This window comes from Toxotes jaculatrix, chromosome 18 (assembly GCF_017976425.1).
Source record: "Toxotes jaculatrix isolate fToxJac2 chromosome 18, fToxJac2.pri, whole genome shotgun sequence".
NCBI lineage: Eukaryota > Metazoa > Chordata > Actinopteri > Toxotidae > Toxotes > Toxotes jaculatrix.
In genome coordinates, this window is record NC_054411.1 from 5,555,083 (window position 1) to 5,616,030 (window position 60,948).

A 60,948-nucleotide genomic window follows, 5' to 3' on the forward strand; every position below is an offset into this window, starting at 1 on the left:
GGTCTCTGTCGGTTCTCTGGACCGTTTCAATCAATTCCCTGAATGTGCCAATGTTGGAGCAAAGATTAATGTTGCAGGCCAGCATTTAGCAGGTTTATAGTACCGTTGTTATACCACCATTGTACCTGTGCCTATTACCATTACTATTTGTACTGTATATGCATGTAGTTTTTCACCCATGGCTGTAACATCATCTCAGTCTTGACCGATCATTAGAAGAATGTTATCCACATGAAGGTGTGGTTGCAGTCTGAAAATGCACAGTTGTGATACGACAGCAGTTTCTGTCCATGAAGAAACTCACTGTTAATGTACCATTAGTATGCAGCTAATTGTGTGAGTCCTGGGAACTGTTATTTTCAAGGTATCACTGACGGAATGTTTCAATTTTTTTGACTGGCCATGCAAGTAGCACTCTGAAGCATCCTCTAGCTGCTGGATCAATGGCCTGACCGAAAAAAAGCCATTACTGCATAGGCATCCCTCACCTGTGGCTAGGGATGGTCCAGGTTAACCTAAGTTCATTAGCTGGCGAAAAAAAAAAACTGCATCTGGCTTGAGAGTCTGTGCTTCACTTTCTCAGTGACAAATGACCTTGACACAGACGCGGCATAAGTACAGATAGACCCAGTCACTTTATCAAAGGCACAAAAAAGAGAAAGGGTTAAGAGAAAGAAAATAACCATGGAAACACAGAGAAAAAAGCCATCCATTGCTTTGTGCCCTTTTAAACTGTCAAGTAATGATTTAGGATGAGGTGGGGTGTGGGGCACACTCCCTTATAGCTAGGCCCCATCACCTCAGGAAGAGGCAAAATAAGACAGCAGGGAAGGCAGGAGGAGGTTGAGGAGGAGGAGTTGTGGGGAGAGTGTGGGAATATATGGGGAAAAAAATAAATCCATATCCCTGCCTGGACGCGTCTGTCCGACCCGTCACTCTGAATTCATCGTCAGTCAGAAGCAAAATGTCACACCTTTCATCTGTTCACCCAGAGCCGTGGACTTTTAATTGCGCGAGCAGAACATAGTTTGATCGAAGTGAGGCTGCAGCAGGGATGGGAGCAAGGTTTACCGGGAGCCGGAGGGCCAGGTGAGGGGCACTGGCAACCAGCAACAAGACAAGAAAGCAATAAAACTGATAAATGATGCCAAGACACACAGATACTGACCCCCCCCCCCCCCCCCCCCCCCCCCCCCCCACCACCACCACCACCACCACCGTCACCACACCTCCTCTCACAGCAGCCCATCTCACAAGCACACCTCTTCACTACCAGCTCAACCACCCACCATCCCTCCATCTCCTCTCTAGAGGACTGGACAGCTCTTATTGAGCACTCGTCTGTTTACAGATCAACGCTTCCCATCGGGTTTTGGATCAATGGGATTATATTTCTTATAAGGCAATAAAGGACGCAGCAGATGAAGGTGGGGGTGGCGGGAAGGGCGGCACAGGGTTGTGGGCGTGTGAGAAAAAGGCAGGGGATCGAGCAGTCAGAGAGGCTGGACGAAGGCTGACGGAGGATGCGATGACAGAGTGACGAGTTGGAGAAAGAGTGGGGTTGGGAGGGGGGCTTGAACAGAAGAAAAGCCAATGCCTACAGATGGGATGGAGGGTGGGGAGCTTATTGATCTCCTGTCTGTCTTCTCTTCAGAATATCAGTAGCAAACTGAGGCCCTGGTGTTTATCATTTAGTCAATGCGAGGATGAGGAGACTCTGTCTGGGGATATGGAAATGTATGGAAAACTCTGCGATGCAGCATGTTTGCATGATGCAGATACTGTCCCAAAGATATTGTGGCCACAGAGGGCAAAGGTCAAGATGTTGACGTAACAGAATGAGACCACAATGAGGATAACAGATTTGTTTACTTTTGACATGCTGTTGAGAAAAAATGAAAAGCACACTGGGTTTCTCCCAGTGGAATTTCTGTTAGTGTTTGAAATCGGTATCTCTTTGTGTCGTTCATGATGTGCACGTTTTCTTTGTATGTGTGTGAGCTGCTCTAGCAGCGGCTTGTGTTTACATGCATCCATGTGTGAGTTTAAATACATAAAGTATGTTCTCCAACAATCACAGTATAAATCAAGCAAAATAGTCCATCCCCACGTTTAAATAGATTGCTGATATTAGGGCGAGTGTTGGAGATTGCATGCCAAAAATGAAATGGAAAGTGCTTACTTGAACAATGAATGATGAATATGGTGAATATATTTGCATATTTTGAGTGATCAAATGCTGAAGTTTCAAAAGTTAAAGATTACACAAGTGCTATTTTGAAAAAATGTTCACATTGAGCTGAGAGATGGAGAGAGCTAGAAAGAGGGAGACAAAGCGAGAGTCCTTAATTACTGGCAGTTCTCCAGAATGAGCCTTCTAACCAGTTTAGTTGTTGGCTGAGTTTTAGTCATTTTGATGTGTATTGTCTAAATCTGCTTCTGAGCTGTTTTCACTTCCTTGTCCCCAAGAGGTGACACAAATGTATTCCTATTGCACAAGGTGCTATTGATTTTTCTTAGGTGGGGGAATTAATCCGCGCTGAGCACAAATCATCCTTGAAGCAGGCGTTTATTCCCACTCTCACCTCCAGTGCATTACCCCGGATGCGTTTTATCGCGTGGTAATTTGAGCGGGTGGATGCACTGGCATGCTCTGTCAACTTAAAGCCCACATCTTCAGTCCTTGCCCTCTTGAAAACACACATCAGCCTACATAAACATAGACACTTGCACGTATACATGCACAGACACTCATACACACAGATTAATGTCAAGGACTTTCCTATTTAGAATTCCAAAACATTATACATGCAGATTAAAACCACATTTTTCCATGCACCTACTCTGGGATATTCGGCAGTCTTGTCCTTTTTATATCCTCCCCTCTTTAAAGTGGCACCAAATGTAATCCTCCTTAATGGATGTGTAATATTTACACTTATACCATAATCGCTTAAACATTCATTTACGGGGCCATATTTGGTTGTTCGTGGCCCTGACAGCCTATTCATCAAAAAGTAAATGTGCAGAACCTCGCGCCCCCTGCAGCAATCAATCAATATGCTCCTCTCCCGGCTACCATCACTGGAGATACGTCTCAGACCAAAATTAATCACTGTGAAGTTTGCATAATCCCCCTCCACTTCCCCCCACCCATTACCACACGTTTGAGGACCTTTACCTTTGAAGACCATTTGGATGACTGAAGGGATTAATCAGAATCTCCCATTCTCAAGGCTGATGAAATTGTAAGAGTTTATGCAGAGGTAATATGATATATAAAAAAGGGGTATTTATATTGGGTGATTGGATCTCTAGTTTAACTGATTGTCTGGAATTTTGCATTTCTGCTTTTGAGAAACTGTACATGGCTCTACATCACAAAATCCTGAGCAATGCTGCCTTGAACTAAGCATGCAGGCTTTTATCAGGCAATCTTAAAGTGGCCATCTTGTGTTTGTAGGTAATTAATGTAAGTTCATGACTGTGAATTTCTCTCTCTTGTTGTTATTATAGGTTTAAGCTCAAAAGAGCCTGCTGAAATAAAAGGTTAACATGGGAAAATGTGCAGCTGTTAAATGTGCTGTAAATATTAAAGTACACAAATAGTCAGATTTTTTTTCATAGTACGATTAACAGTATTCAATGAGAGTGTAATGACAGATCTTCTGTCTGTGCATTGTTTAAAATTTGAAACTGTTCAATTTCAGGCTTACTCTACTGCAGTGGTAGGCATGTAGTAAGTGCCCTGTGGGTCAATTCCAGCCCTGTGACAAAAAATATTTGGTTTTCTCTTCAGTTTTTATTAAAAAATTGGACATGACTTTCTCATAAATCTGCCGTAGATAATATAAGTGTAGGGCTCACGTAAATCGCAATAAATACAGTATGAACTTGCTGCCCCCCACGTGAAGAGAGGTGTGCAAACAGAGGTTTCTTTGCCTCGCTGTGCACCCGCCTGTTTGAACAGAGCATGGCGCTGAAATGAAACCTCATAAACCCATCAGATAAATAACCCAAATAAAACATATATAATGGGCATTATTTAAATTAAATTAAACAAGCTTTAAATTAAACAAGCTTTAGAGAGAGAAACAACAACAGCAGGCCACTGTTTATTGTGTGTGTGGATAACCAAATTACATTCCTAGTTTTGTAGACTAACATAGAGCACACATTCACATATATGAGTCGTTTTTCTGTCAGAAGAGCATCTAAGAGCATTATTTTATTCTTAAATAACTTTTTTTTTAAAACAAACAAAAATATTAGCAATCACAACATGAGGAAAACAATTCAGACCTCTGTTTCCACCACACATGTAAAACACTGGCCCCATGGTTGAAACTAATTAGTGACCTCTGCTCTACTGTATACGTACATATATATATACTGTGTTATCTTCTACCTATTACATTCACACACTCCACAGTAACTTGCCCTATTAATTTGCTCATTTGCTCCCATCAGGTACTGTAAGTTTCCATGGATTTATAGAATTAGAGTCTGACATTTGTGGTCTCTTACTCAAAAAATGGCATGAAAACAATATGACAGTAAACAGGGTTCTGAATACTGTTTTATAACACTGTTTTATAAACACTGTTTTATAAAATGACTGGTTTAAAAAGTTACAATTGACAGTCACTGCGTCAGGAAAACAGTTACCATCCGGTACAACAGCAGAGATAAAGACAGAACCATGGTGTGCCCTCAAGAAGCAGAAATGTCAGTGATGTTACACATCATTAGAGCTGCAAAGTGGCTGACTTAATATGCAGTGCACTGAAAAAAAGGTTATAATGGGATGGAACATGAACATGTTCATAAATCATAAGGTGTTAGTGTTTAATGGAAGCAAAGGTGGTCCAGTATTCACTTTTCAATTACTTTGTTTTAAAAAGCATTAAATATTTCAACTATACTGGCAACCAAAGACCAGTTAGCACTGTGAGCACCGGTGCATGCTGCAGGCTTTTTTTTTAATACATATTGAGAAGTACAAAGTCATATCAGTCTAAAATCGGTCTGTCACATCTGCCTCAGCTAGCGCCAGAGGAGCAATTTACGATCAGGGTTGTTTTCGCACGTCCTAAGTGGCCAATTCTACATCCCAGAGCTCCATAATGTCGATATTACATTTGGAAGTGAAAGAGTGATTCTGGGAAAAGGTCAAAACAAAACCAGACATCAAGCATTGGATGACCGGCTTTGAGCATGCGTCTGATAATGGCCATAAAAGCCGGGAAGCATCCTTGAAAATCAGTCTCAATTTAAAAAAAAGAAAAAAGAAAAGAAAACAATCTAAAATCCATTATCAACAAGGTAAACCACAAATGACACTTTAGTAAAATCTAAACATGTTTTGTAAAATATCAGCTACCTGCTGTTAATAATCAGCAGAGCTTTCCTGTAGATTTGTGCAAGCGCATGTGTGTGTGTGTGTGTGTGTGTGTGTGTGTTTTATTGCTTAAAAAAAAAAGCCCCAGGTGATGTTAAAGATGATAAAATGTTTCATTGAAATGGAGAGTTAATATCCTGCTAAAAATAAGTGTGAGTGCACACTAATTATTAGCTAATGGGTATTGAAATACTGATGCTGATCTTTGTTTCAGTGATATATCAGGTTTATACAATATTTGTCTTCCCTGATACAAATGCGTGGAGGAGGCTAATATGGGATATTTTTGTTGGGGCTTCTTCTCTGAGTTGTAAATCGGTCATGAAAATTTCTCATTATTGCACCTGATCTGAAGGCAAATATCATAAACCTCATTAGAAAGCCTGTGACAGTCTCATATTTCTGCACATATTGTTACATACAATCGAAATTATTTGTGAATGATATACTGACGTCGTCATAGCAACAGCTGCTCCATCCTCCGCCTCTCCCTGCGCCTCTTGCACTTGATCCCACTAAGTGATTCATCTTGCTGTTTATTAACATCTCCTGTGGTTTCAGACCTGCTATTGCTCACCTGCCCACCAGGTGTCTACAGTCTGTCACCTGACGCATCACCTGCCCGCACACCTGCTTCTAATTGATCATTAGCCTCAGCAGATGATCCTACCAGGATGTTTAAAGGAGTCATTTCCATTGGAATGAACAGAAATCACCATGATCAGAGGATCCGCTCAGGTAAGCAAAATTAAATTGCACGCATTGCATTCTGTGTTTATTAAACTTTGGTGCACTTAGACACACAGATTTGTACCATTGACCAGTAGCAAAGCTGGAGGGAAAACAGACAAGCTCTGGGAGCCATTGTGACTACAGCTAGGGGGTTAATGCTTTGGTCGGCAGCTATAGCGGCTCACCCGCCACCATCTTCCAGCCCCAGCTCTTTTGCGTGGACAAGCAAATGTCACTTTGTGGTGTGACCCCCTCGTTACTCCTTACCAGAACTGCAAATAAACTTGCAGTTCATGGCTTTGCTATTTTCATTGCAGTAAAGCCTTTGCTTGTGACAACACACTGACATCATACTTCACTTTACTGTTTAATCAAGGCTGAATAGACAAAAGAAAAACAACAAGCATAGAGTGTTCAGGTGTATTTAGTTAAATATTTTATCTGTTGAGCTTTAACTCATATTTTTTGGGCTGATGATGGCTGCTCCAATCTATCATATGATTCAGACAAAAAGAATTTATAGTGTCAGTTCCAACAAAACATTCACTCACTTTGCTTATAACAGAAGGAGAAGGTGAAGTGAGAGGAAATGTCCAACAGACCAAAAAAAAAAAAAAAAAACTTGACATCAATGACATAAGGCTGAGATACTGATACCACAGCCACGATAATTAAATTTGGTCTCATCTTCAGGGTCCATTCATCTTTGTCATCATAATACTTTAACAGCCTTAGCAGCCCATGACTTCAGATCACTAATATTCTGTCCTTTTGTCACCTTTTTAAGTGCCTCTTACAGCCTGTTTTCAGAAACTGCAAAGATAACAATGCAGAGTGATTAAATTCAACAGACCTCCTTCAAATAAGGAGAACATTAGTATGTAGTATGATGTATGTTTGTCACTAAAGGGGTTGTCATGTGTTGCAGGATAGAGGAGCTTACTCCTTACACTGTGTACAAATTAGAAAAGGTGTGTGTGTGTGAGTGTGTGTGTGTTTTTGTGTGTTTTTGTGTGTTTTTGTGTGTGTTTGTGTGACAGACACTTGTTAAGACTTTTTATTCTGTCTTGTTACATGTGTGCATTTTAAATACAGTATATACATTCTCTCTTCTGGCACTGTGAGGCTGTAATGCTCACTCCAAAGAGAAGGATGAAAAATGCAGACATTTGCAAGTCTCATATAAACCAGAAGTGTGTTTTCAAAAAAAATAAATAAATAAAGTGAATGTAAAACAGTATAAGCAAAAATCAAATGTAAAGATGTGAAGTTTGCCCTGAGGGTGGCAGCAGAGGAGAGGTCACGTCAAATGGGTTTATCCTCTGTACAGCTGTCATACTGGGACATCTCAGACAGCAGCTGGTCAGACTCGGCTCCACCTTCACAAAAAACCTAACCAATCCTGCTGGGGTTTCATTTCTCTCATATGCTACACTATTATGTGACTGTTTATATAAAATCTATTTAGTTGCTTTCTGTTACACTTGTATAGCTCTTGACATGCGCACCTACAACTATTTGAACGCAGCCATGCCTTTTTCACAGAACATAATGAAGGGCATGCTGAATTTGTAATGTTTGTCAGACATTTTCTGCCATGGTCACTGGCTAACCATCAGATAGCAAACATTTACTGACAAGTTCTGTGTAGTGCAAATGTATTTTTGCAAATGCATGTTTGGTGCCATCTGGTGACTTCAAGCGCTGAAATTGAAGCATTTAAATCAAGTTCCAGGCGCCTGGTGTATGGAGGAGAACAGCTGCCATAATATTACTTGAATTGGTTGGTGGAATAATGAACACATCTCAAAATACACAAGGTTTGCAAAACATGCTTAATTGGGAAGACCCATGGGCCCTATAATCTTAGGGATAAATATAACACTGAACTGCACTGTACCATACTCATAGTGTGTTACATAATACATTGTTTTTGTAAGTTTGGAAGAAGGGAGTGTCTCCTCCTCTACCCCACGCTCCACAGGGAGCAGAGTTGGCTGTAAAAGAATTAGCGATACGAAAGTCAGACAGTGTGTTGAAATTTATGACCGATGTAGGGAGGTTTCCGCAGGAATCTGTCACTGGCCATCACCTGCAACAACAACAAGCAATTGGTTGAGCAATGCCTGGCAGATTGCAGTTTCGTTCGAAGCAAGACAGCACATGAAATGTTCTGTAAGGGTCTTTATGAAATATATGTTCCGAGGTCCAAAGTGTCCCTCAGGAGCAAAGTGATGTGTTCATTGAAAAACAAGAAAAAAAGGGAAAAAATCAATTAAATTTGATCTCATATATAATAAAATGACTGAGGAACAATAAATAAAATAAATTACAGAGATAATCTCATAAGATTTTGCAACAGTGTGCTGCTTGAAGCTGCATTTTAGTGAGATAAAATCATTTTCTTGAAATCCCCATAAGTCCTTAATCCTCCAGGATACAAAGGTGAAATCAGTACCGCCCATGTTTAACCAAATATGCTGACATAGAAATATTGTCTAATAAATACATTAATTAGTTCAGGGAATCACCTAAATAGCATTTTTGATAATGTTTACTGTTTGTGATTAACGATAGGTGGCCCAAATGCTTCCTTTTGAGATATAATTTTCCATAAGGGACTGTGTATGTTCGTTTCGCGGTGGACACGCCCGTGCTTGTGTTGGAACAAGCACTGTGGAAGTGTAATCACACAAGGGAGACTCTCTCCACCTCTCTGCTGGATCTGAGAAAAAGGAACTTGACGCTGCTGTCTAGCACAACTTGGGTGTTTAACTCCAAAAGGTGAATATAATTACTCTTACTTATTGCAAGATTATGACCTAACTGTGATTTATGCCTCGGTTATCCAGTAGAAAAACATTTTCTCAGTATTCTCATATTAAGACAGTTAACAGTTCTCACATATCTAAGCTAAGTTTGCATTTTATACTGATAAATTCTTCTGGGAGTTTTGTAATTGAGAAGAAGAAATCCAGCTTGCTTTGACTATAAAAATAATTACAGGTTTGTGTTTTTCTTTTGACCTAAATAATCTGTCTTCGCTTCAAGTGTATTTCATAAAAGAAACATATCACAGCACAGTACCTGCTGATTGGTGACCTCTTTGCACTTATACTACTCTAAACTTTTTAGTCCTGTTCCTCTTACAGTCAAGATGCCAGAAACGGCAGAAGCTGTGTCAGCCACTCTCACCACCAACAGAAACTGCACCATCGAAATAACCAATGTCAGCGGTAGCTACTGTCTCATCAACCCCAAGTAAGTCTGTAAATATATATATATTTGTTCTAATATAATATTTGTCCCTGTTGTTTACCTTGTTTTCATCAAAGCACCTGTAATCAAGTCCCTCCACATTTGCAGTTTATTGAAAAAAAAAAACTGTTTAGAAAAGTTAGGTTTAATTCATATTCATTTTCTTTTTTCTCTCAATTGGAGGCAGTGCAGGTTAGCTAAGATACCTGCATCATGCCTTTCCTCTTCTTTTCTCATGATCTCAGTGTGTACTCAAGTTTGACTGGTTCCAGTAAAAGACATTCATTTTCAAAAGGCTTAATGCAATGCTTTGAAGTGCTTTGAGACTACAGTTCCAGATTACAGCTCCAAATCAGCATACTATAAGCATTCACTCCCATCGGAAAAATGAACTGTCCACAACATTCTTTGCTCTAATAGTCATAGAAAAGCACAATTTCCAGCACAAAAATTCTGGTTCAATTCAGTGTAGTTGTACGGTATTTAATTAGAAGTAAGGTTCAGTGATCTTGAAAATGAAATGTCATTGTATTATCTATTTAACATAAATAAACATTTAGTTTTTATTTTACCGCCTTCTTCTCAATAAGGGAAACTATCAGTTTCTTCCATTTCTGATTAAAGGGGAAAATGAATTTTAAAAACTGTCTATTGGAATTTGTGCCATGCGTCTACATTTATCTAGCTGCGGCAGGACAGACCATATCTTGAATGGGTGGTTTTCATGTGCGACATCACTTTGCTGAGAACATCCACCTATCCATCATACAGTGACACACACTGCCTCATTGCACATCGCATGCAGGTACACTCACTGTTGCTTAGAAGTCCACAGCAGTACTTGCTCAGTCACACTCCATCCATCAGCATAAGGTGTTTCGCCCCGGAAAGCCCAGTGCTCAAAAAGTGCTCTGACAATCTCCGCAAAACTTACAAAACTGTATTTTTTCATCAGAAGTCTGGGAAGTGTGACATAAAAGTAGTCAGCTGATTAGCTGTGTTGTAAGGGTTTGCCTCTCGCTCTTCTGTACAGAGTATACATGGCGAGTGGCTTCTCTCAGCACCCACCCCAGCCTACAGTGCGTACCACCAAGACCGAAGTGTGCTCCTTCACCAAGGACGACCACACTGCTACGGGCGCTGTCGGCCTGCTGACCTATGATCTGTTCCATATGCAGAGCCGGGTTTGCTCTGAGCGCGTGGCCATCATGTTCTCTGTGCCCTTTGACTACAACCTGTACAAGAACCGCCTGGCCGTAGGCGTGTTTGAGCATTCCCGTGCCTGTGACAAACACCTGTACGACCAGATGTATGATGGGCAAGACCTCAGTAACTTCAGCCGCTCTGACACAAATGGCTCTGGGCTGGAGTATAGAGCGACATATGTTGATTTGAGGGCCACAATGTCTACTGTTGGCAAAGCCATTGTTAAAGTGGAGCTCTACGATAAAATGGGTCGTTAGTGCGGATGAGTGTGTGATTGTTCTGCTTCTTTGTACTTTGGTGCTTTTGTACCCACAGAATAAATAAACTTAATTTGATTTGACTACTGTTGCATGTTGTCATCCACAGAAACATCCAGAGGAGAGGAAGACTAATTTTGCTGTCATCTGTATTTTGTGTCTGCTGAGAGATATCAGTATCTGACAGCCAGCTCATTGATTCTCCATTAGCTTATTCCTTGGGCTTATGTACATCGTACACTCCCCTTTCTTTGATTACGGTAATAAAACATTCAAACCCAATGCTTTTGTTACTTTGTGCGGGATATGTTTTCACTCAGTATTCTTTCATTATTACTGATGAACAGTAATCATTTTTTAATCTCTTAGCTGGATCCATCCAATTGTAATGAGTGGCAACAGATGGAATATCTGCATAGATGTTTTTTTAATTGGCAAGATAACAATATTGTTCTTCAGTGGCTGTGAGACTCTTCATCTTGCCCCAGATTGTGTGGTTTCTGTGTGGTATTTGGAATGCAGGAGGTTCAACACAAGAAAGAATAAGAGAAAAGTAGCTCCAGAGATGTCTGCCTTAACTCGCTCCGTTTGCTTTTTCATCTGTTACACAATACCACAGGTATGATATTCCCAAACCGCCTCACTCAGTCAGTCAGACATCCATGTACCCACAAACGTGTAGGAGAAAATTAATGTGCTGAGTGAATGATCCAGCCTTGCCTAACAGGTTGGGATCCAGTAGGAAACTGCTGGGAACAGTTCAATGTTTACCACAGACTAGGGTGTGGTTGATTTATCCATGAGGGGAAAACACAGAGATATTTGTTCTCATAGGCTTATCGTGTGAGCTATGGCTTACTGGTAAGTGTGGGCTGAAGAAGGGTGTGCTCTGTCTAACTGGGATTGTGTTGCAAGTGGGAGGGTTTTCTTGGTGATGGCATACATCCTTGTATTTTTTTTTTTTTTTTTTTTTTAAAGGCTTCCGGCACTTCCCTTTCAGGTAACTTTTCCCATTTGGGGTTTTGGGAGCACCAACAGAGGTTCTCAGCAGGTAGGTTGCTTAGAACATTTGAAAAAAAGACTTTGAAAAGAGACAGTACAGACAATGGCTCATTAGCTCATGACTCTTAAGAAAAAAAAAAAGCAATTGGTGGAGGAGGCATATAGAAGCCTGATGGGGCATTTGTTTGATTTGTATCCTGTATCTGTTGATAAAAGGGGCGATCATTTTCTCTACTGTTTTCACTCTAACTTCATTATTGCATGGTGCTTAGTGCTGTAATTGTAGGTACACTCTCTAATGAGGCAAAGAGAGTCTGCAGCCATTCTCCGATTCTTCACAACTGTTTTAAAATCTCATTTGCCTCTGAAATGCATCATTCATACTCAGCGCCAGTCTGTGTGTACTTTCAAAGGTCAGAGTAATACCAATACAGTTTGTCAGCAGAGCAGAGGTCAGGAGAGTAGTCTATATTGTAATAAGTGTTACCATGGTTCCCCAGTGTGTTTAGGCAGGTTAGAAAGTGCTAGTCACAGCTGTGATGTTGTCTGGTTCAGCTGGTTAACACTGTAATTACCTGTGTTTTACAAGCGGATCTCTCAGCCATTGCAACATGTCGGAGTCAGCTGAAGCTGTGGCAGCCGATGTGAGCAGCAAGAGAAGCGTTACCATTGAAATCACAAATATCACCAACAACTACTGCCTCATCAACCCCAGGTAAGGCCTGACTGTGTTGTATTTCCAGACTTGTACAACATGAAATGTGTTACATAGATCCAAAGTCATGTGTGTTTAATGCATGTGTCTTTTTCTGTGCTGGTTAGGGTGTACCTTGAGAATGGGGAGACATACAACCCACCTCAGCCCACAGTGCGCCCTCTTAAGACAGAGGTTTGCACTTTCACCAAGTCCAGTGGCAAAGCCACTGGCAGCGTCGGTGTTCTGACCTACGACCTTTTCGAGCGGTCACAGAATGACTACATTGAGACTGTGGCCATCATGTTCTCAGTTCCCTGGGACTTCAACCTGTACAAGAACTGGTTTGCAGTGGGCATCTATAAGAAGGGCCGTAACTGTGATAAGGATTTGTTCAAAGAAATGTACTATGAGAAGAAGCAGCATGAGCATGGGTTTGTCAGGGAGGAAGGCACAGGGTCAGGAATCAATTATGTGGGCAGCTACCTAGATATCAAGGCCACCATGTGTCCCCTTGGCAGAGCCATCATGAAGGTGGAGGTGTGGGATAAGCTTTTCACACCCATGGGTCAGCAGGCATACTAGAGACCCTGGAGACGCCTCCTAACCAGTATTTTTGTCCCAACAGCAGAATTGATCTCTCCACCTCACACTTTTACCTGGCAGACTGTTTCTAGTACAGTCAACATGCATGATTTAACAGATGCATTGTTGCTGACATGTGTCTGTATACCTGGGTATTACCTTTCAGTAAATCTGCTTAAGATCAGAGTTTAATTTGTTTATAAATCCAGGCAGCAGTATCCCCCTTTATAACTGAAGCCTCTGTCTGTTTCAATAGCATCCAGTTTTGAAATGGCATCTTTAGAAATGGAAATCAAAGGATGACGCACTGGAGGATGAGGGCACATAGATTAATGAAACACACTGAGAGCTTGTCTGTATTTACCTTGACACTGTAGTCTGAGGCATAAAATAAACCTTTTTGCTGAAGCTGTTTGTGTTTGAGTGTCTGTTGATTGAGTTTAGAGGAGTGCTCTGAAAGAAATAAATAATAATAAAATTTTTGAATACAAAATTATGTTTTTTGTACCATTCAAAGCATGATTTGTGTGTTTGCAATGGATTCAGAAGGATCACTTTGAAGTGGAATTGAGATTTGGACGGAAACAAAGGGTGCAGTTTTTTTTCCATAGGGCTGGTATGAGAGCAGTGTTGGGACACACCCTTTCTCACGTTGCATCAAAGCATGCTGATCATTTCTAAAACTGTGTTTGCAGTATGCAAATCTTTTTAAAGTGAAATAGTACTTGAAACTAACTATATTTTATATATGTATATGTACATGTACATGTGTGCATGTATGTATGATTTAACATCATTCTTAAAATGTAAATGTTTTGTAATGCAAAAAAATCTGTTTATTTTATTTTTTATGGTAATCTGCTGCTAAATTATTAAAATCTAAAATCAGTGCAGCCACTGTATGCAACAGTAAGGCCACAACAGACTAAATAGATCTCTTAAAATAAATTTTATGGCAAAAAAAAGAATCCTAAATAATCTCTCTATAAACACCAAAATGTTGAAAAAAAAAAACAGTTAACTCTTGGTTAAATACAGCCTTGTGTCATTAAACTCTCCGTAGAGCGATTCAGAAGAACAATATATGTACCCAGATTTTTTAAGATAAAGAGGATTTTAACTGCCTGCACTGCTATTCTGACAGAGGGAGCAATAAAAATTCTTCAGTTATGTGGTTATTGTTCAAAATGCAATCACCAATTCATTTTTATGAACCTCTAAACTCAAGGAGAAAATGTTCAGATACACTCGCTTTTTATTTTTTTGCGATTATATCTGTACGAGACAGTGAAACAGTGAATGTGACAGAAATTGACTTAGGTGAAGATCTTATTATTATGACTGCTCAACAACTCGCTTACTGAAAGCTTTAGAATTCTTTAATTGGGCACAAATGGCAATCGTGATGTGTTATCTCACCATCAAAGAACTTCTTTTGCAGTGATGGCACAATTATGCGTGGATACAGTCATTAAACCTTAGAACATACAAACATGGGGTTCTAAGTCAGGAAGCAGAATGTCGGCTGTGAATTTACATGGCAGGTGAAGTTATCAGGTTCCTGGATTCTATTTACAATCTCAACATTGCCTTCCTGGTTCTGTTTTCCCATTAGATTCCTGATGCTTTTGCAGCATTAACTGTTCCAGCCACAAAGAAGGCTAGATCAAAGGTTTTTGCTCACTGTCACCGTCGCATTTGCATAAAAGCCATACATAATATAGAAGCATAAACTAGGCCTGTTTAGGCTTAATCTCAGATGCATTGTTGAGTGGTGTATTGGAGAAATGACACATAGTCCCTATAAACAGATGGGGACAGAAACTTTTGTTTGTCTGAGCTTTAAAATGGGATAAGTTCCCTCACATTCCTTTCATATTTTTCCTTTCAGCCTCTCCTCTATGTTTACTATACCTGCAAATAAGTCTTCTTTCATATTTTATATTATATCGTTGACCGCATGTGTTTATGTTTTCATTGCTATGTATATATGTGTGTTTGCACGCTTTTGTGATGAGCACCTCTGAGTGTAGGTACACTTGCACCTGCGTATGTAGATATGGATATTTTATATCAAATAAATTCCTTTGTGCGTTATGCGATTTTTGGGTAGGAAAAAAATATCTTTCAAGAACAGTGTGGGATTAGACTTCTTAAACAGGAAACAAAAGATATGTGAAAAATGTGTTTTCCTGCATAGATAAACGTAAGAAGCTCAGCATTTGTGGATTGAAACTGACGGTATTTACCACTAAACGCAGCTGTTTCTCTTGGTAAAAACCTCTGTCAAAATCCTTCCAGGATGTTATGAGGAAAGGGCGGTGGATAAGTGCAGGTGCACCACCGAAGTTGGCATGTCTTTTCATGAGACAGAAATCAGATGATCACACTAAAACAACAGCAAGGCTCCAGTTAAACTCACTGCAGGAAGATGAGCAGAGGGGAATGAGAGAAAAGTATTGTTCTGAACCACCACCAAGGAAAATGTAAAAAAAAAAACTGTTACAGCCTTTTTAAATTTTGCATGTATATTTGTTATTTTCTGTATTTTGACACCAAAAATGACAAAAATGACTTAATTATTAATCAGTTTGGTTTGTTCAACTGCTACTGCAGCATTGTAGCGGAGTGCTTTACTTCAGAGAGTCAGATCATAACACGTATTTGCATTAAAGGTTCGCCTTCCGAGGTTGTTTGAATTCCTACCATTCTGTTTGCTTTGAAACTAATCCTATAATACATGAGAACTGTATTGTATATGGATTCAAACTGGGAGTGTCCAAACAGAACCATAAAATGATTTCAATTTCAGTGACCTGAGGGATGAGTGTGAACTGCAGCCCTTTTAGACACCTAAACCACTGCATGCCTGTGACCAAAGGTGCAAACAGCAACATAATACTCTCAAAGTGAATAGAAATACAGTTAAAAGGTGCAATTTTTGATTGTCTTCAATAACAGAATATGTTCTCAAACACTGCCATCTAGAGGCCTTCTCTGATATCAAGTGTACACAACTCACAGCTTAACTGCCTTGAAAAAAAGCAAGTTTTAAACATGGTTCAAAATACTTTCAAGACTCTGCAGAGATACTACACTGACAGCAAAGTATAATGTACATATTTATGGTTTGACTGGTTTTGGAAAGAAAAAATGTCTTTGTGTCCTTAAAAAGTCCATCATAATGAACAGACAATGGTATTTATGTTCCTCACCCTGTGTTTTCTTCTTTTATTCTAGACTCCAGACATGTCCTGACATCCAGCTGGGCCTGGTACTCTTGGACAGTTCACTCTGTCCGTCCTGATGCCCAGGCGCCTACAGCCCCATCATCGGAGCTCAATTACAGGCCTCAGTCTCAGTCAGGTTCCCCTGCAGCGAGTCTACAAGGGTAAAACAACAAAGTCAAATATTTTTAAGCTAAGCTGGAGCTGCATTGTCCTGCGTGTTTGTTTTGTTTTTCAGATGTTGTGTGGATCATATTTCGCAGACTGTTTCTAATTCCTTCAGATGAGTTGTGAGGGCCGAAGGTCATGTTACTCCTGGCAAGCTTTGGAAATTGTCTCATCATGTTAGTTTGTTATTTTGAAACTTTTCAGCATGCAGAGTGACACAGATGTGTATCATGTAACAATACAGATAACCTGAGGGACAAGACTCAAAATGTTGTCCACAGTACTCTAACATTATCACTGAGCTGCCGTAATGTTTCTTTGTAAGTTCTCTTGCAATAATATTTGTGAATCATGTAATAAATGTAGCATTTTAACAAAAGACAAAGGGCAAACACAATTTTAGAATTTTTACAAATTTATTAAAAAAAAAAAAAAAAAAAATGAAATATCACATTTCTGTAAGTATTCCAATCCTTTGCTTTGGCACTCGGCTGGCCACCTGGCCAAACAGAGCAAATGGGGGAGACGGGCCTTGGTAAGAGAGGAGGAGACCAAGAACCCGATCTTCAGGCTGGCTGAACTTCCTGTGTGGTGATAAGAGAAACTTCCAGAGGGACAACCATCACTGCAGCACTCCACCGCTCTTCATGGCAGAGTGGCCAAACGGAAAATCTAGTCGAGAGCACTCAAGACCTCAGAATGGGCCAAAGGTTCACCTCAGGACAATGACCCTAATCACACAGCCAGGACAACGCAGGGAAAACTATTTAAATATCCTCAACTGGCCCAGCCATAGCCCTGACTTGAACCCAATCAACTATCTCTGGAGCTTAAAATGGCTGCCCACCTGTCTACAAACCCAGCTTCAAGTCTTCAGTGGTGATGTGATGTGGACCTTTTTGAGCCCCCGCATGAGGACTGCGCATCTTTGGTGTATTTACTCATTTATGTTGTGCCCCCTCTGTCTGAGATGAACCAACAGACCCAGATCTGTTCCTGTTTGTTTAAACTCCCCCTGGTTATTTCTCAGGTAAAGCAGCTCTTCTTTCAAGCTCCAGGTTTTTTCAGGAATAAATCTCCCAGGATCCCCATCAAACCAATAATGTTGACCTTCACAGGTTGGTGCAGGCCCAGGCTCCTTTTCCATCATCACTGGGGAACTGAAGAACATTTCTTCTTCTTGTCATTCAAATGTTCATATGGCATTGGAACACAGTTGTTCATGCTCCGTAATTCTTTGAATTTATTCTGACTGATCGAGTAGCAGTTTTGATGTCAAACCTACTTGAATGTACAGTCATGTGCTGCCAGCTCGGTGCCATCCAGCTGAAGGGTCAGCTTTGACACAGCAGGGCCAGCTGCTCAGATCTCGCACAACAAAGTAATTACTCATGTCACACTGAATGACTCGCATCAGTGGGTGCAATCTTTTAATTTTCATCAAGTCTGGCGAAACTCCACTGTGCACATGCTCCAGTAAACCAGTCGGTGAGAAAAAAATAATGCAAAGAGATTTTTATGATCAAAGACATCTATAAATCAAATTAGATACCAGAAACTCATCAATAACTTGGCTTATGCTCCTCTAGGAAGCTGACTTTCTCTGGCCAGCTGTGGAGGTTGATCTGCGGTCATTGATGCTGCCCAATGCTCCCCCTATGAAGCAGTGAAGCTGACACTGTCAGCCACCCACAATGCCAGTCCCCAGCAGCGACTGATGCCAAAGGAATCAGCAGTTGCTGTACAGATGCCCTTACCTGCCGTCCTTCCAACCACTCTGCCAGATCTCTGGGACGTAAAAGTAATCAGCTCCCATGGTGAGAAGACCTAGAGGCTCCAGAGTCAAAATCCACCACCTTGCAACTGGAGACACAGCTGAGGCTTCCAAGAGAGATCAGCACTGCAGAGAAAGGTGGGTGGTATCTTTTTTTTTCTAGTTCAAACAGAGAGCAGTCTTCAGTCTCAGTTCTGTAAATACATAGTCATATGTCTATGGCTGCACCTTATACATTTGTTTGAAAAGTGAGTTTAATTAAAGCCACTGTGTGTAGATATGGAAAATTCAGATTTTGACCCCCCCACTCTGTGATAGACTACAGGGCAAGCAGCTCACAGTCTTTTGGACTTTTAATCAAGTTTTATTATAAAACACTTTCCAAGTTTGAAACTTTGAGATGCTGTAATTTTTAAATGGCAGGATTAAATATTTTATATCTCTAAATTATATCTCTAAATCTCTGATTTGTCAATCAAAACACTTTTAGTGCCTAATACCTATTCTGGCTGCAATGTAAACAAATACAGGCTAATAATATGGGACTGTGGCTGTAGCCCACCATTAACTCACTTTCTCCATGGCAGCTTTGTTGACTAGTTTTCTGTTCTTCCTTCACTGCCCAACAATGCTGAATACAAGGCATTTTTCAATACGCTTCAATAGACTGCACCTTATTGAAAACTTGCTACTGAGCCATTAGGGAGTTTGTCACTGTATCACAAAAAAACCACTAGAGGGCAAAGTTTCCTGACTGAAAACATTTTTAAAACTCTCTAGAACTGTAGATTGAGCTTGGGCATTTGACTTCTGTGCTGAAAATGCACACATATGGTTTTGTGAAACAGTTGATGTAATGTGACTGATAAAATATGATTAAAATGGTTTTCACAATCACATATTGCATAATGACATCAGAAATGTTTCTGGCTTGCTGCAAGCGTATCACAGAATTGGATGAGATCAGAAGGGGGTGGGGACTAGGATGGCCCGGTATCTAGAGAGGAAGAAGGTCACTGAACACACTTTCCCACCCAACCCTGCCAGACACATTCTAACATACACACAAACACAGGCCCACCCTGCAGTGTTGTGCGTGCCAGATGAGGGTGTGATACATGACTGCTATCACTGCTTCCTTTACTGCATCAGCACTTGCACAGCATAGCAACTGTACCACAATATACTGCTCACTGAAGATACAGTGTAACACTACCTGAGGCTCGAAGCAATGCCATCTGCACTGTACTCGAGGGAGAGGAGTGTTTAATTAAATACTGACAAAGGTTAAAGGGCGCTTTTTCCAGAATGATGCTACAACTCTGATTACTTATCCTTGTGAACATGAGCTTAACTGAATACAAAAGGACCCAGTTTCTGAAATCAAATTTTTTTTATTTACCCAAAGTCCAGATGAAAAGAGCCAACAATCCAACTGTAGATTTATTTGTATAAAATATAAAAAAGCATATCAAAATGCATACTGTACATGGTGTGAGAGCAGGCAGAATGCTTTCTCCCAGACGGTACAGTAAGTCCTGACAATGGCAGAAAAATAGGACAGTATATAAATATACATTTTGTTCCAAATCTGAAAGCACTTACAATGGCTTTACCGTCATAGCAATACATACCCATAATATCAAGGCTCAGGTGAAATATAACACTTCTACCTTTTTGTCACTACTCAGTTTTCATCACTGTGCAGCACAGTCAAACTAAATGTCCTTTTTCTGAGCTGGACAGAGATTTTAGATAAACCTTGCTTCAGTCAGCTCATCATATGATCATGAGGATTGTCACTGTTTGGACAGGGGAAAGTGGTGAAGGATTTGTTACTGTTCAAAAATAGACAATACCAGGAAAAAGATCTTCCTGTCTGGGCGTGCCCACTCATTGTGTCCCATGTGTAACCTCTGACCCCAGACTTTCCATGTGCTATGACTCACCTAACCACATCCATGCATCAGGCAATGCGCATTTCCATATCCACACAGAGAGGAACCCTTTTCACTTTTCACATCAGATTGGAATGGAATAGACAATACGCTGTCGAATTAGTGGCTCAAAGAATAGTTAAGTTTGTGCAGCAGCAAAAACCAAACACAAAATACATTTCATAGGAAAACAACAAAAATACTTTGTATTTTACCAACACAACTGGTGTCCAACATAATGAGGAGTGTCAACACAAATATATTTTGTTTGTACTCTTGCAAACTCTAGAGCTTTTGTCAGAAACCTGAATATTGGATTCTCTATTATAAATTAAGCTGTTTTCTGAACATGTGTATCCACTTTGGATGTAACCAAAACCATCAATGTTCAGATTTCCAGTTGAAAACAATTCTTTTGTCATAGCCTCTTCTTTAAAAGTGTTAATGAGACTCACTATAATACAGTACATGAATTTATAATAACAGATTTTGTCAGTGAGTCTCTTTTGTCACAGGGAGTTTGTCATTGTTAGTTGTGATGCCACAGAATATGACTTTGACTCTGAAACAGGATTGTCTGTTGATAGGCTTTCTAAGTCGCTGACATTTCAGAATTCAGTTGTGAAGTGCCAGTAAACTTGTCAGAAAGAGTCACTCCTCTGCAAGGTCACTGGCGAGATGAAAGCGCAGCAGTAAACAAGCAGTCCTCAGGTTGGGAGGAAAGGGAGAGCATGGATCCAAAAAGTGATATTCTTGGCGGCTGTGAGCAGAGCAGAGATTCAAGATTATCAGGAGCTGCCATCCCCATTCTTAGTCTTGAGCACCACAAGGCTGACCATGACAGGGATCAGGCAGATGGGAGTTATCACCAGGGCAAAGACAATGACTGGCGGTGGGTCGCTTAGCTCCTCTGTGGGACAATCTTTGAAAAACTTGGAGTGAATGTCGACAAAGGTCGTTTCCACCAGAGGGTTGGGCCATGGGATCATGAGACAGTCAGACATCTCCTCTGTGCAAAGGCTGAAGTTACTATATGACCTGCAGAGTGGAGACAAGGAGAATGTGGTAGGTGATTCAGAAAATAGCAAATATTTATCAAAATTTTAAATGTAGACTTAGAAAGCATGCTACTTACTTTATCACTTTATCCCAAATGCACCAGTCAGTGCTGTTTAGTGATCCCATATGCGTCTCAAAATTACTGATACATAAGAATCCAAACAGGGTCGAAAGGCAATCCATTGGTGTAAGTCCAGACTCATAACAGAAATCGCAAATGTGTGTACATCTGTCAGAAGTGTTCCCACAAGCTGCATGAAAAATGACAAAAGGGGGGGGGGGTCAAAAAAAAGAAAAAGAGTCATTAGTCATCCGTAATTTCAATTCTGGATGACTGTTTACAGGATGACATATTAGCTTGTATGGTTAAAATGTATGGTTAAAAGGTCATGTCACCTACCAATTGGCGAGTGAATCTCTCCGTAAGTGGTGTCTAAAAGGGAGAAAATTAGAATTTTTGGATTAAAAACACTCAAATCTAAAGTGTAAGCCCTATCTAATTTAGTTCATTAAAAAAGTTATGCATCCTATCCAAATTTCAATACAAAGAGAATTTTTGTCTATTGTAGCTCGTGAGTTCCTTTCACATGTCTAGTACTGAAGCAGGCATTTGCAGCTGTAGAAGGCAGACCACACACTCACCGGAGAGAAAGGAGAAGAATACCCCAATGAAACCAAGTGCTCCCTTCATGTCAGAAAAAATGAATAAAGGTGCGCTTTCCCCAGCTGATGACCATGTATAATAAACCTAAACGTCTTTGACTGAGTACAGCAAGGCATAACAGGAAACCCGACAGGATGGAAGAGACGCGGTGTAACCTTCGGTTACCAGATGTCCAAACAGTGTTACCCGCGGTTACCAGATGTTCTTCGAAGATCTGTCTGACGGCCCCGCGCCTTGGCAGCAGCTCTTCCCCTCTCCAACACACGCTTCTTTAGGATTTTCTTCCTTTTTTTAAAGGGGTGGAGGCAACAAAGATTGTCCTTTCCATTCTCCCAAATAAAAGGGAGCACACCCAAGCTGGGCTGGACTCACATCTGAAAACCCTTACTCTTTAACTCTTGTTCTGCTTTTTAGTCTCAGTTTCTCACAGTCGAAGGCCTGGCCAGCTCACAGCATGTGATTTATTTGCCTTTTGGGCTGCCTCTGCCAAATAGGAAACATAAGTAAACATTTAGGGCTTAGCGTTTTGGGGTGGATGTGATCATGACTCTGCAGGGTGTGCTGTGCAGACAGCCATGATTTCATATTTAGGTTAATTTGACCAAATCTGGAACAAGTTGTTAGTCAGAGCTGACCAGCTGTTTAAAAGTCCAACTAGCTTTACCCACACATGCCTGTTAAGGAAACGCACAGATGTTTTCACCAAAAGTGTGGGAAATTTTTGTTCTTTCATGTCACAAGGAGCTCATGAGTGTGCTACATGTGTAAGGTAGTTTCTCACTGTCAACACACCACTTTAAAGAGCAGTGCAAGAGAGATGGTTTCATTGATTGAATGAAAAATGAACTGTATGGCACATGTTTTCTCACGACCAACTTGTTAATTTATGTCACTAAATCCACATGTTGGGCCTCTCGCAACATCTGTTTGCTGAGCAGCATTTTGATTTAGTAATGACATCAGGAAATGTGTCTTTTCAGCAGAGGAGGAGCTCAGAGTTGGGGGGAGTTGGCAGGGGAAGGAGGGGGGACAGTCAGGGGAAAGAAAAAAAAAAGGAAGGCACAGGATGAGGAACAGTGAAAGGGGCGCTGCTCCAAAGTTCCAGTTGTTTCACAACTCTGAGTTCATGCGTTGATCACAGACGTTGCATGGGGTGAATGACGAACAAATTCAGGAAGTTGAGCCAGGTGGGGGCTGCTCATAATGAGGTTTCAGTTAACCTTTAACCCCAAACCATTATAGACCTTTTGTCTACCGCTGTTGACCCCTCACTGGTAGAGACCTCCCCAGGAGTTTGTCTTGGATTCTCAAGATAATACACACAAGGCGATATTGGCAGAAAACATGATCTCTGAGCTCTGCTTTCTGTGTTTGTCAGTTCCAGGCCAAGCAAATGAGCATGAGGAACTGATCCAAAACAATCCGCCAGTGGACACAAAAATATTTAATCACTATTTGAAACTGTGAGATATATAAATTGTAAACAGGATTCATGTATTTCTGCTGAATTAAAGATCAAATCATCTCCCTTTTTACAGATGCAATATATTGGGGGACACACAGATATGTAGTTAAAAGTCTATAACAATGTGAAATAGAGTAAGGTTGCAAACTTACTGGCGGTCATCATCTCTGCTGCGTGATACCCTGTAGAGAAAGGAGGTTTGGCCATGTTAGTTGTTAATCAAAGTGTTTTTTCTTTCACATTTCTATTGTTGTGGTGGTTTGCGCAGCTAATTGTTCATCTACCAGACCATCCACTGGAGAACTGAATATTGCAATATTGCTGCAATTTAAGTTGAATTATTATGGATAACCCAGTGTGTACAATTTTCAGAACTTGTAATAGTAGAGGAAGTAAAGGAAATTGCAAGGAGAATGCTGTACAGGTCATCGTATCCTCTCTTTGTCTGCCTCCGCTTTAAGGAAATCTTAAAATATTCAACTCAAGGACACTGAAACTTCCCTCTAAGACGCTTGTATGTAATAAATACAAAAAAGAAATGGAAAAAAATATATATATATAGATATATAGATAGATAGATAGATAGATAGATAGATAGATAGATAGATAGATATAGATAGATATAGATAGATATAGATAGATATAGATAGATAAAAATATCAAGTAGAAAAATCAAAGAAGGTGTCTCTGAGTATATACATATAGAAGAGTGGCAGAATGACCTTTAAGTATCAGACAGGGAGATCAACATGGCATGTATATAAGAAGACAGACTGTAATGAGTGACAAACTGGAATGATCTGATGAAAATATTCTCAACAACTACTATAACACAGAATTGTTCTTTTAAAAAACAGATTTGCTGGCTTACCTAACTGAAAAGTACAAAACTCAATCATGAGACTTGCTAAGCTCCTTTCTAAAAGCTACTCTATCACTGAAAGCCCCTAAAAATTCCTCTTGAGAGGTGAGCTAGAGGGCAAGTAAAGAAGTTATACCATGGAGTAAAGAAATGGACAGTGTAAATCCTCCACTTACCCCAGATGAGAAGAGTCACAAAACACTTGAGTGAGAAACTGGTGGCTGTCATCTTGCCTGACAATGCTCTGTCTGTCTTCCCTGGTGGGCAGCGATTACATATCTCAATGTTTTTGCAGGAACCCTCCGATAAAACAACAGGAAACCCTCATTTCCTAAGAACAGGGAGCCTCTGATGTGCCTGGAACTGCTGTGGTCCATTGGTGTGCCACCATCTCTCTCACTCTCTCTCTCTCTCTCTTTATCTACTTCCTTTGCACATCCAACCCTCTATTTTCAAACAGAAAGGGTAAAGTTGGGAGAGCCCCATGTTTTTTTTTTGTTTTGTTTTGTTTTGTTTGGTTTTTACCCAAAAGTAGCAATTAATGAAAATACAAAGAGTGTACAAAGCACAACATTTTATAGGTATACTCCAGAACTAGGTCATAACCTAGTAAATGGCAAGACCTGGTACGGTCAATGTGCAAACATTTCAGTGGAAAGTAGCTAAAGTCTGCTTGAAAGTTTGCCAAATGTTGCAAAATCTGTGGGTTTTCCTTTAATTTGTCATCGCTGGAAATTAAATTTTCCAGATAATATCTGTTGTTTTTGTTGCTGCAGAGCGCAAGTTTCATTGTATATGACTGCTGGTGAGGAAGGAACATGTTTCTTTCTTTCTGTGCTGCGTTGCGCCATCGGCGGTGGTGACGAGCAAGCACCCCCTTCCAACCACCTGTGCATCTGACATAACAGTGAGCTTCTGTGGTAATGAGAGGCAACAGGGATCTCCAGTATATCCAGTAGTACTGACACACTTGTCCATGTGCTCTTTCTCAGCTGCTGGGCTTGGGAGAGAGCCAGGTAGCTCAAGGCCAAAAATTGCTTCCACATTTAATTTCAGAAAAAAAGGAGGCTACTCTAAATCCCACAAATAGAGACTTAAATATATAAATCTGCATAAAACTTGAAATGTGAAGTTAAAGAGCTGAATGGATTTGCCTGCAAGGAAAAGAATAAGTTATTTCAAAAGATCTGTGTTAGGAGGCCAGAATAAGTGAAAGTTTACTTGGAACATCTTTCTTTTATGAATAAATGCTTCTTTTATCAATTACAGTCAGTTAATGTTTTAAATGACTTAAGAAGTAAATATTTCATCAGCTACTTTGTGAATCTTAACATTTCCAAGCCTCTGTCACAGATCGCAATAGCTGCAACATATTTAAAGGCGTGGGTCCCAATAACAGTTGCCAAGAGCTACACACAGTTTACAATATACAGAATTAAAAACTTCCTGCTGATAACTGTCTCGATCCCCAAGCTTATCTTTTTGTGTATGTTTGCTTTTGTTTGACAGTTCAGTATCAGTATTGGGCCACTTCAAATACCACTGTAGACACACTAAACACGCTGTATCATCTGAGATACTTTTGCTCACTGGATGCATAATTAATAACCAGGAATGCATGGCATACGCAGCAGAACCAGAGAGCAGAAAGGAGCAACAACAATGCCGTTATCAGAGGGAAACACACTCAGTCAGTCATGTTTGCATAGCATGATATGAAACCAAGCTGTGTCCGGCCAGGTTTCTTCATTTATATGTGCATATGTGGTGTCATAGCATGAAAAGTAACTGAACAGTGCCACCTTGTGTGTCAGAGAAGCAGCATTTCTGTGGTTTCCTATGATCTCTGAAAGGTTCATTTTGAAAATAAAAAACTAGACAGTGGATCAGACAGAATACTGGCAGAATAGTAAGTATTCACATCTTTAAGGCTTGTGAGATATGACTCAGGATTACATTTTACAGTACAGCCAACATTTTACCCTCTTGTCTTGAATCTTGAGAAATGACACTATTTGTGTGCAGGAATATTGTCAAGTCATGTCTCAAACACCATTAAAATGTGCTGTTTTTCTCATTGAGATAGAAAATTATATGTCAGCCATTTTAATGATTAATATCTTGATCAGTCTCTCTGTGTTCATTCAGGTATTTTTCAACTACTGCAACTCCTCCTCTGGGCACCCATAAGTGGAGGCTGGTGTATAAACAGATAATTAATGACAGCATAGTCCAACACATCTATGTCTTGAAATTATTGACAAATACATTTTAGACTGTTGTGTTATTAACATTAATTAAATGTATTAAAATTTCATCTATAGACTGCTTATAAATGCATACTATGGGAACGTAAAGTTGAGGTGTATGGAAATAGTTTTTGTGGAATGTCTGTCGCTTCCTTAATTTTGCTAAGTAAGTATTTCCTGTTTCCGGTTTTCAGCTTCACCTTAAATGAATAACATGAAGCTGTTCCAAAGCTTTTCCCAATTTATTTTCCCTTTTGCTATTATAGTAACAGATAGAACTGATTCCTAATTACAGAATTAAAAAGATAAATAATTACTTAAAATATTAATTGGGTATACACCTAGTGGCCATATTAGCAGGTCATTGTAAATTAGGTCAAATCGGGTTTTAGAGTTAGGTAACATTTGCTCCACTGAGCTGATAACTCTACTACTTGTTGCCCCGTGGTTTGTTAACCAGATTCACCCCTTCCCCTCCAACGAGGAAGTGGGGTTAGTGACCTTTCGACGTTAGATAGCTGTCACTAAATTTGCAAACATTTTGAATAAGCTCTTTAAGATTTAGGTTAATATATGTGTCTGTAAATTCCGGAATTAAATAAGCCTGCTTATGCTTGTGCGGACCAGGTTAATAAATGTAAAAAGAAAATAAATAAATATATAAAAACGGCTGGCTTTGGTTACCCTGGCCATGTTTTCAACTCTAATTCCCCCGATTTGTACTTTACGTGAAGTACGTGACAGCATCACTGGCCTGGGGACCTTCATCCAGCCCTCGCTCTCAGAAACGGAGGAGTAAAACGTGCTCCCGGGTTCCGTGCTCTCTCTGGAGGCGGAAAGCAGAACAGCAACTGAACTGTTCTCCGTCCGACCGAGGTCCGCTGGAATGTTAAGCAACTGTAGGCCAGTTTTCGACCTTTAATAAATAGGTTTTAATTCTTGCAGTGTGTGCTTTAGCGATTTATGTGCATTCTCAAGGGAGATATGCCTATTATTAGAATTTTATGTTTCGGTTTTGTGAGTCGTCTTATTTCAACCCGACCAAAAAAATCACAATAATATTCATGTTTTATTTATTTATTCGTATATACATATATGTCTGTTTCACACAGTAATGACTTTGCGTCCTCCTACTGTATTTCCACTTGTTCCTATGGCTGCTACTGCTCTGAATAAGCTGTGGAGATTTTTTTTTTTTTTAAAGGCTGCATTTATATGCCGACCAAAAACCCTCAGAGTGCAATCGCATTTAGATGGCGATCTAGCAGTCTGGACAGTTGCATCAGTTCCTGTGTGTGCGTGTAAATGTCTGTGCTGTGGCCGCTCCACGCTACTTTTTATTCCCAGGACGCAGAATAGTAATAAATCCTCCTCTGCTAGGAAAGGCTGTGATCATAATAAAGACGTCACCCTCCTGCTCGGGTTGGCTCAACCAAGCCAAGTGCGCAGCTATTTGTAAGCTACAACAACAACAACCACCACCAGCACCATGCCCGTGGATAACGTAGTGATTTCTCTGAGATCCCCTCGCCGTGCGGAGACGATATCTGCGTCAGATCCATAGTAAATACAGCCTTTAATTGCTCCGGATCTTTCCACCTAAAAAAAAGAAAAAGAAAAAAAAACAGAGAGAGGGACTTGATCGCGTTGCAGGCTCTTGTCGCAACAAATAGGACGCAAGACGTGGATTTGAAGGTATTTAATAACTGCGACACTGGGTGTAGAGGTGGACGTGCACACGGGTCCGCTAGAATAATGTGCTGTCATTGTGGTGCTCGGTGCGCTCGTCTTTAAAGTGTTCCACGTTTAAATGGACACAGTGTAGCTCTGTTTGCACGGGTCTGCAGCTACAGGACGTAGCGCACTTCATAGCTTGTGGCTGAAACGTGTGCACGGCTCGTAGTCCCAAAAAATTGCACGGTAGCGGCTCCCCGAGCTCAGTTTTGCCTTCGTACTTATTTTTGATTGTGTTTTAGCACAGGCGGGGAAGTTGATGTTGACCGAGGTGATTATGAAACACATAAAAACTGTACTACGCACTTTTTATGCTCCGCTTCATATTGGTTTTCTGAAGAGGCACGCCCACTCCTGAGCAATGTGGATACCCCGTGCTGTTACATTCATAGGCACTTATTATCCCACATTATCAGTTTGTTTTTGTGTTATTTGGTCAGTAGCAACCCGTGATCCAAAAAAGAAGCTCGAGGCTATCCACACTGAACAGTTTAAAGCACCTGTGTGGAAGGGTTTCTTTTTTTTTTTTTTTTTTTTTTAACATTGGATGTCAGTTTTGTTTTGCCAACAGAGGGGGGCACTCTCTCAAATGGACTTCCAGTTAGAGTGAAAGGGGAAGTTTTAGGTACGTTAGAGGCAGAGAGAGGGAGCATTTAGTACTTGCTGTATATAGTAATTAGAGTTAAATAGTAATTTAACAACAAATTATAGACAAGGGCTGAGTACATCACACCAAAACTATCTATTATGAGCATACCAAATAGCTATTAGTTGTATTATAGAGAATTACTGTGATATAACAGGTGATGAAAACAGTCATAACTTCACTACACTCTTTGTAAAGCCTTGTTGTAATATTACTGGAAATAACTACAAAACTAATTTTTACCCAAATTGCAATAATCCTCCTGACAGTGTTCCCTTGCACCTTTTACACACCCTTTTGCAATCAGAAAGCTCAAGTTGGCATCAGAGTCTAGTCCCGGTGCATCCTGTTCCCCAGTGATGTTGGACTGTTTTGCCACAAAGGATCTCTGTCTTTTCAAAGAGTCATGGAGGAAACAGCTGCTGCAGACCCAGGCCCTGGCACCGGTACTGTCCCACCAACCTCAAGACCTCAGCCTTCCTCATTTGCCCCTTCCCGCAGCCTGCTGGAGTGGAGACGGAGGGTCAAGTCTGAATATATGCGCCTTCGCCAATTAAAACGCCTTAAAAAAGCAGAGGAGGTCAAGGTGGGTCATCGACAGGTCTGGTGTTCGGTTGGAGCCTGTGCACTGTTTGCATGGTGTGGGGGGATTTTCAGTAGGTGTGTGTTTCAAATGCATTGCTCACTGTGTTATGTGCCTAGTGCATGTGTGACAAGCTCTTTATTGTGTTTTCTAGACCGTGTTCATGTCCAACAGACAGAAGATTGAGCAGCAGACAAATCTCCTGAACACAGAGTGGTCCAAGCTCAGGATTCAGTCCATTCCTTTGTCAACGTCTAGTGGAGCTCTGGCCAACAAGAAGGTGTGTGTGAGTGTGTGTGTTTGTGTCCTGAAGAGGTTAAAATAATGTGTACTGCATCACAAAATTTTACATACCATCATGCCTTCACTGTCCAACTCTGTTCTCATATTCCTGCCCCAGCTGCTCTGGCTCAACTAGTTATCCTGTCTGTTATTATTGTGTGTGTTCTCATGTCCATCATGTTGAGTCCTCTTCACCAGCCCCACTGTTCTGCTCTGATTCCCACCTGGCTGTCAGGTGTTACTAAAATAGATCAGGACAAAGCTGTGTGCGAGAAATGGATCATATGGCAGCCTAACGGTGGTCTGTGGCCCCGTGGGAGCTCATAATATGAGCAGCCTGACTTTATAACAGCATCTTTCTCTTCCCATGTGCTGTCATGGTCCACTATATTGTGTTTACTGGGTTTATTTTCCCTGCTGGGGGGGGGTCGAGCAGCATGTGTATTCAATTACATAGTTATAAAGCTGTCCAATAATGCTGAGGATTATTGTAGTGTGTGGTCATCCCCAGTGCACGTATGGTTCTCTTACAGGTGTGTACTGTGGAGTTTGGCTTCCCAGGATTCAAAGCTCAAGCCATTGCCATGAGACCACTGTCAACAGTAGCAGGAATCCCCTTCATGTACTCCTGGTCACCTCTGCAGCACAACTTCATGGTATGAAATAAGTCACATTGTGTTGTGATGCAGTTACAGCATTGTTGCAGGTGCAGAACACACTGTGTGTAGTATTTCACTCCTTCACCTGATTCTAATTTAGAAGATTTTCATGTCTTCAGTGGAAATGGAAATGTTCCTGTGTGAGCTGATTAAATTCTTGGTTCATGGAACATCTAAACCACATCACCAAACTAAAAACAGGGCATTCTTCCTTTGTTCCAAAATAGCTTTATTTTGAAAATACATCTGCAGAAGGTGATGTGCTCACAGAACAGGAACAGTTTCACACGCTGTTTTTGGAACACAACACGGTTTACATTTTTTCAGTTTCTAGTAGATTTGGCCGGAACATTTTTTGTGAACTGTTTGCTGCAGCCTGGTTGTTGCTTGTTTGTTACTCTGACATTTTCAGCTGCAGCTCCTCAGAAGTAGCAGAGGTGATCGTGTGACGCGTAGCTTCAAACAGTCACATACCTGTCTTGATGGGAGTTTTTGCGTCCTAGGTGGAGGACGAGACGTTCCTTCACAACATCCCCTACATGGGCGACGAGGTGCTGGAACAGGACGAGGCCTTCCTGGAGGAACTCATCGACAACTACGACGGTGTCCATGGCGACAGAGGTGTGTGTCCCATCAAGTTGTCTTTACAGATCCCATTATCCAGTCCCTTATTTGCTGTCAATCTGATATGCTATATATCAGTTTTACTTTTAGTAGGGAATGTGGATTTATTACACATTAATGATGCCGCTGATGACATATTTTAATTATTTCTGGAAGCCTGTGGGAAAGATTTTTACAGTTTACTGTAGGTGTTATCATTTGCTCTGACTTGTTTGTGTCCCAGAGGGTGGTTTTATTAGTGACGAGATCTTTAAAGAGCTGGTGGAAGCCTTGAGCCAGTACTCTGACCACGAGGAGGAGGAAGAAGAGGAAGCAGTGGCCGTGGCAGAGGCTGTGGGGAAGAAGGAGGAGGAAAGAGTGATGAGGAGGAGCTCAGTGGAGGGCTCAGAAGAGACCAAAGCTGGGACTGTGGCGTTCATCAGGAGGAAGAGAAAGAGCACAACTGAGGGTGAGCAAGTCTTCAGCTGTGCATTTGTGTGTGCACACTTTGTCCTGTGAGAGAATAAGAGGGCTGCAGCGTGAACAAGGCCAGTACTGTTCCTCTCATTACACTGTACAGCTGCCACAAGGTCGCCCTGCCACAGCAGCTCTTGAACTGGCATTGTTTACTTTAAAGCTGCCCCTGTGTCCCTGCATGAGCACAGCGTTGTGTGAGGGAACCTGTTTGTCCATGACACTGATATGGCCCAGGTCTAATTACAGAACTTAATGACCTCTCGCACCAGGCTTTATGGGAAACCAGGCTGCACACACACTCTGCCAACACTTAGTGATAGTGAAACTGAAGCACACCTGGGCGCGCAGTCATTCAGCCACTGGCAGACAAACACAAGCATGGATGAAGGGTCCATGAATAAAAGATGTTAAAAAAAAATAGACAACTACACTGTTCTCATTATGTCACAATGTTCACAGAGAATTGAACTCAGAGCATGTTATTGCTAACTGGCCCTGGGAGCTGGAAAAACTGTTCCATTGCAAAATGTTGAAAAGGACACATTGCATAAGCTTTATTTGTGAATCTGTATCAAAGCCTGATTTGTGGACAATACTGGGTCATTTGTAGAACAAACTCTGTTCACTGTCTCTTTCTGTCTCCCAAAGTGAGGGACCTGTGCAGCAGCAAGAAGATCCCCAATGATAAGATATTTACAGCCATCGCCTCTATGTTCCCTTACAAGGGCACCACGGAGGAGCTGAAGGAAAAGTAAGAAAAGTGAAGTGAAACCAGGGATCTATGGGCACAATGCTGAACAGACCGTTGCTTAGTGTTCACCATGGAGACGCAAGCTGTCAGGGAGGAAAGTAATAATGGTGGCTCCCTCTCAGGCTCTCTGACTCAAAGGAGCAGTTCCATCAGCATCTGAAAGAGCTTTGCTTAGAAAGAAACATGTACAACTTTACCCAGCATCAACTTCAAATGAGCATACTAATACTTTGGCACAAAGGCGTATCACTACTAAAACCTTGCCTGTCACCTCAAACAGGTATAAGGACCTCTTGGAGCCCCCCAGCCCGGTGAAGCTGCCCCCACTTTGCACCCCCAACCTGGATGGACCTTTTGCTAAGTCTGTGCAGCGGGAGCAGTCATTACACTCCTTCCACACACTCTTCTGCAGACGTTGCTTCAAATACGACTGTTTCCTCCACCGTAATGGCTTTATTTATGTTTATTTCTCTTGCAGATTAGATTGCATTTTAGATTAGGTTTAACTATGACTTCCCAGTTCTTTTTTATGCTTTGGGTATTAAATTCATTTAATTGTATACAGTAGCAAAGTACTACCTACCAGATATACAATGAAAAGTCAGAATATGTTTGTTTTATTTTCATAAAGCTTTTCATGCTACACCCAATGTTTACAAGAGGAAGAGTAAGGAGATCCGCATGGAGACTGAACCATGTGGTGTGGACTGCTTTCTGTTACAGGTATGCCAAGCTCATAATTATGTAACCTATTCATGCATTCTGTACAATGTAGTGCTCGCTACATATCTTGTTGTTTACTCTTTGTTTTTGCCATCCCGTGTCCTCTTCTGAAGAAAGGGGCTAAAGAGTTTGTGGATCAGAATATGTTACGGTCACAGAGGTCTCGGAGGCGACGGAGGCAGCAGCGTCCCACCAGCTCCAGCTGTCCTGGGCCATCTGGGTCTACTGAGGAAGGCAAAGAGGGTGACAGTGACCATGAGACCACCTCCTCCTCAGGTAGGACTCAGATCTCACAGGAACAGTGTTTGGAGTTTTGAAATCACCTGATGTTTGACAGTAAAGCAAGCAAAGGAAGAAGGGTTATTCTTTATCTTGAGGTGTCTTATTTTGTAGGTTTATCTTCTATTTGATTTAAAACACCACTCTTATAGCAAACAGGATATTCAAAATGTAGGGATGTTACTTAATAAAGTTGTTGTAGAGTATTTGCTATATATTGCTTATGCTGAGCAATATATTGTTTTGAGATTTTTTTTTTCCCCATCTGGTAATGCAATCAAGGCTGTATGCTCTGAATTTCTCTACAGTATAGGCACTTTTATTTTTTGTGTGTGACTGAGACTCTGAGTCACTGTATGACTCTGTGAGTGAATGCATCATTTACCATAACTTCCCCCAAAATTCCCCCTTTCTGAAACACTGTCTGCTCCGACTGCGGCTCTTCAGAAAAGTGAAAGTTGGCCGGAGATGATAGCTTTCAAGTCATATCCTGCTCTTTCCTCTGTCTCCCCTTTTCTATCCCCTCTCAATATCAGCTCTCTCTTGCCAAGCAAAATAAACCAACCATTAGTTTTGCATGCTTCAGCCCCAACATAAACACTATGTTCCCTCTCCCCCTACTCCTACTGTGGTTTTTTTCCCCTCTTTTTTTAATTTCTATTGACATCTTCATGTGGAGAGCAGCGGGGGGGGAAATAAGAACAATCTCCTCTGGATTTTTATCTCCTCTTCTCCTCCCTGGGGCTCTCCGGTTGTTGTTCATCACCATCAATAAGACTAAGAGTCTCTGTGAGTTTTGGAAACCGCTCATGCTTAGCCAGTGACTCAGCAGACTCTCTCACACGTGTTGAGATAATGTGGAAAAAACAGATTGTTGAGCAGATTAATAAAGATACTCAGTGCTGGAGCATGTGGCCACAGCAGTTCTGCATTCAGCTTGTTGCCAAGCAACATTCGGCTCTCTGCCTCAAGCTGTGGGTGCACAAGCATCAGTCTTGAATATCCAAAAACTGAAATCAAAGCCCCTGGTCCCTTGTGTATGCGTGTGTGTCTCTGTGTGTGCATCCAGATGCACAAAAATGGAATCCAGAAATAACAATGTGTGTCTCTTGAGGATTAAATTAACAATACTGGTTTGTGAGTGTGCAGATAAAAGCTGTCAAAACCTTTTGCCAAGACCAAGTAATAAAGGAGTGTTTGTATGTCCTGCTGCATGTGTAGATTAAAAAAATATGAAACAAACTTTCTGTCAAGAGTAGTTAGTCAGTAGTGCTAAAGTGTGTTTCTGTGTGTATCTGCATGTGTGTGAAACAGAGGGCAATTCGCGGTGCCAGACTCCCACCAAGCTGCGTCCAGGGGACGATGACGGGGAGCAGCAGGCCTGCTGTGTGGTCCAGTGGAGCGGGGCAGAGGAGTCGCTGTTTAGGGTGCTACACGGCACATACTTCAACAACTTCTGTTCCATCGCTCGCCTCATCGGTACCAAGAACTGCAAGGAGGTGAAATATTCTCAGATCCTACTCTAATTCTCCATAAAATGTAGCCTTGAGCTAGTCTCAGGCAGAGATGAGGAACAAGCTGCAGAGGTTTAGTTCAACTCCAAGATCTTCAACTCCACACCCCCATTTTTTTTTCATCTTCAAACTTGTAGTCTTCAGACCCAACCGAAGCTGACTCAAATGGCATCACTTGAGACACAGACTTTATGCAGCTCCCTCCGCAGCCACAACAAGCTTTGTACAACTATTGACACATAAGCAACACAGTTTGATGTGTAAAATCAACAGAGTTCCCCTTTAAAATGCCAGGTGCTGGAAATGAATTTTTAAAATTCTTAATGCTCCAGTAGAGCAGTAAAAGCAAAGAACTCACATAAAAGAAGACCATAGAAATAGAATGGTGACAAATAGGAAATAGAAGCAAGAGGATTTATGTGAAATGAGGTCAGAAATTTATTAGAGAGAAAGCACTAACAGTAAAAGTACTACAGCGGTCAGTTAAAGCAGTTTTAAATGTTAAATAGAAAACTATGACTAATACTTTCTGAGGCTGAAGCGTAGTTGTTTTGAAATAAAGTAGAAAACCTACTTGCATTGCTGATTTCTGTTGCGTTTGCGTCAGTGCGAGTGTAATAACACATGCATCCTGTGCCTGTGGTTTTATGGTGTGGATAATTGGGCTGACTACAGAGAGAATGGCATGTGGCACCATAAACAGGGATGCTTACCAGATGTAATGTCTCGCATATACTCTTATGATGCAGGCTTAAACATTCCCAGACTTATGTCAATTGAACGCCGCATGGCTTGTCCATAAGAACATATTACAAATTTAAAAACTTTTAAGAAAACTTTTGAGCACAGTAAAACCCCAGTAAGAAGAGGTAAAACAAATGTTGATCTGGGACATGTTGAAGCAGCTTCAGCCCCTTTACATCTAACCCTTGCAGAGCCTCTTGTCTCACAGCCAGATGAGTCCAGAATCTGTATTGGCCTGTCTGTCACAGCCCTGCCCACTGCTTAATCGGGTGGAAATGCTAAAACCAGCTGCATCATTATGTATGTCTGTGTACTAGCGAAGAGGCCAAATCCAGGTTTTGGCAGCCAGAAGTTGTTGAGTGTGCGCACAGATGTATGTGTATGTTTGGCCTCTGCAGTGGAGTTTTGATAGCAGAGGGTTGGGGGGGGGGCAGGATGTTCTGTGGCGTAATCAAGATGATGTGCTTTTCACTCTGCATTACACAACATTTAGAATTTCTTAACAGTAGTGCACATTTGGGATAAATTTCCATTTGTTGTTGTTCTTGTCATTTTTGTCTGCCCCAGGTGTACGAGTTTGCAGTGAAGGAGGTCCTGATCCATCGTGTTCCTTTGGAGGATGGAGGCATCTCACCCCAAAAGAAGAAAAGGAAACACAGGCAAGATGTCACCACTTACTCTCCCTCTCTTTCTTACCCTTTGCTTGGCCTTAGGTGGAGGTTAAAATAAATGAAGTCATGCAGATAAAAATGTATTCTGCGTTTTTGGATTTGTTTTAAACTGCATGAGATCCTCCTGTGGCATTCCAATTTTTTTCATGTAATAAGCCATGAAAAGTAAGTAGGTGTGGAACAAGTTAGATGAGCTTTTCTCAAAAACCCTTGTGTTTGTTTGATGTGGCAGGTTATGGGCCAAGATTCAGCTGAAGAAAGGTACGTTCATCCCACAGTAAGACATCACAGCGGGACTATTACTGCTCTGCCCTCTGAAATACAGTACAGCTTGCTGTGCCAGTCTGAGGGCTTTGTCCTCTGTTGCTCCAGATAACTCATCCAATCAGGTGTACAACTACCAACCATGTGACCACCCTGACCATCCATGCGACAGCTCCTGCCCGTGTGTGATGACCCAGAATTTTTGTGAGAAGTTCTGTCAGTGCGAGCACGAGTGTGAGTGTCACCTTTCTTATTTACCTATGTCACCAATCTCTCCCATAGTGAATGCTGTCTTCTGACACATAAGTAGCCTGCTCTGCCTTGTGAAGCTAAAAGAAAATTGTTTGTCACCACATTTTCCATCCACTGGAAGCTCTCGGTAGCTCTAAAGCCCTTTTGCCAGGCCATAATAGAGCAGGGCAGCAGAATGTAAAACGATTCTGCAGTGTTCTGGCAGCAGTCAGAGGAGAAGCTGTCCTCTGGCAGGGATAGGTGGGTGTCTGTTTAACAGTGAGTTGCGTTCACAATGAGGCATTCGCTGCTGCAGCAATGACCCAGAACTGTGTTTTCCAAAATGGCCACATGGTGGAGGAATGCATTTTGTATTTTGCCCTCTGGAGAGTTTACAGCAGAGAAAGAGGATAAGACGAAGTAAACATTTTGCTATGGCTTGGAAAAGATGGTTTCGCCTCATTTGTTCATCAGTTGTGGTTCAACCACCTTCTCTCCCCCCCTCCTCTTTACCCGACTGTTACCTCGCCTTTTCCCGTAGCAGAGGAGAGCTGCGGCCAAACAGGAAGCAGCCCCCGGTTGCACATGTGTGTGCTCTGAAGTCTTGGAGAGAAATCAAAGGGATGTGACAGGCTCTGTGCCTGATATACAACATCGTCTCCAACATGAGTATGAGTCAGGCAGCTCCAGCTAAACAATGCTTGATGAGACAGACACATAAAACCCACACAGGCTGGGAATAGGAGGTTAAAACGGCACGATGGAGAGGACAAATGCTGCCTGGAGCTCCTGGTATGGACAGTTTTCCCCAAGCACAGGCTGCTGGAAAGACATTTTGCTTATTCTTGCCTGATCCGCATGATCCTTCCGTTCATCTGCCCGGAGGGTGTTATGTTACACACTGCAAAATTGTATTTCAGCATATCTGCCAGCAGAGGTCTCCAATAAGCTTCGGAGCTTTACTCAGCCACTGAGCCTAGGTGCTGCAACTGCATTTTGGGATAGAATTATTTATCATAACCATGTTGTGTTCTGCCAGGTTATATAATGTATTATATTTCAGCGTCGCAGCATGCAGTTTGCTCATGTTCCCTTGCTGAGCAGCTGTGTGTCTAAATGTTTTCCAGGCCAGAACCGCTTCCCAGGCTGCAGGTGTAAGACTCAGTGTAACACTAAACAGTGTCCCTGCTACCTGGCTGTGAGGGAATGTGACCCAGATCTGTGCATGACTTGCGGGGCTGCAGACCACTGGGACAGCAAGGTGGTCTCCTGCAAAAACTGCAGCATCCAGAGAGGCCTAAAGAAGGTACACAAGGGCACTTGAAGGTCCTGATAGTTATATATTAGTAATCTGTTATTCTGGATACAACTTCATGGCACTTAGATCAATCATATGATACTTCCCTTTCTAGCACCTGCTGTTGGCTCCATCAGATGTCGCCGGATGGGGCACCTTCATCAAAGAGCCTGTTCAGAAGAATGAGTTCATCTCAGAATACTGCGGAGAGGCAAGTCCATGCAGTTTTAGTCCGATGAAAATTATTTTGTTTATGAGCTTTCAGCTTGATTGAAGTTTTGTACTGAAAGTGTTTGTTATGAATGTGCGTGTCTGTGCACATGAGCAGCTGATCTCTCAGGATGAGGCAGACCGACGTGGCAGGATCTATGACAAATACATGTCTAGCTTCCTTTTCAACTTGAACAATGGCAAGTATTCCCCATTCTTCCTTTATAGCTATAGGCCAGCCGCACCATGGTTACAATGTGTTAAGTAATCCTTCATATACTCTGTGTGTATGTTTGTCAGTAGACTTTGTTGTGGATGCCACACGAAAGGGGAACAAAATCCGCTTTGCAAATCATTCAGTTAATCCCAACTGCTACGCAAAAGGTAAAACTGACTCAGTTGTTCTGCTATGGAATGTAATGTGATTTATGAGATTTCTTGCGAGCTGAAAGCAGTGTTTTGTTGGGGGATTTTTTTTTTGCTGCCTTTGTAGTGGTAATGGTGAATGGAGACCATCGCATCGGTATCTTTGCCAAACGAGCTATCCTACAAGGAGAGGAGCTCTTCTTTGACTACAGGTAGAGTCACAGGCCTTTTCGTGACTCTCCATCAGCTTCAAAGTAAAAAAAAAAAACAAAGCCGCTTTACATTGTGACTGAATTACTGGTTTCTGCAGGTACTGTATACTAAGGGTCTTTATTCTGTCTTCCTTCCACAGATACAGCCAAGCCGATGCCCTCAAATATGTGGGGATAGAGAGGGAGGTAGACATGACTTAGCTGTACCTGCTACCTCCATAACCTGTCCTTAACTCCTCAGCCACCCACTAATGCTTCTGTCCCTCTCTGCAGCATCACATCTAGCTGACGAGTTTCTATGAACAGTCAGTGTCTCTGCCCTCTCTGCTGCACTTCCAAAAATAGAAAGTCCCTCCCTGCTGTTTGCAGGTGCTCCTGCTCTGCAGACACCAAACCAGCTCCTTCAGTGACAGCCGTCAGCTCTCCCCCCTCATCTGTCCAAACCCACCCACCTACCTGCAAGACTGTATATGCCAAGCTTATGAAACTAAACTATTTAAGGTGGAAATACTATTAATCCACACTGCTCATTGCACATCTTTTTTGTTCCATCTTCTCAAAGCAAACAGGCTGCGATTACCCATCATACAGTGTGTTACTCTCTCAGTTACTGTACTTATAGACAGGCTTTTGTTTGACCTCTCAATACATAATACAAGCTTTTACATCGTACCTAATGATGATCAGTGAAATGCATGTGCTGTCTCTTGGATAAACAAACCATTAAACATGTTAGCCACAGCATTAGCTTCAGTCAGATGCTGCTCCGTGCGGTCACTCAGTATTGTAGTGTGATGTTACCCTCTGGTTGTTCTTCAGAAGAACTTGACTGGGTATGTTCCTCTGTGAACCTTTTTTTCAGCGGCTGGTGTCACCATCACATCTCTATGGTAAAATAAGTTATTGTGCATTTATATCATTGTTCTGCAAAAATAGGCAACCAGACGAGAAACCGACTGACTGAATGTAACCTGTAGACGATGGTGAAGAGATCTCATCCCTCTTTTCATTTTACACATTAACCCATTCCGTTGGTACTCTGAGCAACGTACATGCACATTAAACATTTATCATCGTGTTTACATGATCTTGAAGCCTTTGCACTTTGTGAGGCAAATAGTTAATACCTGAACGAGTCACAGAGTAAATGTCTTCCTTTAAAAATCATACAAGTGCCAAATGTTTCCACGCAGAAAAAGGCTGAAACGGTGTGGATGTGTTGCGTAACAAACAGTGGTGTGGTAAGGGTAACGTTTGCAAGGTTATGACAATGGGAAAAGCAAAATTATCAGTGTTTGACCAAATATTAAAGTCCCCCACATGTGAATGTAAATTATCATTTATCATCTTTTCTTTATTTTTTTTTATATGTCCAGATTGGTTATCCACTCTGTTTTTCATTTGTAAAACATCGAAGCCCACTTTGAAATGAGATCTTTCTCAATAGAGATGAACAAAATGGAGTTTACTGCTATGTACAGTGTATGCCTATAAAAATAAAACTTTAACTTTATACATTAAAACATGCTGCCACAATCCTTATGTGTGTGACTGTGAACCGCCACTGAGCTAAAATCATCTCACCTAAAATAAGACATTAGCAGTTTCCTTCAAGCGTCTTTTATTAAGGTGACAGTTTGGCTTTGCCTTGATTTACACAGTAATGGTCATTTACACTGAGAGTTTTACAAAACAAAATCGAGTGTACTGAAGAACAGAAAAATTTCAACATTTCAGTGTACAACTGTAATCATCGGTTCTGGTACTTTTGCAGAAGGATTCAGTTTGATTGTGCAGAGATGTCTAACCTGGTCTGACCTGCCTGCCTCTGGTGTTTCATCATGTGATTTCACATATTACTGTTGACCGGGTATCTGCTGATTTGTTAAGACGTTTTAAAAAAGCATTTATTGATTCTAAAATCTCACAACAAGTGTTAATAGAACACAGAACAAGATTTCAGATTTTTTTTTTTTTACTGAGCCTAGTTTAACTTTATGAATGTGGTTTTTTAAATTTTATGTTCTGATGTTAGTATTTAACCAATGTCTAACTCCATGAAGCATTAAACAGCACTCAATAAGTCTCACATTTTGTGGAATCTGCAGATACCCAGTCTGAGCTAACAACATCCTGCTTGTCTGCTTCCTCTATTGGCCATTTTATCTTGATCCATAATATCCACATCCTTGTCTCCATTTTTAGGAAGCTGACTGGACATTTCAAGATCAATTCAACACAGACTCAGTGTGTTTATAATGTTACATACAAACACCTGATACCTGAACACGGACGAGCCACACCGAGCTTCACCCAGGCCTTTTTTCCGTCTCATTCTACTACTGTTGGTGCACTACAATAAGTGAACTGGATAGTTGGTATCAGTGCACGTTTGTTTTTTGATCAGAGTCGTTGTTTAACACTGGAAAGTTTTATCTTGGTGGGAACAAAACACAAACACTTTCACATCCAGTCAGTCACACATACACACTTTCCAGGGACCACGCATGAACTAACTAGTGGGTTGCAATGAAGTGACACTGCTAGGCTGAATGTTTATGATCCATTTAGCAATGAATACAGTTAGGTGTATACATTTATATAATACATAAGCTGACTCTTTCCTAATAGGCAACAAAGCATGTTTGACCCAAGTTTGTTGGCTTGCACCTAAGTATGAACTTTGAGTGGTGATTGTCCATTTGACAAAAACTGTTCTTTGTATGGATCAGAAGCCAACAGTTTCACTCCGTCTGCTCGCTTTTCATTTTCATTCATCTTCTTCACAGCACATTCTTAAAAATATAGCCTGTATTTGCCAGTTTTGGCCGTATCTGTACATTTTCATACATTATTAGCAAGTCGTGCCTTTACAGTAATTGCAGTTTTTACATCTACTGTACATCCTGTCACTGTACAATTTCGCACAGCCCTGCTCATCTGTAACAGAAGAAAACCAACAATGTTGAGTTTTTGAGGTGTGTTAGTGCCACAGAGAACGAGTCCTGCACTTTCTTTATCCTGAGCATTCTGAAAAGCTACCATGAGTATTAGTACTGTCAGTGCTGAAGCAGCCTTCAGTGAAAACATCAGAACAGGGCTTCACTGTAGCGCCTGCTCATACATTACAGAGTCAAAGGATTTACATTCAAACACTCCATGTATCTGAATTTAACTTGTTTTGTATAAACCATAGGAATTAAAAAAAGTCGCTTAACACATTATTCATATATTGACGTATACACTCATTACATCCTATTTGCTATTGTGCATCTGCAAATTAAACTGAGACATTAACATCATTGGAGGCCAAAAGAAGCTCATATTATTGCATGTTACTGCAAAGTGCGCTCATGCTCTACGTATGCATAGCTTATATGTTGCAAATGTATTACTTTTTTTCCACATACACATATAGTGCTTTAGTAGCAAGAAGAACTGCAGTGAGCGATGATGGCCCCTAAGCTTTGGTTGCACCACACATCAAATGAAATTTCATCTTGCCATAGAAGGAAATTTCATTGGACTATAGGTAGAATTTTGAACTTTCCACTGAAAGCAGCTAAACAAGCAGCAGTAGTGATGACAGCGTGGTCAGCTACTGTCCTACAGCATTATGCAAAAATATTCGAGCAGTGTGACTTAGAAGTAAAAGATTAGCATTTACACTCTTGTGGTCCTCTGTACATATGTTACTGTGTGTGTGTGTGTTTATGTGTATGCTTCTCCACATGGCAATAGGGAGCAGCTGTTTCCTGAAAGATGTTTTTGTTTATTGGAAATGAAAGGATTGTGAGAAGACTGTCTTGTTTTTTTTGGGTTTTTTTTTTTTTGTCATACTGTCATTAGAGGTGTCTGCAGAGTCAAACACTCTGCAGCACCAAGCTATTGGCTCAGCTTGACCATAATACAAGCCACCAGAAGTGAGACAGAAGGAATGAGAACTTGGATATTTAGGCCATCCTGTCTCTGGTGAGCTTCATCACGTTGACTTTTGTTTTGATTTCGGCAGTACACCAACAGTCTGTTAGCTCTCACACCTAGAGGTACAGTATCTTCAAATCATCACACTCTCATTTCTGAAGCCCCATAGCTGAGAATGTGAGCATACTGTGATCGGCAAAGCTTTTATCTACTGACACTATGGCTATTCTGATCCACCTACATGTGCCATTCTGTATAGGTAATGCACTGTTACAGGCTGCAATACAACAAATATAAGCGTATATACCTTTTACAGTCTTTATATGTATCATCTCAAAGCTTAACATCTCAAAGCTCCATGCTTTTCAGTTTGTTCTCTCAACAGTTGACTGTTTTTATTCATGAACACCAGTTTTGTTTGATTTGGATCTTTGTTGCACTGGTTCAGTGCACCAGCTCTCAGATGTGCTCACTGCTTAAAAGCAAGACGCTCTATGAGCTATGCTGTCAAAAATGGCTCTACGACAGATTGTCATCAAAAGGTATATTTTAGATGGCAACGAATCTATACAGAAGGATAGTGATAGCTTTAATCGGTCTCAAATGTGGCTCAGAAAAGAAAGCAATCAATAAAAGCCTGAATAGTTTAAACTGATGTTCGAACTGTAATTAAACATCCCTTGAAGTCCTTTTTCCCACAGTGTCTGATCTAAACCCTATCTGAATAAGCTACTTCAGTTACTTCAGATCAAGCTTGCTCAGATGAGGCACTTCAGTATTTCACCCTGCAATACAGTGTGAGACTTGTTGGCTACTCACGCGACATGGGGCTTGATTTGAACTTTGAACCCAGCAAAACTAGAACTTACCAAAATACATACTATGTTGAGCACCAGTCATCAGATCCCACTCAACCGGGGAAAGGAACACAAAGCAAAATGTAAAAAAAAAAAAAAAAAAAAAATTAGACAATTAGAAAACCTAATACAGGTATCTGTGGTTGTTGTAAGTGCTATTTCCCTCTGCCCAGCCCCCAGTCAAACCCCCACCCACTGTCCCCCTAGGTCCTGTGAGGTTAGTCACTCCTAAACTCTTCCTCAATTTCTGGGAGGTTCTTCTTTTCTCTCCTCAGGGTTTCGGTCAGTGGCCTAGAGCTGCTGGGAGACTCCAGGTTCTTGGGTTCATTGGTGTGATAGCTGCCCTTCTGCTGATACGCATAGACGTAGATGCTATACAGGCCTCCGAAGAGCAGCAGTATCGCCAAGATGACAATGACTGAAAGATAAAAATAGCACAGTCAGAGTTAATCTGCAACGCAAATAGGAAAGACGGGAGGAGCAGGCTCTGTTTGACTGAATTTTTAGTGCTGCATTATGACTACATCAGCCGAACTGGTGTGGGTGAATTTAGATCTGACATACCTATAATGACTTTACGCACATCTGTTCCTTCAGCTGTGTTTTTTATTTGTCTGTTCAGGTCCATGGTATCACTGCTAATGCTCCCCAGTCCCTATTCTTTTTATGTTCAATTTAAATTTTATTTGTATCGAACGTTTTCATACAAGTGCTTTAAGGGGGGCCCCAGCAGCTTAATGGTTAATGAGCATACCACATAACCGCAACCTTCACGGTTCGACTCTCGTCTGGGAGACATTTGTTGCATGTCATGTCTCTCCCTCGCTTTCTCTCTCTATCTCCCTATATTTCCTGTCTATCTCTACACTGACTGTCAAATAATAGTATAATGTAAAAAAAAATTATTTAAAAAATGATAAGATACAAACCCAATCAGGTCTCAGATCAGCAGAGCACCTTTATTTAAAAATTACTGAACGCACTCTCACCTGATTTAGAGTAGGATAGGAGGCTTGGTGGCTTGTGGCCTGAGAGGTCTGCTGGTTTTATAGATGGAGAGCATTATCTGATATGTACTGTGGGGCCAGGCCAGGAGAGAGGATGGGAGAAGGAGAAGCTTAAATTGAACAGGAGAAGCTTAAATTGACTGGAGTGGCCTTTTTGTCCTGTTTTTAGCCAGGAAATAGAGGGAAATGCAGTAATCCAGCCTGTTCATGAGTTCTTATCATCAGAAAATGATGTTAGAGATATTTCTCGGAAGGTGAACAGCAATCCTTGTGATGCTACTAATGTGATTGCCAAAGTTCAAATCAGCATCCAAAATGAGTCCTCAATTTGTAATGTGGTCGCTGTTTTTCACAAACCACCTGCCTCTGAGCTTTGGCTCTCACAGCCAGAATTTCTCCTGCTTGCACCATGATGGCTCAGTAGCTCAAGCTGGTGCCTTACAGCTACAGGTTCAGATCTCAACCATTTCTGAGTGTAGCTTTAATGTTCCCCCGCATTTGCTTGGGTTTCCTCCCACATTCTCCAGTGAACTGGAGACATTCAACTGCCTGAAGGTGTGTGTTTGTTTGTCAGTCAGGGTGTTCAGTGCAAAATGGACCAACAAAATGTCCACAGTGTTTCCATTTATGGTGATGTTGTCACAGGCCAAATGAAGGAAAGTCATGCCTTCAGTATCACTATGACAGAATTTGTTTACCTGCCTAACATAGTGCTTTATTTTATCAGCGACATTTAAAACAAGAAGTGTAATTTTTCAGTCACAACCGTTTTATCCTGAGCAGTATACCAGACAGGAATGATGTCTGATAACCGGCGGGGACCATTGTTGGGATGCCTGAATGGCGCTCTAATCTTTAATGACACGCTGATGTCCTGCATTAGCATAATATCTCGGATGCTGAATGATCTATTAAGCAGAAGCATGTATCAATGATGAACAGTAAGCTGGGACCATGCAGACTAAATATAGCTGATCCAGTAAAGGTCTCAGACAGGGATGGAGCAGAGAGTCTCTGTGCTGCGCTTTAATCCTGAGGCTCCAGCCTCTCCTGCTCATCAGGGGGACCTGCTCTAATTTTTCCCAACATCTGTAATACTGTGCTGCAGACGGATCATCTCAACATGTCCTCTTGTAATAAGGTGCTATGTTATCATGAGGATTAAATAGATGAAGAAATACACGTTTTCCAAAAATATATAGAAATATAAAGAACAACACATTTGCCATGTTTCATCTTTCATGTCTCTTTGTGAAATACATTTACCACCATTAACAAAGCCAACACGCTAGTAGCATAGAAATCTGAATCTATATCAACAATATGGTCTTAACAAACTAACAAACTAGGTTATAAAGATAATCTGACTTCCGTATTACTTAATCTTAAGTATGATAACAGTGTGTTAGAAATGCTGTTTATTCTTCTATGAGTATGCTTTCTTGATTTTGTGCCACATAAAATAAATTTGAGCCTGCAGTCAGACACTTGAATAAACACTCAAAAGCCCCAAGTTGGAATCTGACAACCCTGTTCTAATTTAGGATTAGAGGATTTTAGGAAAAAAGGAAAGAGAATTTCAAACGGCTGATTCATGTCATCTGGGACAGAGGGGGATAGTGAGTAAAACAGAAACGAGAGAGAGGAGCAGCGCTTCAGAATAAACTGGATAAACAGCTAAATGTCACATTACTGGTCTTTTGAATGCAGCAATCCAGAAACAAGGTAGATATTAAACATTTGTGTATTCAGGGCAATGGTCTGATTTACGGAGAGTGTATTAGAGTACAGGAAAAAAAAATTAATCTTACCTGTTATCCAGAACAGGCCCAGATCATCATGGATATAAAAATATTCTGAAAGAGGGAGATACACAGTTAAGTGGATGAACATGAAGTATTCTCTTCATGTATTAATACATTATGGGACATACATATAAACTCACCTATGCCAGTAAACCAGGGGTCTACCTCCCATGGTACATAACCTAGGACAGGAGGGAAGGCGCCACAGTTGGACTCAGAGACGTAGCCTTGTGTCTTTATCGGAGGGTCTGTTTCATTCGGACGGAAGAGGGCCTTTAAAGGGGCATAGACATTGTATCTCACCCCAGATATGCAGCCTATGAAGCCTGGAGCATTATGCCTCTGGATCTCATATTCAATGTCACCAACCTCTGAAGGAGCAGACACAAACAATAAGCAAAAGAGTTTACTACTTGAAATAAATAATGCATGAATATTACCGGTAGCAAGGTGAATACGTTAAATGTGTTTATCAACAAGTGGTAAATTAGACTTTTACCCATCACTCTGCCGAGGAACATGGATTTTGGAGAGTCAAACCTGGCGTCCTCTACTAAGGTTATCTTTTCCACTATGGGTTCCATGTAATCCACCTGCAGGCAGGGTAGAATAAAATATACACTTCATCATTGTAGGCAGGGAAGTGATTCATGAAAAGAACTAATTACAAATTTGTTAGTTGGACAATCTTGGATGAGTGTTTGACAGTGTGCAATTCTTCCAGACATAAAATGTTTTTTTACCTAAAATAACATAAACCACAGGTCAGAGTTTACACAGTAAGAAACGTGAAAGCATGAACCTGTGTTTTGATGGTTCTGTTGTGTCTGGTTATGTTGATATAGTGAGGGTATCCATCTGCCAGGTTTCGGTGAGTCAGCTGGTACTTGTGTGTTAGGAGCCCCAGCTTATACCTCAGTTCTACGCTACCTGTGGAGAGAGAGACAACAAAATACATCAATGAGCATATGCTGTTTTCTCCATTACATCAGTAACTAAGGTAGTTTTGTAATTTTGCAATCCTACGTCAGAAATTCGGTCATTTCCATTCTTAGACTAATTGTTTCTGAGCTTCACCTACCGTCAGTCTTCAGGAGGACAGCGATGTGGTCCTGAACAAAGGAGCTGATGTAGAGCAACACGGCTGGCGTGTGGACAGTGCTGAAACTGAACTCTATGTCATCTGCCGTATCATTGTAGCCGAGGCTGAAATTGTCGTAGTGCGGGTCAATCCAGTTGGCCCACGCCGCTTCGTCTGATATGGGCTTCTTTCGGATGTTGTACCTCATCCACGAGCCAATCTCAAAGTAGGCTCCGATGTCTTAGAGAAGATTAATACAGGATTAGATATCTACATCTGTTTCAAAGTATGGCTGCACATGATGTCAGTTACTAAGTTCAGGTTTTGTCTGGTTTCTGTGTCTGAACTCACCTTTATGGCAGTAGAAACCATCAAAGGCTGTGTTGTTACAGTCACAAGTGTAGGAAGCATAACCCTCAATACACTGGCCACTGTTTCGACATGGTATCGTAGCATTGAGACACTGTCCTGTACAATTCCTCCTTATGCCCTGTTCTTCATTTACTTTTCCCTCTAGATCCAGAGGAACGCCATTCATCCTTAACCCTCGAAGACACCCCAAGAATGGTCTGAGGGTGCGGTTGGCTGCACCTAAAACAAAGAATGGTTTTACTGGTGGTTATTCATGTTCAATCAAAGTTTAGACGACAAGTTCAATGTTCTGTAAGTTCTGCCAGTTTTAAGCTTCCAACCTACCTACTAAGAGAGGATGAGTAAACTTCATGGTGACAAAAGTCTGACCAGGGAAACGTTTCACAGCCCAAGGCTGATAATCAACCTTGATTCTGGCCAGCTTCACATTAATCTCAGCCTGAACGAAGTGCCACTCATTGTCATTGAGTGGCACAGGGGACTTTAGGGTCACATTGAGGATGCCATCGCCAACCATAAATACAAACGCAAGATTATGGGTGGCTGGAAAAGGAAAGAGAATATAGTGAGAAAAAATAATTACAGAAAATTTCTAATAATTCTTAGACAATCTTTCAGTTGTGTGAAAAGAGTAGCTCCCTGCTAACGGGTGAACCAACTCACTATTGAGTTCTATCCTTATAAAGTTTCGAAGTTGGTCATCAGAGTTCTCCAAGAAGACGCAGTTGTCACGATAGGTTTTGAAGTGGAAGGAGATGTCAGCACTGGATCCAGGCCTGAAGGTGGGGAAGGTTATGTAGGTGGGCTTGGTGAAGGCTATGGTATTCCAGATGTTTCCTGTGGGGAAACATTGAAATACATGTAACGTAAAACAACTACCATCCCTTCAACAACAAATGACACCACTGTGTGAGCTCAATTCATTAAATTTAAGCTCACTGTCGCCATGGCAGCGAAGAGGCCCAACAGTGAATTGTGCTTCTGAGCCCGTCCTGTTGGTGTCCCCGACCACCACCCTCCTCACAGGCAGATGGTCTCTAAAGTCCAAGTAGCCCTTGTCTGAGTACCTGAACAGCAACAGTAGGGATGTTAAAACATGAACATCACAGATACAAACTAAACCTGCTTAATGTGTTCCTCTCTCACCATTGTCTATAGTCAGCATCACAGTTGCATTGAAACTTGGGGTCTGTGCAGGTTTGGTTGATGGCACAACCACATTTCTGGATTTCTCTGAATGTCCCGCCCCAGTAATAATGACTCTCATTGTTGCGACCAATCCAGTAACCAAAAGGTCTTCCATCTGTTTTGAAAAAGGAATGGTATGTTAGTGTGTCGTTCAAGTTTCCGATCTTCATGAGCACACTGCTAAAATAATAACCTGACTAATCCCACTCACTGGGGGTGTTGAGGAGACGAGACTTGTAGCAGGAGTAATCAATCCACTGCTCACAGTACATGGAGGTGTTGGCAAGAGCAGTGACTTCATCCCAGGAGGCATTCCAGTAGTTGACATCTCCTATATATGGCCGGTCTATTGAACTCCCAGTCACCTTGGTACCATCCACTCGGTCATGCATAATCACCGTCCAAGCTTTATAGGCTGTGACAGATTCAGGTGATAGGTTAGGGAAATGATAATGTAAGAAAAATGAAAGGAATGAAAAGCAATTTTATGTCTGATAATGTCAGAAACCTTAGGCACAGAGTACTACTTCAGAAGAAGCACAATTTTCCAGCATACGCTCATACACACAGAAACAGCTGGACCTATCTTGTTTAATGAACGTTTTTAATTTCCCATGAAATTTCAGCACACATTCCTCATTACAGGAACACGATAACCTGACATCTTGCTTTCCAACTTTTCATTGCCATTCCACAGAGAATCTGGCAAATACTGAACACACTGCGGATGAAGCTGTATTTTATTAGTGACAGTGCTTGCTTACACTTCATTTTGCAGTACACCTCAAATGGTTTCAGCGGTCCACTGAGATCAGGATCGATGGTGTAGTTTCCAGACCAATACCTGCCACTGAGTCTGTACGCCTCGCATGATTCTTTATAAACCGCTGTTTGAGGGGAGACATGACCAATTTGTTATTATTAGGGAGAAATATAGCATGGACCAGGGGTAATTAACTGTGAAGAAACATTCATTACAATGTTAAGATCACCAGACAGCACTTACACATATGACACACTTCTCCTTTATAACCTGTGTTCTCACAAAGACAGATGAAATCATCCCAGGACTGGATGCATCTGCCTTCATGTTCACATGGATTTGGAGTACATCTGTAAACAAAACAGATGCTTACACTGAGGATTTTGATGTTACAAAAGTAAAAGTGAGTGACTTGTCACGTGTCATTTTCTTTCTTTCATTCCATGTTCTCTCTTTTCTTTTTCATAATCTATGATAACTCTAACTCTATAATGTTTCCTACCTGTCAGTGATGCCACAGGTTCCAAGTAACAGCTCAGCGTAGCGTCCCCACTGTCGTTGCAGAATAATGTCAATATCAAGCTGCTCATTGTCTATGAAGATATGCTGCATGCAACCATGGAAGCGGTTCAGCTTGGTCTCACACTTTCTTATTGTGTTATTGGTTTTCGGGCAACCTGAGTGCAGAAAAACAAACATTGTGTGAATTTACCTGTACGGCTTTAGGGTATATACTGAGTTTGTTCTCAGCAAGTGTTTAAGTCATCATCACACCTCCAAAAAAGTAGCGGTCCCCAGTCCGAATGGTGAAGGGGTTGGTGATCTTTAGTGGGGAGCCCTCCTCCTCATCAATAGTGAGGGTCAGCAGGTTGTCTCTGGCTGCCAGATCCACTGAATGCCAGTAACCATCATTTAGCCTGTATCCTAGAGATTGGAGAAATGCTTGTCACGCACTGGTTCTACCAGAAGAACAGAGATAACATGTAAAACGCACAGCATTTATCTAGAATTGATTGTGCGCTAAACCCTGCCCTCAAACAGAGGCTTCCCAATTATAGCTTATCAGTCTTAGCTAGGCATGGCGGGTCTATCAAGCTTTGGATGTCTGCATATGCTAAAACTGTGTGCATGATGCAATGGATGTCTTTCACAAAGCATATGACATTGAACTTTTCTGTCGTATCTCCCACAGACTGCATAAACTTACCTGCAGCAAACTGGAGTTTCTTCTTCCCAGGCTGGAATATAGTAACGTTGATCTGTCCCTCACTCAGACCCAGCTCGAGGGCACCCAGGTCATCAGCAAAACGTGTGAACATAAGGAGCCCCGTGTAGTCCCAGGAGCGGAACTTGAACTTGACAAACATACGAGGCCTCCTGAAGAAGCCTGGCACCTGCAGGTAGTTGTTGGGTCCAGCAAAGGTCATCGGTTTGAGGAGAATGTCACGGCACGCAAAATGCATCTTTTTCTGAGGGTAAGAAAGAAGAATGAGAAAATTAAATCATCGATTCTAGTGAAAACATTTCCTTTGATTTTTATTCTGACTTCAACAGTTGTATGATGGCCGGAATGCTGAATTCTGAAGTCCCACCTTTCGTGGTATGTGGATGTCAGGTTCTTCTCTCTGGGCCTTGTCGATGATGTTGATGCCATTGATGAAGACGTTCTCCAGGCAGCCCCGGAAATTTGGTGTGGTAGGAAGATGAGGCAGGTTTTGCTCTATTACTCCTCCTACATACATCTAAGAGGTATTAAGACAGGCAGTTACCCTCATTAATCCAGAATTCATATTCAGTAATATTAATATAATTAAGGGAGGATAATTTACTCAGATGCTGAGTTACCTGTGTATCCAGATCCAGGTGGGTGAACTCTCCATTACAGATGGCTGTCACTGTATGACTGTCCACTGTGAAGTTGACCTGTCTACCATAGCGCTTGATGGTGACATAGTGCCAGTGTAGGTTATCAAGAAGGCTGCCAGCAGTCAATGTAGTTCGACCATTTACTTTGTGGACTACACTGCTTCCTAGAAAACAGAGGGCAAAAACAAATGCTTACAGCAGCTCTGAGTAAAAGGAAGAGAAAATTCCGAATTTTTCACATTGAATGAACTGCAGGGATCCAGCCAACGACCTAAACAGCAATATTGATTTCAGGATTGAGAGAAGCCTTTGTGTTTCTGGGGATGGATGTCACTGTGGCTTAGGAAATGAAGTATAACAGGCACACCCAAATACTGTAAAAAAAAAAAAAAAATCTTCAATTTATCCAACAAACGACCTCTGCTGTACCAAGGCTGATGTGTAGGTAGAGACGGCCTTTCTTCAGCTCCAGAGTAAAGAGGTCTCCCTGAATCCCCTCGCTGTGCAGCAGCAGACCATCCTGCTCCAGAGTTTTGAAGTTTATGGCGATGTGGTCTTGCAGTGTGCGGGACCTCTTTTCTGGGTACATGTAGACCACCGAGTCATCCCCATTGTACTGCAGCACATAGGAATCTGAAACACAAGGGCAAAATTTCAAACGACATATGGGATTTTCAAAACAACTATATATTTAAAATATCGCCCGTGTTATTGTAAATAAGGAGCATATGAGATAATATACAACATTATGTGGCATTTATTGAGCTTTTAGGGTAAATGCTATGTGCACAATGTGTATATGTTGGCATTTATCTTGTGCAGGTTGTTCTTAAGTATGAATCAGGTGATACTGAGCTTAGTCATTTTTAGTGTGAACATATTGTAGCATATTAGGTACTGGGTTGTAGTGGCTTATTGTCTAGTATGATTAAGGACAGGGATTGTCAGATGTCCCCCAGATCTGAATCAGAGGCAGTAAATCCCTGTGTAGCATCCATCAGTCATTTTTACCATAAGAGCAGCCAAACAGCTCCAGCCTCACTCCAATCTTCCCTCCATTCTCTGTGTTCCACGCCAGAGGCAGCAGACGAATGTGTTTAGCAGTAAAGGCGTAATGGAAGACATTTCTCTTCACCTGATAATAATTCCAGTTTCCAGGCAGCGTCTGCAAACAAATGTGACAGAGAAAGAGGAGAGAGAGTTATTGAGTCACTGCAATGGTGCTAACACCTTATTAAGAGACTGGAGATGAACTGATGATGAGATTAGCTTTGTCAGTGCTGAGAGAGATAATATGCTGTGCTGTCTTTGTTTCAGTGCCAGTGACAATGAATAAAATGGAACACCCACTGAATGCAGAATCGACTGTAAAGATTACGTTTGACTAGTTAATCCCCTACTCATCCCTGTTATGGCCCTCATCCCACCCCTACCCCAACCATTCTGCTTCAGTGACACCCACAGAGTTTCCTCCTTTCATGATGTACGGCGTCCAGGAATCCGGTCGGTCTCCGTAGAGCAGGGTGTACTTGGTAATCCAGTCGTAGGAGTTGAAGGTCCCCTGGGTGGCAATGGCCACTAGCCGGTACTTCCTGCCCAGGTCAACCTGCAGCCATGGCTGCCTGTCCCTTGGGGATGGGGACCAGCCACTGCTGCCTGAGGGAGAGAAAGAGGGGCATTTGAACTTTAGTCAAACTTGGGGTGGACACCTCTAGTGAGCTGGTTAGGTTCAGCTACTGTTTTGTCTCGAACTGGTCAAGTATTTAGTATATAATAGTAATACATTTAGCTTTAGTGCTGGTAGCACCTAATTTATCCCCAAGCCTCTAACCTCAAGCAGAGAGGAAGAGCAGGCTACAGGGATCTGGTAAGTTAATTTCTTCAGCTCCTCACCCCCAAATTTATTAATTACACTTGGGGGGTGTCGTTGATGTTATTAGTCCACAGCTCTATAAAACAATTAAGGACTTACCATACAATTTGGCAAAATTGGCGGAGTACAGAAAATTATATCTGGAGGAGGCCAGAAAGGAGGAGGCATAGAGCCCGGAAACCAGCGGATCAACACATTCTCCTGCAGTGACAATAAAGAAGACACCAAGGTCAGGAGTTATTAAAGAGGTCTTTGCATAATACAGCATTCACAACAGGCTTTCAAAATTATACAGTTCTAGGCAACAAAGACTGCCACTGCTGCACAGCCTGATAAGAAGACACCATTTGGAGTTTAATCAGAGGCCGGTCCATGCTCCATGTAACACAAAATACAAATTTAACCACATTAATCCAGTTAAATTCAAAACATAGCAAAAACACATTTACGTCTTTTTTCACTGGTTAAAGTACACAGATAGCAAGGTCAAAAATTCATATTCCCCCTGAATGGTCTCCTTATAGGCAGGTGGACCAAGACTAATCAATCTAATCAAGTGTCCTGATGTCTGCTCAGCGAGTGTGTCGTCTTAGCATCCTCATTTCTTCACAGGTTGGGTGGGACCAGAAGTAAATTACATGACAAACAACTATCCCTGAGCTAAACTATTGTAAATGTCAAAAGAGTACAAAGATGGATCTGGTCCTGATTTGGTCAGTGCTGCAGAGACAGAATAAAAATGTTGCCCTTATGGGTGTGTGTATTTTCCTGTCAGTGCCTACGTGCCTGTATGTTTCTGTGTAATTTCTCTGTGTGTGTTTTTTTTTTAAAAAGTATGTGCTTTCATGGGCAGAAAAGTTAATGTCAAATTGAGATTGTGGCTGTTACGGTGAGTTGCTGTTCTGCTTGTGGTTATGAGACTGATAGGACTGTCACCCATCTGCTGAGGCTCGCTTCTCGGCCCACGGCTATTAAAAGTGACCATAATTCTACCTAATCTTGCTTCTGTCACTGGTGAGGATAAATGCGCGATGCCCTCACCTCGAGCTGCAAGAGAAACACTGTCTCATTTTAAGTGCTGAAGTATGCTCTTTAATACCCCTGAGAAATTTAATATAGATAGGCTAAAAAAATATAGTTGGACTGGGTTTCACTTGAATGAGAAGGTAGGCAGATATAAAAAAAAAAAAATCTGACCATCTAAAAGATAGAGATGAGGTAAATGAAAACCAGTGTGTCCTTCCTTATTTATTGGTACAATCCTCTCCAAACCTTTGGACTTGTTTACTGGTAAACAGGAGTTCTGGTGCTGTTATTCCTGTTTTTACAGTCACAGAGGTCATGGAGCACAGGGGAAATGGCAGGAGACAGTGGCTAAAAACAGGAGACGTTAGCAGAATTTGTATGCAGGCTGCAGATGGTGCAAGATGAAGAAAGGTGCAGCGGAGCCTCAAATTTTAAAATAACTGTGTAGAGGAAAATGAGACTGGGTGATCAGAGCAGATCCTTACAGGAAGAAATATGAATGAGAGAATAGAATGCATTCATCCACTGCCTTACACTACCTTAAATGTTATATGAAACATATGTGGGTCATTTTACAGCATGAATACACCATTTTCTGCCTTGTCTGGGAAAAAAAAAAGTCAGTCACGTCAGCATGAATTCTGTCACCTTTCATAAGGGGACACGCTGCACATTTAGATGGAAGAAACGTGCTGAGCAAGGGAAATGTGACCTTGACTTTCTGCCTCTGTGTGCCTCTCTGAAAGGCTTTCTCCCCATCTTCATCACACAGAATTTCCTGCTATGTTGCAGGTGATCGATAACAGATCTCCGCTGCATCATTCCATTACTGCACTATAGAGCCATTTCAAAAGATCCACTGCTCAAAAGGCCATTCAAAGAAAAAATATTTGTGTTGCATTTACACAGCCAAAGCTCATTTGCTGCTAATGGCTTAAAATGTATTGATTTGTTTTAATTCCTCATTTAGTGGTAAAAGGGGAGGAATTTGACTTTGAATGTGAGGAGCAGCTCCATCCCAGAGTGCAGCAGGTTACCCCAGGCCACTCAGCTCCTCAGCTCCTCCTTATGGCAAGGCTGTCATACACTCTACATCCCCACCTATTCAACATCTCGCTTCCTATTCCTCTCTCTTCATCTCCATCCCAACTCTGAAAATCCTCCAGTCTTTCATGCGCTCACTGCATCCCATTACCTCATGCTCTCGCTCATCATCATCTTGCTATTTTTTACTTCTTTCTCTCACTGCCTCTCTCTCTCTCTCTCCAAGTGGGCGTTGTCATGTTGCAGTAGCTAAAGTGTACCTGAAGCCTGTGCAGAGCACCCTGTCACTAGGTTTTAACCCCTCTGTTTGTGAAGCTGCATCCACCCCCTCCCCTCTCTGCACCACACAGAGAGATCTCTTTCTCCATTTATCATTAAGGGGCTATGTGGGGAACAGTGTGGCTGTGTGGAGCTCTAGCATCGCTCCTGCTGAATCATCAGTCTGCTGTACATGTAGGCTGCTCTGTCTGGGCTGACACATCATTACTGCTGGTTACATACGGTATGCAGAAAGGCACCTCCTCTGGCTGTCACATGCCTATGATGCGTCGCTACTGAGTATTCAGATAGCAGCCCTGCAGGTCGCCTGAATGCAGATTTCCACCAACACCATATAAAAAAAATCTACAACAACTGAATGTAGGGGTAATACAAATATTGCATGTTCTATTAAAGAGAGTTCAGTAAATTATTCATGCCCAGGCAGGCATCACAGTGGGTGGTGTCTCACTACTGCCAGGGATAAAAACCCAAACTATACAGCACATCAGAGTCACATCTGGGTTTAAATTCACACCTCAAATAGCTTCACGCTTCTGTCTCCACAAACGGCAATATCCCTGCCCTTCTCTAGATATGAATTACCTTCACATGGACCAGTCAGTCCCCTGCTACTTGAGCTGTTAACCTTGACAAAATGCACATAGCACAAACTTGAGATTTATGCATCTCAGCCAATTGAAATATACACATACATGCACAGCTTATAGAGTGAGCCTCAGCCCCACCCTGCTGGGTCACAGTGCTGTGGGATCTGAGGCTCCATTTTAATCTGGCACAGCTCCACACACCAGATATACAGTCGGCCTGGCCTGCAATAAAGTATGAGCAAGATCCACTGCAAGCCAAACCCACAGGCCTCAACTTACTGGTCAACAATCAGTGATGCAATGAGGTTACCGAACTTCTACTCAAGTGCAGTTTCTCCTTTTCATTCACTTTTCAGTTCTCTATTACATCAAGATAGTACACCTCACTTCCCAATACACTGTGTGACAGAGCTCCAAGTAATCAGCAGTAGGATGATCAAAATAAGTTTATATGTACACCAAATTGTAACACAGTCCCTGGGGAGGAAGATAATTTCCCCACAGTAACTTAACAGAAAGGTGCATAACATCTAACATGTAATCTGGATCCACTTACATGAGCACACAGTAAGAGTAAACTTGGTTAAGCATTTGTTTCACTAAAAACAGCGCATGCATACTGGCTTGTGTCCTTATATGTTGTTTTTGATCCTCAAAAACAAATAATCAGGGTTGAGGTAACTGCTGTTACTTCTTTTCCCTGTAATGACATTTAACACTATCAAGAAGGCACATTATATCCCATCCCTAATTCCTGATCTGTCACTGATATCAAAAACCATGAGTCACGCAGTGCACTGCATGGGGTTAAAGTCAAGATCTTCAGAGATCCCCCTGACACTGACATCACCTATACAGCTTATTAGTATGCATACAACATATTTGATATACAAGTGAATAGCGCCTCTGCCTGAAAAAAAGCCTCACCCAATTTTAGCTTCAAACACAGCCCCACCTCTGCCCAACTAAATCCATTACAAGACTGCTGTATTGATCAGCGGGTAATGTTTTCCCTGCCAGGTGAATCCACGCTCGTCGTGCGCAGGATGCAGGGCTTTAAGGACAGGTGATGGGAACACAGTCTTCCCAAAAAAAAAAAAGTACTGCAGTGGGCTGGTCCCGGTCAGGACGCTGAGCCCAGCTCCCTCAACCGCCACTTTGAAAATGTGTTCAGTGGATTTTCAGCAAGAATAACACACACTATCAATGCGACATGGAGATTATTACAATAGAAACAACACAACAGGCTCTCGGGCAGCATCGTGCTCTGCAGAGAAGTCGAGAGTTGAAGCCGCACGGTGCAGAAACTTGCATGCTGGCTGAAGAGAAAGCACTGCAATGCAGACAGTCCAGTGCGATGGGGATCACCGTGCGCACCTTCTGCTGCAGGACCGACGCGGTTTGCTTCTACACTTTTTTTTGTGTGATCCCACAAAATCATGCTTTACTGAAACTGCATTAGCCATAAAACAAGCAGTGAAATTCAATGATATGTGTTTGAAGACCATGTCTGGATTTATCGCAACGTGTATTGCCCTTCAAAGATCCCAACACCTCAGGCTACATTTTGCCCTCCAGTGGTATTTTCCACTTATTACCGAATGAAACCCAGTAACTTTTTTCTTAAGCATACGATCACACGCTACATAAACTGCAGATAATGCCTGTATATACACCTTGAAATATTTTAATGAAAACCTAGCAACCAATAACAGATGAACAATTGTTGTTTCACAAGACTTACGTGATGAGCAATGTTGAAAACCCAAAAATAAGAGGCATATGCTCAGTATTTTGCAAGTCATCCTTCACTTAGGGCACGTTTCTCCACATAGATTAGATTAGATTGTTCTGCAGCATCCTCTCACCCCCCTTTAGCCCAACTTTAACTCGCGCAGCTCCAACTCCTCTTCCCGGGATGTCGGGCAGCCTCTACCGGGGCGGGGACGCGCATCGGATGCTGGTGCTGATGCTGCGCCGAGAGCGCGCAATTCTTCTTTTATATTCTTTAAATACTTTTATTTACATGTCTGCCAAGCAATAGTGTCATTCGTCATAAATGTAAATGTGATCGATTGGTCTAGTGCTTGGAGGCCAGGTGGGAGTAGAATTTTGTTGCGTCCCTTCCGCAGTAGCCTGGATTTTTAGATGCAAAGGAGACTGGAGAGGAAAACTGAAGAAAAAAACTTTTGGTCGTATTTTCCCCAAAAAATTAAGAACAATATTTAAGTGTCTTCGATCTCCAAAAAAATCTTGAGGAATTATTCAAAAACAACAATTTTCCATCTGGGCTGCGGATCATAATATCAGTGCACAAGAGATTTAGTCCTCTTCTCCTCTGCCCTGGCATCTTCTATTTTCCTTTGGTACAGTTTTCATGGCTGCCAGCTGGCCAAGAGTTGCACTGCATTAGTGAGGAGGTTGTTAAGAAGTCTTTTTCTCTCCAGGAACACAGATCTGATCCCAAAAACAGGAAGGAAGTCCTTAATATCCAGTATCAGCCGCTGAACCACAGCAGGTCACAACAGACCAGCAGGCTGTAGTGTTCTGCTCGGTGGTCTGTCTGACCTTGTCCAGGTACTCAGTCCAGGGCAGTGCACTCACAAATATGCCCACAGCAGAGCAGGTTACAGGATGTTGATGCCAGCTGTGCCTGCACAGGCGCACGCACACATACACACTCATGGGTGATGGGGCGGGGTGAGACTGAGGCAGTGGGGGATTTGTGGCAATGGGTGGCACACTGACCACAAAATAAAAAGGCTTTGGGATTAAGAAGTGGGTTTATGGGACGTCAGTGTGTCAGTGATGATGTGAGATTGAATGCCTGGGCCAGCGTAGGATTTACCGTGTTTTCAATCAAATCAGATTGTAAGCTCCCTGCCCCTGGTTTTCCCCCTGAAATACCATAAGAGTATAGAATTATATCTGCAGAGAGAAGACAATGGCAAACAAGAGAAAATGACTTGGGAGATTGAAATAGGACAGCAAATCTGCAGGGGATATGAGCTGCAGATGGGGCCCAGACACTGCAGATGTAGTTATTTAACTGACAAGAGACAGGTACAAATACGATTTGACGAAGCAATTTCTCTTAATCACAGTGGAAATCCATATATTTGTCAAGTGTTCTGGAGAGCTTTTCTTATTGATAGTGTGCACTGATCTACATTACTTCACCGATATGCTCATTTGTTTCAAGATGAGGCTCAAATAAGAAGCAGCGGCACTGATAAGGCTGTAATTATGTCACACCCTTGCCATGTTATGCCCAGTTTTTTCTGAGAAGCGCAAGATTTAAAGTTCAGCAGGCTTCAGCACAGCACAGCTTAAAGTTTATTCATACGCTATTTTTAACTAATCTAAGATCAAACTAAAAGAAAATAACATTATTCCATTTCTTTGTACAACATCACAATGAAATCAGCATTTTGACATGAACAGGACATGGATGGACACAAACAGTCGTACACCGTCCCTCCCACCCATCTGCACCTAGCTTATAAATGTGAGGGTCATGGTTAGGCAGGATTGCCATCTGTTTCCCTAATGACCTTTTACATTTGAGCTTATAGTAACCATAGAGACCAGTCAGAGGAGACCTAATACAATCTGGTTGAGGTTAAAATACTCATCTGGATAAAACAACACAAAGGCTCAAGTGATAAACTGATTAACAGGAGCAATCAGAGGCAGAATTTTCAGCAAATGTAACCACAATTCAACCTGACTCACAAAGTCACGGTACGTTTAGCACCTTGTACATATACCCAGCATATTCCTGTCTCATCAAATCAGTCCTACAATCCTCTTATTTTTCTCTACCATTTTGCTGGAATAATTCCTCTAGTTCACAATAAAAACTGACTAATTTCATGATACAAATAATAATAATAAATGAAATAAATGGAAACTTAAGTATCTTTAAAATATCCTAATATAAATTAAAATAAGGCTGAACACAAGGATTTACAGTTACATTAGCTAAAATAAATCACTCTTATTTTTGGTTAGTGTTGTTGTTATTTGCTTATTCTTTTAATAATATATATATTCGGCATTTATGTACTTTTGTGAAATTATAAAATCCAATATTGAAATGTTTAGAAATCCCCCTCCCCGACATTTTAATAGTCAATATGTGATTAAAAAGCATGATAAGCCAGATTAATTAAGTTGTTTAAGAAACATACATTTATTTAATATGTAAAAAGTAAAGGGAAATATAAATGATAAGAGTAATTATCTTGTTCTACACAATGTGACTCCAAAATCTTCTTTCATTCATGTGCATGAACTTACATTTTGTATTTTGCAGACACAGCTGCAGTCTCAGAAGAGTGACCGCGACTCACCACTAGGTGTCAGGTAAAGCTCAGTCTTGGATCCCTGTTTGTTACACTTCACAGCAGCTTGCATGATTTGACTGATAGGCTGCTGTCCACCTCTCTCCCACAGTCTGTTCATCACTTAACTTTACTCTTGAC

The 60,948-nt window shown here is 41.5% G+C and overlaps 5 protein-coding genes across 13 annotated transcripts; 3 read left to right on the top strand and 2 right to left on the bottom strand.

Annotated features, from left to right (window-relative positions):
- Positions 1 to 8,717: 8,717 nt before the first annotated feature.
- On the top strand, positions 8,718 to 10,937 carry LOC121198215 (bryoporin). Its single transcript, XM_041062183.1, has 3 exons — positions 8,718 to 8,917; positions 9,286 to 9,394; positions 10,425 to 10,937. The coding sequence occupies exons 2-3, from the start codon at positions 9,291 to 9,293 to the stop codon at positions 10,852 to 10,854; spliced, it is 534 nt and encodes a 177-aa protein (XP_040918117.1). The 5' UTR covers positions 8,718 to 8,917; positions 9,286 to 9,290; the 3' UTR covers positions 10,855 to 10,937.
- Positions 10,938 to 11,836: 899 nt separating this feature from the next.
- Positions 11,837 to 13,543, top strand: apnl (actinoporin-like protein). Its single transcript, XM_041062180.1, has 3 exons — positions 11,837 to 11,905; positions 12,446 to 12,571; positions 12,679 to 13,543. Exons 2-3 carry the CDS (start codon positions 12,468 to 12,470, stop codon positions 13,133 to 13,135), a joined length of 561 nt encoding a protein of 186 aa, XP_040918114.1. The 5' UTR covers positions 11,837 to 11,905; positions 12,446 to 12,467; the 3' UTR covers positions 13,136 to 13,543.
- Positions 13,544 to 19,682: 6,139 nt separating this feature from the next.
- On the bottom strand, positions 19,683 to 24,644 carry ramp2 (receptor (G protein-coupled) activity modifying protein 2). Of its 2 annotated transcripts, XM_041062181.1 has the most exons (5): positions 24,468 to 24,644; positions 23,582 to 23,611; positions 21,701 to 21,733; positions 21,377 to 21,551; positions 19,683 to 21,279 (listed from the first exon to the last, which is right to left on the bottom strand). In XM_041062181.1, the coding sequence occupies exons 1-5, from the start codon at positions 24,517 to 24,519 to the stop codon at positions 21,030 to 21,032; spliced, it is 540 nt and encodes a 179-aa protein (XP_040918115.1). In that variant the 5' UTR covers positions 24,520 to 24,644; the 3' UTR covers positions 19,683 to 21,029. The 2 variants fall into 2 exon arrangements, with proteins under 2 accessions (XP_040918115.1, XP_040918116.1); XM_041062182.1 differs by lacking the exons at positions 23,582 to 23,611; positions 24,468 to 24,644 and adding an exon at positions 21,943 to 23,556.
- A 3,159-nt stretch (positions 24,645 to 27,803) lies between these two features.
- ezh1 (enhancer of zeste 1 polycomb repressive complex 2 subunit) lies at positions 27,804 to 42,407 on the top strand. 8 transcript variants are annotated; one of them, XR_005896329.1, is made up of 21 exons: positions 27,804 to 28,235; positions 29,323 to 29,506; positions 29,658 to 29,783; positions 30,319 to 30,441; positions 30,948 to 31,065; positions 31,292 to 31,516; positions 32,173 to 32,275; positions 32,556 to 32,719; positions 32,907 to 32,998; positions 33,112 to 33,274; positions 34,592 to 34,776; positions 36,103 to 36,194; positions 36,439 to 36,467; positions 36,579 to 36,704; positions 37,829 to 38,007; positions 38,114 to 38,209; positions 38,327 to 38,408; positions 38,509 to 38,592; positions 38,702 to 38,828; positions 38,927 to 38,972; positions 39,060 to 40,322. XR_005896329.1 is itself a non-coding variant. In XM_041062157.1 (21 exons), the coding sequence occupies exons 2-21, from the start codon at positions 29,327 to 29,329 to the stop codon at positions 41,043 to 41,045; spliced, it is 2,352 nt and encodes a 783-aa protein (XP_040918091.1). In that variant the 5' UTR covers positions 27,804 to 28,235; positions 29,228 to 29,326; the 3' UTR covers positions 41,046 to 42,407. The 8 variants fall into 8 exon arrangements, 7 of the variants coding, with proteins under 7 accessions (XP_040918091.1, XP_040918090.1, XP_040918092.1 ...); XM_041062157.1 differs by lacking the exon at positions 39,060 to 40,322 and adding an exon at positions 40,992 to 42,407 and having other exon boundaries at positions 29,228 to 29,506; positions 38,702 to 38,786; XM_041062156.1 differs by lacking the exon at positions 39,060 to 40,322 and adding an exon at positions 40,992 to 42,406 and having other exon boundaries at positions 38,702 to 38,786.
- Positions 42,408 to 43,785: 1,378 nt separating this feature from the next.
- cntnap1 (contactin associated protein 1) lies at positions 43,786 to 58,266 on the bottom strand. The gene is made up of 24 exons (XM_041062133.1): positions 58,206 to 58,266; positions 53,622 to 53,723; positions 53,112 to 53,305; positions 52,661 to 52,814; positions 52,079 to 52,282; positions 51,629 to 51,813; positions 51,376 to 51,525; positions 50,991 to 51,252; positions 50,558 to 50,707; positions 50,286 to 50,460; positions 50,027 to 50,133; positions 49,785 to 49,907; positions 49,232 to 49,435; positions 48,979 to 49,135; positions 48,772 to 48,899; positions 48,496 to 48,669; positions 48,157 to 48,375; positions 47,812 to 48,051; positions 47,461 to 47,700; positions 47,182 to 47,309; positions 46,879 to 46,972; positions 46,520 to 46,750; positions 46,386 to 46,430; positions 43,786 to 43,985 (listed from the first exon to the last, which is right to left on the bottom strand). Exons 1-24 carry the CDS (start codon positions 58,264 to 58,266, stop codon positions 43,786 to 43,788), a joined length of 3,927 nt encoding a protein of 1,308 aa, XP_040918067.1.
- Positions 58,267 to 60,948: the final 2,682 nt, after the last annotated feature.

Bases quoted from the DNA above. Each gene is read 5' to 3' on its own strand.
- LOC121198215 (XM_041062183.1), top strand. From the start codon at position 9,291: ATGCCAGAAACGGCAGAAGCTGTGTCAGCCACTCTCACCACCAACAGA. The intron at 9,395-10,424 runs GTAAGTCTGTAA...TCTTCTGTACAG, and splicing joins TACTGTCTCATCAACCCCAA to AGTATACATGGCGAGTGGCT.
- apnl (XM_041062180.1), top strand. From the start codon at position 12,468: ATGTCGGAGTCAGCTGAAGCTGTGGCAGCCGATGTGAGCAGCAAGAGA. The intron at 12,572-12,678 runs GTAAGGCCTGAC...TGTGCTGGTTAG, and splicing joins TACTGCCTCATCAACCCCAG to GGTGTACCTTGAGAATGGGG.
- ramp2 (XM_041062181.1), bottom strand. From the start codon at position 24,519: ATGACAGCCACCAGTTTCTCACTCAAGTGTTTTGTGACTCTTCTCATC. The intron at 21,552-21,700 runs GTAGGTGACATG...TTTTTCATGCAG, and splicing joins AGAGATTCACTCGCCAATTG to CTTGTGGGAACACTTCTGAC. The intron at 21,280-21,376 runs GTAAGTAGCATG...TCCACTCTGCAG, and splicing joins ATTTGGGATAAAGTGATAAA to GTCATATAGTAACTTCAGCC.
- ezh1 (XM_041062157.1), top strand. From the start codon at position 29,327: ATGGAGGAAACAGCTGCTGCAGACCCAGGCCCTGGCACCGGTACTGTC. The intron at 31,517-32,172 runs GTGAGCAAGTCT...TGTCTCCCAAAG, and splicing joins GAGAAAGAGCACAACTGAGG to TGAGGGACCTGTGCAGCAGC. The intron at 32,999-33,111 runs GTATGCCAAGCT...CCTCTTCTGAAG, and splicing joins TGGACTGCTTTCTGTTACAG to AAAGGGGCTAAAGAGTTTGT.
- cntnap1 (XM_041062133.1), bottom strand. From the start codon at position 58,266: ATGACTTGCAAAATACTGAGCATATGCCTCTTATTTTTGGGTTTTCAA. The intron at 50,461-50,557 runs GTGTGATGATGA...TTCTGCACTCAG, and splicing joins GGACCGCTACTTTTTTGGAG to GTTGCCCGAAAACCAATAAC. The intron at 48,900-48,978 runs GTGAGAGAGGAA...GTTGCTGTTCAG, and splicing joins GATGCTGACTATAGACAATG to GTACTCAGACAAGGGCTACT.